Source organism: Dendrobates tinctorius, unplaced genomic scaffold (genome assembly GCF_039654945.1).
Source record: "Dendrobates tinctorius isolate UK_male_01 unplaced genomic scaffold, ASM3965494v1 ptg000129l, whole genome shotgun sequence".
Lineage (NCBI taxonomy): Eukaryota > Metazoa > Chordata > Amphibia > Anura > Dendrobatidae > Dendrobates > Dendrobates tinctorius.
The window spans coordinates 660,407-732,495 of NW_027361797.1; the positions used below are offsets into that span (position 1 = coordinate 660,407).

Here is a 72,089-nt window from a genome sequence, read left to right on the forward strand (position 1 = left end):
CCAAGCATTTGGCGGAGGTGTTTGAAGCCTTGTCCAGCTTTGGCCTGAAAGTGAAGCCTTCTAAGTGCCACCTCCTGAAGCCCAAGGTACAGTACCTCGGAAATGTAGTGAGTGCAGAAGGTGTGGCATCAGATCCTGACAAAGTCACAGTCATCCGGGACTGGCAGAAGCCCAGCAACCTCCATGAGGTACGGCAATTCCTCAGGTTGGTAGGTTACTACCAAAGATTCATAAAAGGCTTCACTGAGATAGCCACCAATATGCAAAATCTCCTGGTGGGCCAGCCCAAGAAAGCCAGAAGCAAGAATTCTACATTTGAGTGGAATGAGGAATTGGAGAGGTCCTTCACTCGACTGAAAATGGCTCTCACTGGAGATGAAGTTCTGGCCTACCCAGATTATGACCAGCCCTTTGTGTTGTATACTGATGCCAGCAACGTGGGACTGGGAGCAGTACTGTCACAGGTACAGAATGGAAAAGAAAGAGTGATCTCCTATGCCAACAGGATGCTTCGTCCCACTGAAAGGAATCCTGACAACTACAGTTCCTTCAAGCTGGAGTTCCTTGCCATAGTCTGGGCTGTGACTGAATGATTCAAGCATTACCTAGCCTCAGCCAAGTTTACCATCTTCACGGACAACAACCCATTGACCCACTTGGACACTGCAAAGCTAGGCACACTGGAGCAGCGATGGATGGCCCGCTGTCTAACTATGAATTCACCATCAAGTACCGGGCAGGGCACAAGAATGCCAATGCTGATGCGCTGTCCAGAATGCCCAATCTGCCCGATGCAGGAGAAGACCCTGAGGCACTTGAAGAAGTAGAGCTACCTGCCTTCCACCGGCCAATTGCGGCCCAACGTGTACAAGGAGTGAGAGATAGACGGTCTATCCTGAAAGAAGCTACCCTCAATCCATTGCCTCGTCATGACTGGACAGAAACCCAGGATAGTGACCCTGCAGTCCGCCTGGTCAAGGAGCTACTGTCACAAGCTGACTCACGCCCAGATTCAGACGCTCCTGAAGAAACCCAGCAGCTGTGGAAGGAAAGAGGCAGGCTGTTCATTTTTGAAGGAAAGCTGTGCCAGAGGAGTATCAATGCCTGCACTCATGAGTTGGTCTGGCAAGTTGCAGTCCCAAAGAGGGAGGCATCGATGGTCTTGGAAGCATACCACAATGGAGCTGGATACTTCAGATGGAAGAAGTTGGAAGTCTTGCTCCGGGAGAGATTCTACTGGGCTGGTATGAGGAAAGCCATTGAAAATTGGTGCCGGGAGTGTGGACAATGTAACATGTGCAGAAAGGACCGTAACAGCCAGCAAGCTCCTTTGCAGCCAATAATAACCAAACAGCCACTCGAGTTGGTAGCCCTGGACCATGTGAAGCTGGTTCCAAGCTGTTCAGGCTACGTTTATGCTCTTACCATCGTTGACCACTACTTGAGATTCCTGGTAGTCGTGCCTGTCAAGGATCTGACAGCCAGGACAGCAGACAGGGCATTCCAACAGCACTTTTGTCGACCACACGGTTACCCTGAGTGAGTGCTTACAGATCAAGGACCAGCCTTTGAGGCAGAAGTGTTCCAGGAATTCTGTAACTTGTACGGGTGCAAGAAGATCAGGACAACACCGTACCATCCACAGACCAATGGCATGTGTGAAAAGATGAACCAGGTAGTGATCGATTTACTGAAGACCTTGCCTTTGGAGGAGAGGAATCTGTGGCCAGGAAAGTTGCCAGTTCTGGTAGACCTCTACAATCACATTCCTGTGAATTCCACCAACTGCACTCCAGCCTACCTGATGAGAGCGAGACCTGGAAAGTTGCCTATTGCTTTGGATATGGGAGTCCTGACACCTGAGGTGACCTCACCAGATGCTGACTGGGATACAGAAAGGCAACAGCAGTACCGCAGAGTACAAGAGTGCGTAGAAAAGAGTCTAGCTCAGGCAAGACAGAAACAAGAAAGGAACGACAATCAACATGCACCTGCAGTTCCCTTGTCACCAGGAGAACAAGTCCTTAAGAGGAAAAGGAGGATGCATAACTTGGATGACCAATGGGAAGCTGAACCCTACACTGTCTTACCATCAAACTTTGACAATACCAAAGTGTGCCTGATAAGTAAGGACAGAGGAGAAACTTCAGCAGCAGTATCGAGGGATCATTTGAAACTGTGCCCTGACCAGTTAAAAGAAAAGATGGAAGAGCAACCCAATCTTCAACCCATAGAAGAGGAAGAGAAGGTCAGCACTGTACTTGGTGAATTCCCTGCAAACTGGACAAGAATGGGCCCAGCCATTGTAGTTCCTGTCCTAACCTTTCCCCAACTGGTAGTACAAGAAGAAGTGACTCAAGACTACTCTGAAAACCAGCATGTACAAGCAGCAGATGCCACACCAGCAGTGGAACAAGAGAATGCTCACCCTGCCAGTGGTGAATCTGTCATACCCACAGTAAGTAGAAGTGGTCCTAGGAAATCCAGTATCCCTGTGCTACGCAGAACAACCAGAATTGTACAACACCAGTAGTTAGCACCAGGCAATCATTGAGGTCCCCTATCACACCAGTACTACGCAGGTCAGCTCGTAGTACCAAAGGTATACTCCCTGTTAGGTTTCGTATCTAGAGAAGTCATTAATATAAATGTGGTACATGTAAATATGTAACTGTTCTTAAGTTTTTGTGCCTACAGAAAATCTGTAAGAAGCCTTTTCGAAGATCTTGTTTTGTTTGGATGGACATTGAACCACAGGACTTTGTGTGGTCAAAAACTTTACCTGTACATAGTTAATCAATTGCCCAGAATGGGACCATGGTCATTGGCGTTTGGACTTATCGTCATAGGACTCTTTTTGAGCATTTGGTTTTTGTAAATTTTTCCTTTTTTGAATCTTGTACACTTATAATTGTTTATTTGTTTATATTGTTCATATGTTTTTGTTTCAGCCCAGGAGTGCTGAATTGCACTAGGGGGGAGTGTGGCACCCCCAGGAGTATGGTCGACCCAATGGCATTGCCTTCCTCGTAGGGAGGTGATGTCATGCCTGGGAGCAATGAAGGGTCTCTCTGGCAGTTAATCAATGCATGCAACACAGTTTCCTCTCCAGGCCAGCAGGGGGAGCTCCGAACCCAAATCTGGGGGGAAGAGCTTCTCTCTGGGGGCCAGGAAGGGGATAGTCAGTTAGAGTGAGGAGGGTGTTGTGTGCAGACGTGGAGGAGATGCGCTGGGGTGACTGAGGGAAAGAGAGAGCTCAGTCCCAGTGAGAGCGCAAGATCTGGAGCCTGGTCTCCATGGGTGTTTGGTTACTAATGGTCCTGCACCAGAAACCAGAGGAGTAGGAAGCTGTAAATGCTATATTCCCACACAAGACTTCAGTGCACAACAGCAACGATAGTGAGCCGGGACTTGGTAGCAAGGAGTCCCCGAAGTAGACTACAGCTCTCTGCCGTGCAAGTAAGGGTCAGAAGAACATCAGAGAGGAGGAACTCCAGTGTAACTCAGTACTGGGAGTACTTCATAGAGAGCGCTAGTAAGGAGACTGCACAACCCATCTGCCAGAGTGATTCCTGATTTGCTTCCAGACCAACCAGCTCCTGTGCCATCTGTACTCAGGACCCTGGACTGCATTTGCCAAGTAAAGGTAAAGAAACTGCAACCTATTGTGTCCTTGCCTTCTTGCTGCAACCTCCCCAGCACTGCTACATCTCAGTGCCTGACACTGCACCTTCCTACCCAACACCCATCTACACTGCCCTGGGACAACAGCCCTGCCTGTGGAGGGTAATAACATCTCAGCTGCACCACACCATCTGTCCCAGCGGATCTATCTGCAGCGTTGGCTTAACATCTTCATTGCTGAACACCACAGGTGGCGTCACGAATCATTCCTTTACAAACTTTATTCTCATCACTCATCTCTTTTACATGGACGCCCAGGGCCACGGACCGGGTCATTGCTACTGTGACACTTCCCTGTGATATACAGTTAGGTCCATATATATTTGGACAGAGACAACATTTTTCTAATTTTGGTTCTAGATAGAGTTGAGCGAAACGGGTCGAAAAATTTCAAAAGTCCCCGACTTTTGGCAAAGTCGGGTTTCATGAAACGAAACCCGACCCTAGGATGAGGTCGGCCACGAGGTCGGCGACTTACGCGCCAAAGTCGCGTTTCAAAAGTTTGTTTTGCGCTCTTTTTCAGCCAATCAGGATCCACGGACACTGTGGGCAACGTGATGACATAGGCAGGGGTCACCACCATCTTTCAGAAGGGCATGCAAGTGATTGGCTTGCTTTGGTGGGCGTCACAGGGGGTATAAAAGGGCGTGCACGCCGACCGCCATCTTACTTCTGCCGATCTCAGTATAGGGAGAGGTTGCTGCTGATTCTGTAGGGAGAGCGTTAGGCAGGGAAGAAGACAAAAAAACTGCTTCTGCTGCTAGCGATTTGGCCTGCACAACACACCAGTCACTGTGTGTGCAGTGCAAGGGGAGGCTATATAGTGGTGTATCAGTGGTGTTGGTTGTTGGGCTGCCTTCTAAGGCTTCCTGACATTCCTGCATTGCTGTTTACCCACTGCTCCGCAAACTGCTTTTTTAAAAGCAATCCCAATTTTTTTTTTTTGTCCTGCTGAGAAGAAAAAAAAACTGCTTCTGCTGCTAGCGATTTGGCCTGCACAACACACCAGTCACTGTGTGCGCAGTGCAAGGGGAGGCTATATTGTGGTGTATCAGTGGTGTTGGTTGTTGGGCTGCCTTTTAAGGTTTCCTGACAGGCTGGCATTGCTGTTTACCCACTGCTCTGCAAACTGCTTTTTTAAAAGCAATCCAATCTCCCTTATCCTCTAGTCACTTTTGTCACAGCTGTGCCCTCGAGCCTGTGACATAGCGCTCAGATATCAGTGGGCCTCACACAATCCAAATGTGTCCAGTGTCCACAAGTGTCTGCAGAAATTCAAAATCTCCCTTATCCTCTCGTCACTTTTGTCACAGCTGTGCCATCGAGCCTGTGACATAGCGCTCAGATATCAGTGGCCCTCACACAATCCAAAAGTGTCCAGTGTCCACAAGTGTCTGCAGAAATTCAAAATCTCCCTTATCCTCTAGTCACTTTGGTCACAGCTGTGCCATCGAGCCTGTCACATAGCGCTCAGATATTCATTGGGCCTCACACAATCCAAAAGTGTCCAGTGTCCACAAGTGTGTGCAGAAATTCAAAATCTCCCTTATCCTCTAGTCACTTTGGTCACAGCTGTGCCATCGAGCCTGTCACATAGCGCTCAGATATTCATTGGGCCTCACACAATCCAAAAGTGTCCAGTGTCCACAAGTGTGTGCAGAAATTCAAAATCTCCCTTATCCTCTAGTCACTTTGGTCACAGCTGTGCCATCGAGCCTGTCACATAGAGCTCAGATATTCATTGGGTCTCACACAATCCAAAAGTGTCCAGTGTCCACAAGTGTGTGCAGAAATTCAAAATCTCCCTTATCCTCTCGTCACTTTTGTCACAGCTGTGCCATCGAGCCTGTGACATAGAGCTCAGATATCAGTGGGCCTCACACAATCCAAAAGTGTCCAGTGTCCACAAGTGTCTGCAGAAATTCAAAATCTCCCTTATCCTCTAGTCACTTTGGTCACAGCTGTGCCATCGAGCCTGTCACATAGCGCTCAGATATTCATTGGGCCTCACACAATCCAAAAGTGTCCAGTGTCCACAAGTGTGTGCAGAAATTCAAAATCTCCCTTATCCTCTAGTCACTTTGGTCACAGCTGTGCCATCGAGCCTGTCACATAGCGCTCAGATATTCATTGGGCCTCACACAATCCAAAAGTGTCCAGTGTCCACAAGTGTGTGCAGAAATTCAAAATCTCCCTTATCCTCTCGTCACTTTTGTCACAGCTGTGCCATCGAGCCTGTGACATAGCGCTCAGATATCAGTGGCCCTCACACAATCCAAAAGTGTCCAGTGTCCACAAGTGTCTGCAGAAATTCAAAATCTCCCTTATCTTCTCGTCACTTTTGTCACAGCTGTGCCATCGAGCCTGTGACATAGCGCTCAGATATCAGTGGGCCTCACACAATCCAAAAGTGTCCAGTGTCCACAAGTGTCTGCAGAAATTCAAAATCTCCCTTATCCTCTAGTCACTTTGGTCACAGCTGTGCCATCGAGCCTGTCACATAGCGCTCAGATATTCATTGGGCCTCACACAATCCAAAAGTGTCCAGTGTCCACAAGTGTGTGCAGAAATTCAAAATCTCCCTTATCCTCTAGTCACTTTGGTCACAGCTGTGCCATCGAGCCTGTCACATAGCGCTCAGATATTCATTGGGCCTCACACAATCCAAAAGTGTCCAGTGTCCACAAGTGTGTGCAGAAATTCAAAATCTCCCTTATCCTCTCGTCACTTTTGTCACAGCTGTGCCATCGAGCCTGTGACATAGCGCTCAGATATCAGTGGCCCTCACACAATCCAAAAGTGTCCAGTGTCCACAAGTGTCTGCAGAAATTCAAAATCTCCCTTATCTTCTCGTCACTTTTGTCACAGCTGTGCCATCGAGCCTGTGACATAGCGCTCAGATATCAGTGGGCCTCACACAATCCAAAAGTGTCCAGTGTCCACAAGTGTCTGCAGAAATTCAAAATCTCCCTTATCCTCTCGTCACTTTTGTCACAGCTGTGCCATCGAGCCTATGACATAGCGCTCAGATATCAGTGGCCCTCACACAATCCAAAAGTGTCCAGTGTCCACAAGTGTCTGCAGAAATTCAAAATCTCCCTTATCCTCTCGTCACTTTTGTCACAGCTGTGCCATCGAGCCTGTGACATAGTGCTCAGATATCAGTGGGCCTCACACAATCCAAAAGTGTCCAGTGTCCACAAGTGTCTGCCGAAATTCAAAATCTCCCCTGTCCTATAGACACCTTGTACCTTGTTTTACATTACTATATAGTTTGTTGGATTTTGTCTACATTTCTACCAAAAATGAGGAAGGCTGGTGGAAGAGGCCGTGGAATTGGGCGGGGGTTGGCAGCTGGTAATGATGGTGTTGGTGGTGGATCTGATGGTAGTGGCAAGAGCAAAATAGGACCGAATGCAGGAGGTGTTGAGCCTGCGTCATCATCTGGCTACATAAGGCCTCGAACGCTTAGTTTACTAGGAGTTGGCAAACCGCTTTTAAAGCCAGAGCATCAGGAAAAAGTTTTGTCTTACATTGCTGACTCAGCCTCCAGCTCTATCGCCTCCTCTTCTTCAGTTGTAAAAAGTAAAAGCACTGAGTCGTCATTGGAGGCTCATGTTCATGAACCACACCTTTCCTTGTGTCCTTCACCCCAACCAAGATTGAAGGATGACGCAGGCCATACTACTGATTACTCCATGGAGCTGTTTTCACATACCATGCCTGGATTATCAAGTCAAATGGTGAATTACCCATGTCAAGATGAATCTGACATGGAGTGCACTGATGCACAGCCGCTGATGGATGATTCTGCTGGTACATTCACTCAGAGCACTACATTGTCCTCGCAGTGTACAGAGCCAGATTCTGACCCTGATGAGACTCAGGTGCCCCTTCCCGCACACTATACCACCATACACGGTGACACAGAGGAAGGTGCACATGACATAGAAGAGGAGGTGATGGATGACCCAGTTGTTGACCCAGATTGGCATCCATTGGGGGAAGAGGGTGCTGCTTCCAATAGCTCAGATGAGGAGCATCCACAGCAGACATCGACATCGCAACAGCTGTTATCTGGCAGGCCCGGAGCACTCCAAAGACAGGTTCCAAACATCAAAAGAGTTGCTGGACAGCTTGTCCAGAGGGTCAAAAGATCACAGCGTGCTAGGCCGCAAAATGTCTGCCAAAGTAGGAAGAGTGCAGTGTGGCACTTTTTTGAACAAAATCCTCATGATCAGGCCAAGGTTATCTGTAAGAAGTGCGCAAAGACCTTTAGCCGAGGGAAAAATCTGAAAAATTTGAATACCAGTTGCATGCTTAGATATTTAACCAGCATGCACTTGCAAGCGTGGACACAACACCAAACCTCAAGTGCCACATGTGCAACTGATCACAACAAAGGTAGTCAGCAACGCTACATTGTTTCCCCCACTGTAAGCCCACCGGTTAGCACAGCAGCAAATGTTGAGGTGTCGTTGCAAGGCCACAGCAGTCAGGGAATCCCACTGTTATATCAACGAAAGACTGATTCTAGGCCATCAGAAAGAACACCAACTCCATCACCATCATCAACCCTCTCTCAGTCCGCCCTGTCCACCGCTACTTCCACCATATGCAGCTCTCAAGTCCAGCTCACCCTCCCAGACACTATGAGTAGGTCAAGAAAGTACTCAGTCTCTCATCCACGTACACTGGGTTTGAACGCCCACATTGCCAAACTAATCTCGTTTGAGATGATGCCCTTTCGGTTGGTGGAAAGCACAGCTTTCCGCAAACTCATGGCCTATGCAGAACCACGCTATGACCTACCCAGTCGCCACTTCTTCTCTCGCAAAGCCATCCCAGCCCTCCACCATCATGTGAAAGACCGCATTGTCCATGCACTCAAGCAGTCAGTGAGCGGAAAGGTGCACCTCACAACTGATGCATGGTCCAGTCGGCATGGCCAGGGCCGTTACGTGTCCATCACTGCGCACTGGGTTAATGTGGTGGATGCAGGGTCCACAGGGGACAGCGGTGGTGGGACAGTGCTGCCTAGCCCACGGTATAGGAAACAGTTGGCTGTAGGCGTTCGACCCTCCTCCTCCTCCTCCAGAAGCGAAAGCTCGTCCACAGAGCGCAGTCGTACGAGCACTCCATCTTCAGCTGCCACTGTTGCACACGATGTGTCCCCCTATCGAGCAGCTAGTGGAAAGCGTCAGCAGGCTGTGTTGCAGATGATGTGTTTGGGCAACAGACACACCGCCGAGGTGCTGGCCGAGTACTTGAAGCGACAAACTGAGTCATGGCTGGGCAGTGTACATCTTGAGGCAGGCAAGGTAGTTAGTGATAACGGCTGTAATTTTGTGGCAGCCATAGCCCTTTCAAAACTCAGCCACATACCTTGCTTGGCTCACACCTTGAACCTGGTGGTGCAGTGCTTCCTCAAAAATTATCCGGAGTTAACAGCCCTGCTCCAGAAGGTGCGAAGACTGTGCGCGCACATCCGCCGGTCGCCTGTACACTCCGTTCGTATGCAGAAGCTGCAGCGATTGCTCCACCTTCCCAACCACCGCCTCATTATCGACATTGCAACAAGGTGGAACTCCACCCTGCACATGGTGGAGCGGCTGTGTGAGCAGAGGCAGGCCATAATGCATTTGTGGGAGGATACACGGCCAGGCACTTTGAGAGCAGACATGGAGTTGACAGGTGTGCAGTGGTCGAAGCTGAAAGACCTCTGTAAAGTCCTTCAGTGTTTTGAGGAATGCACACGGCTGGTAAGCGCAGACGACGCCATCCTAAGCATGAGCATCCCACTTATGCGTCTGCTCATGCAAACTTTGACGCACCTTAAGGAGCAGGCGTCTGCAGCCAATGTTGATGAGGAGGAAGAGGAGGAGGGAATCCTTGATGACATTCAGCCATTGTCTGCTCAGGGACCTCTCCTGGACGAGGTGGAGGAAGAAGAGGAGGAAGATGATGGGGATGATTACTTAGGGGAGGAGGATGCATCTCGTGGGGCAAGTGAAAATGTTGGCGTGGCAAGGTCTGGTACAGGGTTTGTGCGTGACTGGAGGGATGTGGATTTGCCAGAAAGTGCTCCTCCAACCAGCACTCGCAGTGCATCATTGACACCGGGAACATTGGCCCACATGTCAGATTATGCCTTGCAGATCCTAAAAAGGGACCCACGCATTGCCAAAATGATGAACGATGACGACTACTGGTTGGCCAGCATCCTGGATCCACGCTATAAAGGCAAATTACAAAACATCATGCCACAGGAGAACCTTGACCTAATATTGGCTAATAAACAAGCAACTCTGGTAAATCGGTTGCTTGAGGCATTCCCAGCACACAGCAGCGGTGATGGTTCTCACACGAGCCGTACGGGCCGGGGGCAGCTTGGCAGAGGTGTTCGTGGTGCACACAGCAGAAGTGGCATTGGAGACAGGGGTTTCATGACAATGTTGTGGACTGATTTTTCAAGTACCGCTCACACAACTGGTAATACTGCATCGATGGAAAGTGACAGGAGACAGCAGTTGTCAACTATGGTTACAAACTACTTTTCCTCCCATATCGATGTTCTCCCACACAGGTCATTCCCCTTTGACTATTGGGCCGCTAAACTGGACACCTGGCCTGAATTGGCACAATATGCCTTACAGGAGCTCGCTTGCCCAGCTGCAAGTGTGCTATCGGAAAGAGTCTTCAGTGCAGCTGGATCAATCCTGACAGAAAAAAGGACCCGTCTGTCAACCCAAAATGTGGATGATCTAACCTTCATTAAAATGAACCACGCATGGGTTTCCAAGGATTTTGTCCCACCTTCCCCTGATGACACATAGGGTGACAGAAAAATGGCTTGCTTTGGTCCACCTCTTCCTGGGACTTGACCTATTTCACCTTTTGCATCAGCTGAATGTCCAACATCAACATATGCCACTTTCTAAAACTCCCTAACTGTGCTGCCTCCCCCCCCCATGGCCGGGGTCACCACCTAGCGCACGACACTGTGCGAGTGCCGTTGCCCTGGACAGGTGGGTAGGCCGACTCTTGGGCGCGGGCACTGGCACAGGGTCCTTCATAGTGCAATCAAGTGTCTCTGACGGTGGTGGTGCACACCCGCCATCAGACACACCGCCGTACTATGAGGGGCCCAGTGCCAGTACCGACGCCCACGAGTGGGCCCCCCTTGCTTGGGCAGGGCCCCAGCATTTGCAATCTTTACCTCTCCCTGCTCCTCCGCTGTGTAGTCTGGGCCGTCAAATCCATACTGTGCCTGACACCGTCTGAGCCTGCCTCCTGATGTATAGACATATATTTTGAATGTGTACGCTATCATACATGTTATCTGGGGATACGGTACCCTTTCTAACCTTTGTGCAATCACGTGCAATCCATACTGGGCCTAACACCGTCTGAGCCTGCCTCCTGATGTATAGACATATATTTTGAATGTGTACGCTATCCATACATGTTATCCGGGGAAACGGTACCCTTTCTAACCTTTGTGCAATCACGTGCAATCCATACTGGGCCTAACACCGTCTGAGCCTGCCTCCTGATGTATAGACATATATTTTGAATGTGTACGCTATCCATACATGTTATCCGGGGATACGGTACCCTTTCTAACCTTTGTGCAATCACGTGCAATCCATACTGGGCCTAACACCGTCTGAGCCTGCCTCCTGAGACATATATTTTGAATGTGTACGCTATCCATACATGTTATCCGGGGATACGGTACCCTTTCTAACCTTTGTGCAATCACATGTAATCCATACTGGGCGTGAGAACGGCTGGCGAGCTGTTAAGCAAGCTACAGCACCTGTGGTTTGCACACATAAGTTTTTCATTTTTTCAGGAATGACGGTTAGGCCTAATTCCGGAACTGCGGTTGACCTGCACTTACTGGGAAATCATTGTTCGCGGGTAATAATTGTAATCAGTGATCCCCATCACTAACGTTGTTCAGCGGGTTATCTGCACCTGTAAGCGACAAACGCTGGCCTTTTCAGTGTAGCGCACATGCAGCCACGGACATGTAAGGGCATGACACACTAGTTACTGGCCAATCTCATGTGCCAGAGCCTCACGTGTCCCTCTAGTAAGCCGGACTCGGACCGCGGGGCATGACGGAGTCTCGTTCGTTAACGGAATTAAGCTTGCAATGTGTGCATCTGTTCTGTAGCTGGCATGGTTGAGGTTTCCCAGGTGGAGTCGAATTTAACCGTAGGCTCCACTCCTGGTGGTGCCCTTCTGGACATTCCTTTAAGGTTCAGCTTTGCAACCATACTGCCCACGTAAAACAAACACTTTGCCTTCATGAACACTGTTTGGAGGGTCATGACTCGTGGGAATAACGCCGCCCAATCAGTTAACCTGCTAGAGAGATCGTTCGTTGCTCCCAAGCATGACATCACACTCCCTAGGAAGAAGGTAATGCGACTGTGGCGACCGTACTCCTGGGGGCGACACAAGTGCACTGATGCCCAGCCACTGCTCGATGAATCTGCTGGTACATTGACCCAGACCACTACATTCCCCTCGCACGCTACACGACCTGAATCTGACCCTGATGAAACTCAGGTTACCCTTCCCATATACAGTTCCATCTTACACGGTGACAAAGAGGAAGCTGCAGATGAAAGTGCAGGTTCGGCCCACCCGCCATCAGACACACCACCGTACTATCAGGGGCCCTGTGCCAGTGCCGTCGCCAACGAGTGGGCCCCCCCTGCTTGCTCAGGATCACAGCACTTGCAAAGTTGAAATACTGTGCAGTGAGATGGAAGATGGGGACGACGAGGTGTCCAGACAAGTACAGGGATTCCCTAGCGAGGAGACTTATTTGATTGTTTTCAATGTTGGGACAGCAATTTTTGGGGAGCACTATACTCTGGAGAATGATAGATGGGGCCCACCATACACTGGAACATTCCAAAGGTGGACATCAGACACTGGAGCAGCATTTACAGGGCCCATTATACACTAGAGCATTAGAAATGGGGCCCATTATGTTTGGAGCATTATTTGGGCCCATAAGACAGTGGAGCTTCATCCATGGGGACCAACATATACTGTAGCATTATGTGGAGCTCATCATATACTGTTTCAAACATTATATGGGACCAATGATTTTGTATGGAGAAATAGATGGGCCTCGTCATGAGATGTAAAAAGTGAGGTATTTTTCATTGTACTATACCGCTATTTCTCTGCCGTATCGGAGCATGATGAGTTGTGGTATGTGTTAAAGGGGCGCTCTTTCGCCCAGGGCACATGAAAACCTGCAGCAAGCCCTCCCCCCCACAACTTTAGCCAAATAACCCCCATTTTTCAGTGCGTAACTTGTATTATGAAGTTAATTAAGGTTGACAAGCTTAAGTAAGAAGAATTGATGCTTTTGGCATTCAAATGGGCACTGTAGGTGTGTTTCCTGTCCTCCTCTCACTGCCGACTTTTATTCCCCATTGACTTACATTGGGTTTCGTGTTTCGGGACGACCCCGACTTTTCCCTATAATCGGACGATCTTGCTCGACCCGACTTTTGGAAAAGTCGGGTTTCACGAAATGAAACGCGACCCTAAAAAACCAAAAGTCGCTCAACTCTAGTTCTATACATTACTACAATGAATTTTAAACAAAACAATTCAGATGCAGTTGAAGTTCAGACTTTCAGCTTTCATTTAAGGGTATCCACATTAAAATTGGATGAAGGGTTTAGGAGTTTCAGCTCCTTAACATGTGCCGCCCTGTTTTTAAAGGGACCAAAAGTAATTGGACAGATTAAATAATTGTAAATAAAATGTTCATTTCTAGTACTTGGTTGAAAACCCTTTGTTGGCAATGACTGCCTGAAGTCTTGAACTCATGGACATTACCAAACGCTGTGTTTCCTCCTTTTTGATACTCTGCCAGGCCTTAACTGTGGTGGTTTTCAGTTGCTGTTTGTCTGTGGGCCTTTCTGTCAGAAGTTTAGTCTTTAACAAGTGAAATACATACTCAATTTTGTTGAGATCAGATGACTGACTTGGCCGTTCAAGAATATTCCACTTCTTTGCTTTGATAAACTCCAGGCTTGCTTTGGCTTTATGTTTTGGGTCATTGTCCATCTGTAGTATGAAACTACGACCAATCAGTTTCGGTGCATTTGGCTGGATCTGAGCACACAGTATGGCTCTGAATACCTCAGAATTCATACGGCTGCTTCTGTCCCGTGTCACATCATCAATAAACACTAGTGACCCAGTGACACTGGCAGCCATGCATGCCCAAGCCATCACACTGCCTCCGCTGTGTTTTACAGATGATGTGGTATGCTTTGGATGTTTGAACATGAACTGTTGCACTATGGATGTGAGCTGGGGTACTATGGCTGGATCTACAGTATATACTGAGGTACTAGGACTGGCATTGTATGAATTGGGAAACTATGACTGGCTCTGTAAGAACTGAGACACTATTGTGGGACCCTGCAAAGTCAGGTGTCACAAATGTTTGTGAAATCTGATGGCATGAGAAGCCAGTTCTTCAGCCATTTTTACACACACAGACGTAATTGGTGTAAGGGATATTGTGAAGTCTGATGGGTAGCAGCTCCCTCAAGAGAACTACTGTGTCCAGGAGAAGCAAACCTGCACCCCTGGAATTGAGTGGTGCTGGAGATCAAGGAGGGCAGCCAGTGCCTTCGCTGTGGTCGCTGTCGACATGCCAGTGAAATCTATGCAGCCGCATGAGACAGTATTCTGCATGGTTCAAGAAGGTTCTAACTGCCAGATGTCAGCTAGGGATCATATCCTTAGTTGCCAGCGGTGGGAAGAGAGCTGAGGTTATTGTCCTGTAAGCCTGAGGTGCCATGGATGCCACAAAGGTCCAGACTGGGCATTACTGCACGCCTAGTAAGAGAGCAATCCAGCACTGTGATGGTGACCGTGAAGTGAGTAAAATCACAGAGTGGACCTGATTTCTGCTACTATTGTTATGGATTATACATTCAGTTGACATTTCAAGGGATTTTCAGGGGGGAAAAAATTTGGAGAAAGACATATTACCCACATACCGGAATAGTGCAGAATACTGTACTTATTCATTCTCCTTAAAGGGGTTGGTAACTACTTCTTTATTTTAAAAGAATCCTTCCAGCATTGTCTAAAAGTAACAAATAGTGTATACTCTACTCCTCTACTCATCCCGACTTCTCTTCTGGCACAGACGTCTGTGCCGGGGAACTGTGTTATTTGTACATAATATTGGGGTGTTTTTGTAACCAGAAAACATAGTGAACAACCCTTATACATTACCGAAAGGGCAGTCCATAACTTGAGGGGCATAGTTCATTAAATTGGTCTTAATTCTTTGAAAATGTAGAAATAGATTTTGTCATATGCGCACCCATGTGCCGCGGCTTACTTTCCTATACAATGTTGTGGGCCCCGCGTGCCGTGGCCATGTTATGTACAGTGCTAACAGTGCCAACAGAGAAACGCTACAGAACTCAATGTCTTTACACTGTTAATCTGGGTGATGTGTTTGATAGATATCTATGTTTATACACAAGTAGAATCTGTGATTAAAACTGTCGTTATTTCCTTCAAATATGTATGCTGCATATATGGTGCCAAAATTCAATATTTCATATGAAAGGACAGAAAGAGAGTGTCCAAACAAGTAAACATATAGAAAACTGTTATCAGACCTTGTCAGAACATGCTACGTGCTGTATGGTGCATGGTATGGCCACTGTATAGGGAGATAAAGAGATATACATTATATCAGGCAGTATGGATCCATAACTTGTTTTTTTCTTATAAACTCTTTATTTAAGAATGTTGTTACAGAATTATTATCAGAATACAAGTCAGTATAATTAACATTCAAATTTTCTTAATGAAGGGATTCAGGAAGGGAATGGGAAAAGAGGTGGGAAGGGGAAACATGGACTCAGGTAAAGTTGGGAAAGAATGGAAGGGGTGGGATGGTAGTCCCATTGGATGAAAGCCTCTATATTTAGACTCACAGTTGTAGAAAACAAAGTATATATATTCATATAAAGCATAAATAGTACACTGCATTAAAATTCCTTCCGTTAGAGCTTAGTATATATTAACCATTGGTGCCATCTTCCATTTAAATTGTCTTGCTTGCGGTGAGCCAGTCGAATTTTTTCAAGGGAATATATATTGTTAGCCTCGTTTACCCATTCTGATAAGGAAGGTGGATCAGTATTCTTCCAATGTCTAGCGATGAGGATTTTAGCTGCATTAAGTAAGTGGGAGCTCACAATATAGTCACTTACACATTTGAGCCCAGGACAGACATTCAAGAGGACCTGTTACATGTCAGAGGGGATATTGTTCGAAAGACCTTCTTTATGTGACTATATATCATTTTCCAGAAGGGTATAATTTTGGTACATTCATACCATATATGGGCAGGCGTACCTGGCATTAGGTTGCATCTCCAACAATAAGAAGAGTAAGATTTGTCAATCCTAGAGAGGATATCTGGGTTTAATACCAATGAGAAATAATCTTATAGTTCAGCTCTTGTATCTTGTTGAGGGAGAAATGGAGTGAATCTCTTTCCAAAGTCTGGAAATTTTGGAACGCCCCCTCAGGGACCAGGGCTTGCGAGGTACTCGGTACCGGGCCTGTGTTTCACAGGGAGATGTCACGGGAGTTGTGACCCGGTCCGTGGCCCTGGGGCTCCATGGCAAAAAGGGGGATGAGTGAATGGTGGAATAGAGTTTATGAATGGTTCGTCACGCCACCTGTGGTGTTCGGCAAGACAGATGTTTAAGCCGAAGCTGCATACAGATCCTCTGGGACTGATGGTGTGGTGCAGCCGAGATGGTGAAGCTCCCCACAGGTGGAGCTGTTGTCCCAGGGCAGTGAAGATGTGGTAATGGAGGAGAGGCGCAGGCAGTGTAGCAACTGGTACCCAGATGTAGCAGTGCGGAGTGTGCTGGTGCTGGAATAAATGGAGGACACCGGGGCATGTAGTTCCAAAGCTTTACTCACACAGTCTGCAGTTCACACAGGTGCCCGCCTCCGTGCTGTGTCCTCCAGGTCAGGGCCTCAGTCAACCTCCAGGTAAGATGGAATGCTCCCTTCCAACACTCCGCCAACATGTACCTTTCTGAACGCCTCCTCTATAGCGCCTTTGAGTGAAGCACTCCCAGTACTATGTTACACTGGAGTGCCTCCTTTCTGACAGATGTTCTATCAACTCAACTTGTACGGCAGACAGCTGTAGCCTGCTTCGGGGACCCCTTACTCCTGAGTCCCGGCTCACTATCCAAGTTGCTGTTGTGCCCCCAAGTCTTGTGTGGGAATATAGAAAGAACACCGTGAGCACAACTCAAGATGGTGCTAAGGTTAGGTTCCCAAACCGTTAAAGCAACAAATATGAACCTAGCACTCAACTTAAAGGTATTTGTAAGGCGGTTTATTGTAGTACACAAAAAAGACGTTTCGGTCAATGTGACCTTCTTCAGTTACGTGTGGTATATAGATTGTGTAGAGCTTATAGGCATCTATCAGAAAGGACGATGGTGCTTTAGGCATTGAGAAGAATGATCTCTCTAAGGTAATGAGCTTGTCAGTATATAGGAGAGGGGCAAACGTGCCTCCAGATGCGGTGTCCACCAAATACCTTTAAGTTGTTTGGGATATAGCATTTACAGCTTCCCATTCCTCCGGTGTCTGTTGCAGGATCATCAGTATCCGAACAACCTCGGGGACCGGGCCCCAGCTTTGTGCCTAGCACTGGAAGGGGTTCTTTTCTAACCCGTTTCTCACCGTCCTCTTATTCTCCTTACGTTCCGTACAGTTCTTCCCTTCTTATGGAAGGTTAGGATGTCAGTCTAAGTCTCTCTCCTTCTTTCCTCTCTTCCCTGTGCCAGCAGGCCCAGGTCACTGTGACCTGCTGCAGCACTTCCTTCATCCATCCATCCATCCATCTCTGCTCTCTCACTCTCACTGACTGTCTGACTGCAATCCTAAACCTTCCCGCTCTTTTATGCATTCTAACTCCACCCACCTCCCAGCACGTTTAGTGTTCCAAGCAGGGAGCCACCAAAGGTGCTCTGCTACACTCCAAGCAGGGAGCCACAATGTGGCTTTGCTGAACTACTGTGTTGTGTGGGATGCAGGTGTTGAAGCGTGGTTAGGAGCCTCAACCTAACCTGGATGGTGGAGTACCACACCTCAGGAGGAGGTGCAGTACCTCTGTGGCGACTGCAGCCTCAGGGGCGCCATATACCCCCCGTTAAACACAGCACGTCCGCGGGCTGCAAGAAAACAAAGTTGACAGCACAGGAACATACAAAATTTTATGATGCTAATAAACAATACTTATCTAAACTTCCCAATGTGGGAGGCACAGTTTTTGAACGTTGCAAACAGTTTTAACTACCTATCTAAATTTTAAATTTTTAAATTATGCTACCTAATTTAAAGAGCAATAGAAGCAAACTCAGCATTAATTCACATTTTCTAGCAACACATTTCTTCTCTGTTACCTTTCACAATTTCTACTTTCTACTGTCTCTTCTAGACTTAAGATGACAACCGTAGATACCTGGTTTGTCACCTGTTATTCCAATTCTACATTCACATTCTCAACATCTTTTTTCAAATTCTGTAAAACTTTCACTATGTCTCTTTTCTCAACATACTTCTATAAAATACTAATACTTTCTAGCTTATTCAATCATACCGAACATTAGTAATAAGTGCAAAGAATTGACACTGGTCCGGCCAACGTGTCTGGAAATGTCCCTATGACGAGGTAGGTCTTCTTTTAAGAAGGGAGTCCTATGTAAAACCAAGAGAGAGCACCTAAAGAGGTGAAAACTATGTACAAAACAGTTCTGGACCATTCAGCGTTCATGATCTCCACAGTTCAATATGGAGGCTGCCAACAAACTGGGCAACTCTGGAAAACACAAAACTAGAACATGATGTCAAAAATAGAAAAACTGGAAAAAGGCACAAAAATAGAAAACAGAAGGCACAACTGTGCAAATACCCTCCTGGGTAATGAAAGTTTAGAAAATGTCATCACTAGATGTTGTCTCCTCCTGGAGTTCTGGAAACTGATGGTTGGGAACTGCTTCCAGATAAAAGAAATGCATTCGCAGTCCTCAGGTATTCTTCCTCTTGTGAGGTAAACTTTGTAGCTTTCTGCACTCTTGGCTGTGGGACTGGTGCTGAGGTTGCTTGGCATGTGGGTGTAGGTACGAACACGGTTCTTTCAATAACTGTTGGTGGAGGGGCAGCTGGTGACTTATGCCTGTATGTATTTATGAGATCTTCCGGGATCCGTCTAATGTTCATAGCGTACCACCCTCTCAGTCCTTCGTGTCTGGTGAAAGTCACATGGTCTCCCTGGTGGAGGTTCCTGGCTGGGTGTCCCTTCCTCAAGTGGGACTCTACGTCTCTCCTATTGAAAACAGATCAGAGGCTCGACTGGAATCCTGAATAAAGCCGAACCCCCTCTCCTGGTTCACATTCATGACTTGGCCCCAACCTGCAGAGTCTCTGTGTTGTGAGCTCATTTTTGGGTTTGCCTCTGGCTTCTGGTGAGGGTTATGGAGCTGCTGTGCTGACAAAGTAGTGAGTTCTCTATCTGGACTCTCTCTGTTGGTGAAGGGAGGTAATGAAGCTGATCTAAATGGCAGAGACCGGCCACCTGAGGAAGAGGACTGCGATAGGACATCAGGAGTTTCTGATTGGATTTAAGGCAGCCGACTCCCTAGTTTCTTGCTGGTGACTTTTCCTGACTGTGGCTCCTGGTTTCCAGTTTGGTTCCTGCCTTCCTAAAGCCAAGTTTTCTCTGCTATTGTTCATATGAGTTTTTGTCTGGTTTACTTAGTTTTTGTGTTCAGCCAGCCCTGGCTGGGACTGGGTTGAATCCCCATTTTGTCTCTGATCAGTTGATCTCTTTTGCTCTGTCTTCAGAATATACCTGAGTGCTGATATAGTGATTTGAGGACCTTTTTCTATCAGATGTGTTGGACATTTTTTTGGGCAGGGTTTTTTGCGTGATTGCAGACAGCAGCTTTTCTTTCCTGTCCTTTCTAGTTAGTGAGGGCCCCATCATTTGCTCAGCCCTCTTTCTATCTGTGTCTGTGTTTTCATCTTGTTTCACCGACAATACATGTTGGGGGCTGTCTATTGCTTTGGGGTCTGCTCTGGGGCAGTTGAGATTTTCCCTTTCTTTCTTTAGGCTTATTTAGTTCTCCGGCCGTGACGAGGCGTCTAGAACCACCGTAGGCACGCTCCACGGCTACTGCTAGTTGTTGTGGCTAGGATCAGGGGTCTGCAATCCGCTAGTTACCAACCTCTCTGGTTTTCTGGGCTTAGCTTGCATTTTGTTTTTTCCTCCTCGGTGACTCATTCATAACAGAATCACCAGCCATACCGCTGATTCTAGGGTACTCAAAAGCAGGAGAGAATTGTAAAAAAAAAAAAAAAAGTGTCAAAATTTTTTTTTGATATGTATATTTTCTCCTCTTTTTCTCTGGGGCCGCAGGAGGATTCTTTTTTTTTTTCTTTTTCTCCTTGATGGAGATTAAGCAATTGTCTGATCGTGTGGAGCAGCTCGCTGCTGAACTGCGGGTAATTTCCACCTATCTCACTCATTCACATGCTGTTGAACCAAGGATTCCTGCTCCTGATGTGTTTTCTGGGGATCGGTCTAAATTTTTTAACTTTAAGAATAATTGTAAATTATTTCTTGCCTTGAAGCCTAACTCACCGGGGAGCTCTGCGCAGCAGGTTAAAATTGTCATCTCCTTGCTGCGTGGCGATCCCCAGGATAGGGCGTTTTCTTTGACACCTGAAGATCCTGTTTTGACTAATGTGGATGCATTTTTTCAAGCCTTGGGGTTGTTATATGATGAATTGATCAAGCTGAGAGAGCCCTATTGGCATTGAACCAGGGTCAGGATCCTGCAGAGTTATACTGTCAGAAATTACGAAAGTGGGTAGTCCTTACTACATGGAATGATAGTGCATTGGGAGCTCTCTTTCGGAAGGGTTTGCCTGAGACTTTAAAAGATACTATGGTGGCATTTCCTGTTCCCTCTGGTCTTGACGATTCTATGTCATTAGCCATTCAAGTTGATCGGCGTTTACGTGAACGCAAGACTACATGGGAGGCGCTGCCACATTTTGAAGAAATGTCTGAACCTATGCAATGTGATGGAGTTTTGTCTAGGGCGCAACATCAGGAGTTTAGAAGGCGTAATAAGCTATGTTTTTTTCTGTGGAGATGCCTCTCATGTTATTTCTGTCTGCCCTAAACGAGAGAAACGTTTTGCACACACATTTGCTGTGGGTGGTGTACATCCTAAGTTTCTTTTGGCAATTACTCTGATCTGCTCCTTATCCACATTTTCCGCGAAGGCTTTTGTGGATGCAGGAGCGGCCTTGAATCTAATGGACTTGGATTTTGCTAAACGTTGTGGTTTTCCTATGACACCTCTGTGGACGCCTATTCCTTTGAGGGGTATTGATGCTACTCCTTTGGCGAAGAATAAACCTCAGTTTTGGACCCAGGTGATAATGCGGGTCGCCCCAGACTACCAAGAAAATTGCAGATTTTTGGTGTTGCATAATTTACATACCATTGTTCTGGGTTTTCCCTGGTTGCAAATCCATAATCCGGTTTTGGATTGGAAATCTGTGTCTGTGGTGAGTTGGGGTTGTCGGTGTGCTCTTGGTGACACTCCTGTTTTCTCCACCTCTCCCCAGTCACATGATGTTCCTGACTATTTGGCTGATTTTTATTATGTATTTAGTGAGAGAAAGTCTGCGTATTTGCCTCCTCATAGGAGTTATGACTGTGCAATTGAGTTGAGACCTGGGTGTAAATTTCCCAAGGGTCGACTTTTCAATTTATCTGTACCCGAACACGAGGCTATGCGATCTTATATTAAGGAGTCGTTGAGAAGGGTCATATTAGACCATCCTCTTCGACCTTAGGTGCTGGGTTTTTTTTCGTGGCCAAGAAAGATGGTTCATTAAGGCCTTGTATTGACTATCGTTCCCTCAACAAAATTACGGTTAAATTTCAGTATCCGTTACCCCTGATTTCAGATTTATTCTCCAGAGTTAAAGGTGCTTGCTGGTTTACTAAGCTTGACCTCAGGGGGGCGTATAATCTTATTCGCATCAAGCATGGGGATGAATGGAAGACGGCGCTTAATACTCCGGAGGGACATTTTGAGTACCTGGTAATGCCTTTTGGGCTCACTAATGCCCCTTCTGTCTTCCAATCCTTCATGAATGATATTTTCCTGGACTTTGTGGATAAGTTTTTGATCATCTATCTGGATGATATTTTGATCTTTTCCAGGGATTGGGATTCTCATGTGGAACATGTTCGGTCTGTGTTCCGGATTTTGAGGGAGAATTCCTTGTACGTTAAGGGATCGAAGTGCCTTTTTGGTGTACAGAGGATTTCATTTTTGGGATTTATTTTGTCTCCGTCAACTATTGAAATGGACCCGGCCAAGGTACAGGCCATTTATGATTGGGTTCAACCCACTTCTTTGATGGCTCTCCAGAAGTTTTTGGGTTTTGCTAGTTTTTATCGTAAATTTATAGCTAATTTTTCTGGTATTGCTAAACCACTGACTGATTTAACTAAGAAGGGTGCTGATGTGCTGAACTGGTCTTCAGAAGCTGTTTCGGCCTTTCAGGAGCTGAAGCGGAGGTTCACTTCTGCTCCGCTTTTGCGGCAACCTGATGTCTCACTTCCTTTTCAGGTGGAGGTAGACGGTTCAGAGATTGGTGCAGGAGCTGTTTTGTCCCCAAAAGATCCGGTGACGTCTAAAATGAATCCCTGTGCCTTCTTTTCCCGAAAGTTCTCCCCACCTGAACGCAACTATGATGTGGGGAATCGGGAATTGTTAGCCATGAAATGGGCATTTGAGGAGTGGAGACATTGGTTGGAGGGAGCTAGACATCAAGTTGTGGTCCTCACTGACCACAAGATTTTGATTTACCTTGAGTCGGCCAAAGGCTTGAATCCTAGACAGGCTAGGTGGGCCTTGTTTTTTACACGTTTTGATTTTGTGGTCTCCTTTCTTCCAGGCACTAAGAATGTTAAGGCAGACGCCCTTTCTAGGAGTTTCTTTGCTTATTCTCCTATTGTGACCAAGCCTACTACCATCCTAGGTGAGGGGGTAGTTCTTTCTGCCATCATGCCCGATTTAAGACGTGCTCTGGAAGAATGCCAGGAGGACAAACCTGAGCGTTGTCCTATGGGAAAATTGTATGTTCCTGACCAGTGAAGGAAGAGAGTGATGTCTGAAGTTCATTGCTCCGCATTGGCTGGTCATCCAGGTATTTTTGGTACCAGAGATTTGGTGAGTCGGTCTTTTTGGTGGCCTGCCTTATCTCATAATGTCAGGAATTTTGTGCAGTCCTGTGGGACTTGTTCCCGGTCTAAACCCTGTTCTCGCTCTAGTGGGTTGTTGATGCCCTTGCCGGTGCCTAAGAGGCCATGGACCCATATTTCAATAGATTTTATTTCTGATCTTCCTATCTCTCAGAGAATGACTGTTATCTGGGTGATTTGTGATAGATTCTCTAAGATGGTCCATCTTGTACCACTCCCAAAGTTGCCATCTTCCTCAGAGTTGGTACCCTTGTTTTTACAACAGGTGGTTTGCTTGCATGGGATTCCTGAGAACATTGTATTGGACAGAGGAGTTCAGTTTGTTTCCAGATTCTGGAAAGCCTTTTGTTCCAAGCTGGGAACTCAGTTGTCCTCCTCCTCTGCGTTTCACCCTCAGACCAATGGGCAGACGGAGAGAACAAACCAGACTTTGGAGACCTATTTGAGATGTTTTATATCTGCTGATCAGGATGATTGGGTTTCATTTTTGCCCTTGGCCGAATTCGCTTTAAATAATAGAGCTAGTTCTGCCACCTTGATGTCACCCTTTTTCTGTAACTTTGGGTTTCATCCTCGATTTTCTTCAGGGCAAGTGGAATCTTCAGCCTGCCCAGGTGTTGACACTGTGGTAGAGAGAATGCAGCAGATTTGGGACCAAGTAGTGGATAAGTTATCTCTCTCCCAGGAAAAGGCCCAGCGGTTTTCTAACCGGCATAGGACCATTGGTCCCTGGTTTAAAGTGGGTGATATGGTTTGGTTGTCATCAAAGAATATCTCTATGAAGGTGGCTTCTCCAAAGTTCAAGCCAAGATTTACTTGACCTTACAAGATTTTGGAGATTCTTAATCCTTTTTCTTTTCGATTGGCTCTTTCTGTTACATTTAAGATCCATAACGTGTTTCATAAGTCGCTGTTGAAGAGATATGTTGAGCGAGTAGTTCCTATGGCTGCACCTCCTGACCCTGTATTGGTTGAAGATAATGTGGAATATGAGGTAGAGAAAATACTGGATTCTCGACTGGCTAGATGGAGACTCCAGTATTTGGTCAAGTGGAAGGGTTATGGCCAGGAGGACAATTCTTGGGTCTCTGCCTCTGATATTCATGCCGATAGATTGGTTTGTGCTTTTCATCGAGCCCATCCTGATCGGCCCGGTGGCGTGGATGAGGGTTCGGTGACCCCTCCTCAAGGGGGGGTACTGTTGTGAGCTCATTTTCGGGTTTGCCTCTGGCTTCTGGTGAGGGTTATGGAGCTGACTGTGCTGACAGAGGAGTAGTGAGTTCTCTATCTGGACTCCCTCTGTTGGTGAAGGGAGGTAATGAAGCTGATCTAAATGGCAGAGACCGGCCACCTGAGGAAGAGGACTGCGATTGGACATCATGAGTTTCTGATTGGATTTAAGGCAGCCGACTCCCTAGTTTCTTGCTGGTGACTTTTCCTGACTGTGGCTCCTGGTTTCCAGTTTGTTTCCTGCCTTCCTAAAGCTAATCTTTCTCTGCTATTGTTCATATGAGTTTTTGTCTGGTTTACTTAGTTTTAGTTTTCAGCCAGCCCTGGCTGGGACTGGGCTGAATCCCCATTTTTTATCTGATCAGTTGATCTCTTTTGCTCTGTCTTCAGAATATACCTGAGTGCTGATATAGTGATTTGAAGTCTAGCGACTTCAGAGCCTTTTTCTATCAGACGTGTTGGACATTTTTTTGAGCAGGGTTTTTTGCATGATTGCAGACAGCAGCTTTTCTTTCCTGTCCTTTCTAGTTAGTGAGGGCCCCATCGTTTGCTCAGCCCTCTTTCTATCTGTGTCTGTGTTTTCATCTTGTTTCACCGACAATACATGTTGGGGGCTGTCTATTGCTTTGGGGTCTGCTCTGGGGCAGTTTAGATTTTCCCTTTCTTTAGGCTTATTTAGTTCTCCGGCCATGACGAGGCGTCTAGAACCACCGTAGGCACGCTCCACGGCTACTGCTAGTTGTTGTGGATAGGATCAGGGGTCTGCAATCCGCTAGTTACCAACCTCTCCGGTTTTCTGGCCTTAGCTTGCTTTTTGTTTTTTCCTCCTCGGTGACTCATTCATAACACTCTGGGACCGTAATGTCCGGCCTGAACCTGCTCCTTCTGGTCTAAATCAGGGCCTAGTACCGCTAGCCTTCGCTGCTCTCTCTCCCGGTGCTTGGCTGCCAGTTTATGGATGGTCGTTTGGCAGCTAGCCCAGTTCTCCTCTTCCTCCTGCTCTTCCCGCAACTGATCCCGGACTGTTGTGAACCGTGGCACCACCGTCAGGGGTTCAGATGGTTCCCCCAGGGGACTAGTTTCCCGGTCCCAGACCAGATCTAGCACGACCTGGCCGGCCGCTGCGACCGCGGTACACCCCAAGGCCTTCCCAGGTGCAGGGACATCAGATGTACCTGGAGCCTCCTGGCGGTGTGGGTTTGGATCTGGTGCAGGCATGGTGGTGGTGGGTGCTGTCCTGTGGGATGCCAGAGGCGGTGACGGGGCAAATGGTGGCTCCGGGTCCGTGGAGGCCTCCGGTGGGACCTTTGCAGCCGCGTCAGATCCAGGCAGGAGCTCCGCTTCCTCCACTTCAGCTCCCAGGGCCTCATACAGCTCTTCCGATAATGACGGCGGTGAGAGGACTGTGGATGCTGCCCGTGGTAAGGCAGCGGTCGCTGGCTCTACGGAGTCTGCCTGAGGAAGGTCCGGTGCAGCAGCGGCGGGCACCGGTGACAAAGGTACCACTGATGTGGGCCCCTCCTGGGCATGCTGCCAGTTCAGTATCCACAGGGCCTCCTGCCTTGGCTGCAGACGTTGGGTCAGCCGGGCAATCTCCTCCTCCAGCTGCTGGCAATTCAATCTAGAAGCAGGGTCCGAGCCTTCAGCCATGGCGCTGGGGAGATCCTGCTCAGCCTCCCCGTGCTCCGCAGGCCTCCTCCCCTCTTCTCCCATCATGGCATTCTGGCGTTCTTCTTTCTGTCTCGGCTCCTTTCCCGCCGCCGGTTTTCGCTCCTCCTTCTTGAGGCGGCGTCTTCTTCCAATTCCTCCATACCAGGCCAGTATCTGTACCCCTCAGGGGGTGGGCCATGTTGCAGTTGCATAAACATTAAGGCAGGGGAGGCCCAGGACAGTTCGCTGTCTCTTCTTAGGACCACCCATATTGTCACGCCCTTCTTCTTCATGCTGATGGCCATTTTTGTCATTCATTCTACAGTCTATTAAAATGGGTCTTCAGTACATTCTCACAAGTTTTAAGTCCAACAAATCTTAGGCACACAGAACCCGATGGCATCGGGTCTCGTCATTCCATTCATGATGCCAAAATGGAGCGCCCCCTCAGGGACCATGGCTCGCGGGGTACTCGGTACCGGGCCTGTGATTCACAGGGAGATGTCAGGGGAGCTGTGACCCGGCCCATAGCCCTGGGGCTCCATGGCAAAAAGGGGGATGAGTGAATGGTGGAATAGAGTTTATGAATAGTTCGTGACGCCACCTGTGGTGTTCGGCAAGACAGATGTTTAAGCCAACGCTGCATGCAGATCCTCTGGGACTGGTGGTGTAGTGCAGCCGAGATGGTGAAGCTCCCCACAGGTGGAGCTGTTGTCCCAAGGCAGTGAAGATGTGGTAATGGAGGAGAGGCGCAGGCAGTGTAGCAACTGGTACCCAGATGTAGCGGTGCAGAGTGTGCTGGTGCGGGAATAAATGGAGGACACCGGGGCATGTAGTTCCAAAGCTTTACTCACAGTCTGCAGTTCACACAGGTGCCTGCCTCCGTGCCGTGTCCTCCAGGTCAGGGCCTCAGTCAACCTCCAAGCAAGATGGAATGCTCCCTTCCAACACTCCGCCAACATGTACCTTTCTGAACGCCTCCTCTATAGCGCCTTTGAGTGAAGCACTTCCAGTACTGTGTTACACTGGAGTGCCTCCTTTCTGACAGATGTTCTATCAACTCAACTTGTACCGCAGACAGCTGTAGCCTGCTTCGGGGACTCCTTACTCCTGAGTCCCGGCTCACTATCCAAGTTGCTGTTGTGCCCCCAAGTCTTGTGTGGGAATATAGCATTTACAGCTTCCTATTCCTCCGGTGTCTGTTGCAGGATCATCAGTATCCGAACAACCTCGGGGACCGGGCCCCGGCCTTGCGCCTAGGACTTGAAGGGGTTCTCTTCTAACCCGTTTCCCACCGTCCTCTTATTCTCCTTATATTCCGTACGGTTCTTCCCTTCTTATGGAAGGCTAGGATGTCAGTCTAAGTCTCTCTCCTTCTTTCCTCTGTTCCCTGTGCCAGCAGGCCCAGGTCACTGTGACCTGCTGCAGCACTTCCTTCATCCATCCATCTCTGCTCTCTCACTCTCACTGACTGTCTGACTGACTGTAATCCTAAACCTTCCCGCTCTTTTATGTATTCTAACTCCACCCGCCTCCCAGCACGTTTAGTGTTCCAAGCAGGGAGCCACCAAAGGTGCTCTGCTACACTCCAAGCAGGGAGCCGCAATGTGGCTTTGCTGAACTACTGTGTTGTGAGGGATGCAGGTGTTGAAGCGTGGTTAGGAGCCTCCACCTTACCTGGATGATGGAGTACCACACCTCAGGAGGAGGTGCTGTACCTTTGTGGCGACTGCAGCCTCAGGGGCGCCACAATTTCCTCTGGTGATAATATATTTAATTCTTTCTCCCATTTGCTAATGAAGTTAGGAGGTTCTTTCGTCTCACAGAGTAATTTGAAAATTTTAGATATTATTTTTTTATTTGTTCTAAAGTCAAAAAAGATATTGTGAGTATATTTATCAGTGAAGTTATTGGAGATGTTAGGAATCTGAGTTCTAATTGTTTCTTTTATAATTTCAAACTCTGTCTCTGACATTACAACACCTCTAAATATGGTCCTGAGCTCACTTGTAGACACTATACTATTTTTTTGAATAAAGTGGCCAATATGTATATAAGGGAGAGTCCCTAGTTTTTTTATTTTATTTTTAATGGCTCTGTATCTATTCGGGATCAAGTGTAATAATGGCATATATGTGCAAATGCTAGGAACAAAATTGTATTTTTTATTAGTTCTGTTCCAAATAGATATTGAGAGTTTAGTTAAAGGATTCTCGATCTCACAATATTTAAATTTATTATATGGTGTTGACCAAAGATAATGGTCAATATTCATATTTAAAAGATTAAGTTCGATGTCGACCCATAATTTCATAGGGGGAGAAATTCTTGTTTCCCTTATTCTGACCATATGTGAGGCGTGTCTATATTTCTCAAAGTCAGGTAAACCCAGCCCTCCTTTGCATTTCCTTTTTATTAGCGTTGAGTGTTTGATCCTACTACTTTTGTTAGAGGAAGAAAAAAAAAAATTGATCCAGCTGGAGACGGAGGCGGCTGCAATTAGCAAAGCTTTATTGGACAACTTAAAAATATGTTGGTTCTAAAAAATTTCTTATAGCAAACACCAAGCACACCAGTGAGGAGGATCAACGCGTTTCAACTAAAAAATAGTCTTAGTCATAATCTACCTGCTAGTACATTAAGAAACTATATATAGAGTGCACATGACATTGATTGGACAGACAATTAAAAATGCAAAAAAGCATATACAAATTGAGAAAAAAAAAAAAAAACCCAAATATTTCTTGGTCAAGAATCATCATGGATAACAGTGAATTAGGATAAAACATTTATTTATAAGATACTGCATGAACAGTGTTCAGTATAATTTTATTAAATCTTGTCTGGCATTGAGACCACGGGGAATACGGGTGTCAAGCATAAACATCCAGTATGTTTCACGGTTAAATAATTTCTGTTGTAAATTACCTCCTCTAGGTGGTTTGTAAACCTTTTCAATTCCACAAATGAATGGAAATGAATTCTGTCAAACAGGATATAAAGAGCCTGCAATGCTCTTTGGAGGTGCACACCAGTTCTAAAGATTTTAACTTTTACAATGACAGATTGAAAACCAATATTACCAAGTTGGAAAATCATATCATGGACATTAAGAAATCAAAATTTAAACGAGATACAGAGGATTACATTGCTAATAAAGTTTATAATTGGAATACTAGACCACATTCTATTTTAAAAAAACAAGCACAGAGACGGGATTCTGCCAAAGGAAAAGTGAGCTTTAAAGATAAAGATTATTCTTTGGACATTTCTTTTTTTTCTACTACTGATGAACTTTCAGACTCTTCAATGGGTTCAACGAGCAGTATACATTCTGTGGATCAGAGGTCGGCTTCCAACATTCCTAGTACCAGTGGAGCGATTTCAAAAAAACGCAGGAAACGTGCGGGCCGTAAACACAGGGGGAGGAAGATATCCCATTCGGCACAAGAATCGCCGTTATTAGAGGTTCCAGTCTGGAATCTGTCAAGCTATGTGATCTCAGAAGAACAGGTTGCGGTACTCAGCAAGGGTCTAAGCTTTTCTCCCACGACAGACTTTGATTTATCTAAGACTCTACTTGATCTGAATAAATTTGCACATAATCTGACAGTGAAATGTCATTTTCTCACAGATGATGTTGCTAAACATGTTACCTGTACAGATAACCTTGATTCTCCTATTACTGATGATATTCGTATGTTTCAGGAACAGAAAGCACTTCTTAGCTTAAAATCATTAGAAAGAGAATCATGTGTGGGTCCCATTTCTCTTAATGATTCTTTTTCTGTCAGCAATCCACTTTTTTATCCATTAAAATTCAGACCAGCGGTCTTAGACCAATTTCAGGATTTAATTGAACAGGAATTAGTTGACCTTAATAAACTTAATATGGAATCCAAAAATAAATACTATAATTTAACTAAAAGTGAGAAAAAAGCACTTAAAGAATTGCATAATAATCAGGATCTCATAATAAGGCAGTCAGACAAAGGTGCCACCATAGTGCTTTTAGATGCAGGATTCTACAAAAAACTGAATTTTTTAGATTTGGAAAATAAGGAGACCTATCTTGAACTAAGTTCTAATCCTACTGATGAGTATAATTCATTGCTTCATAATTTGTTGCTGGAAGGCGTCCATATGAATGTTTTGGATGACAGATTGGCAGAATTTTTGAAAAATGATCATCCTGTCACTCCAATCTATCATTCATTTCCTAAAATTCACAAAGATGTAGAGACCAATAGTTGCAGGCATTGGTTCCATAGGGGAAATATTGGGATCTTGGGTGGACCATTGCCTGCAACCTTTGGTGCAAAACACACCTAGCTATATACGTGATTCCAAATATGTAACTGCAGTTTTTGATCAATTCCATTGGAAGGAGGAATATGCATGGTTAACATGCGATGTAGTGAGTCTATATCCATCAATCCATCACTCTGTGGCATTATCTAGTTTGACATATTATCTAGACACATATTCTACCTACAGTAATGACATAAAAAAAATTTTGATATCTGCCGTGGATTTTTTGTTAAACCACAATTATTTTAGTTTTGATAACAGATTTTTCATACAGCTGAAAGGCGTCAGTATGGGCGCGAAATTTTCACCTTCCTTAGCCAACATTGTTATGCTCAAATGGGAAGAAAGTCATATTTATGACGATAATAATGATATATGCAAACATATTGTTTGGTACGGTCGTTATATAGACGATCTGATATGGAGAGGCACACAAAAGGAGGCTGAAAAATTCGTAGATTATATCAATGACAATGAATATCATCTGAAATTTACTTATTCTTTTCAGAAAAAAAATACTAATTTTTTGGATCTGAATCTCAGAGGTAATGTATCTAAACATACCGTTGAGATCACTCCCTATAGAAAGCCAACCTCAAGTAATTCTATTCTTAGGGCCAACTCTTGCCATCCAAAACATGTCTTAAAAAATATTCCATATGGTGAGCTTATTAGGATAAGACGTAATTGTTCTGAAAATGATGCATTTTTGGCAGAAACAGAGAAAACTTGTGAGCGACTTTCACAAAGAGGATATCCCAAATGGAATTTAGATAATGCACGTGAAAGAATTCTACAGACAGATCGTAAAAATTTATTAACAACCAAAAAAGGTAGATTTATTCAGAATAATTCACATAAAAATGAAAAGAACTATAATAATAATAATGTAGTATTCAGTACTCCTTACAGTTTGCAATATGGACAAATTGTAGATATCATTAAAAAACATTCACCAATGCTGAAACAAGATGACAGATTGAAACAAATATTAATGCATTGTGACATCAAGTTTGTAGCAAAACGAGCTCCTACCCTGGGTTTGATCCTGTCTCCAAGCTTATTCCTCAGCTCTCCTCGGGATACTAATAGAGCTACTTGGCTGGACGCCACAGGATTCTTTAGATGTGGAGCTAACCGTTGCAAAACATGCAATTATTTTTATAAAACAAATACATTTTTGTCTTCATGTAATCAAAAGCAATTTGACATACATGATTACCTTAATTGCAACACTGAGAATGTGGTGTATCTTATAGAATGTACTGCATGCAAAGTTCAGTATGTCGGCTGCACTACTTGTCCGCTGAAGGTGCGGATCAGGAGACATTTATCAGATGCTGTAAATTCTCAAGCCCTGTCCGCCTCAGCTGTGTCAAGACATTTTTACAATGTGTTCCCCAAGGCAATTTAAGTAGTTTTAGATTTTGTGGAATTGAAAAGGTTTACAAACCTCCGAGAGGAGGTAATTTACAACAGAAATTATTTAACCGTGAAACATACTGGATGTTTATGCTTGACACCCGTATTCCCCGTGGTCTCAATGCCAGACAAGATTTAATAAAATTATACTGAACACTGTTCATGCAGTATCTTATAAGGAAATGTTTTATCCTAATTCACTGTTATCCATGATGATTCTTGACCAAGTAATATTTGGGTTTTTTTTTTTTTTCTTCTCAATTTGTATATGCTTTTTTGCATTTTTAATTGTCTGTCCAATCAATGTCATGTGCACTCTATATATAGTTTCTCAATGTATTAGCAGGCAGATCATGACTAAGACTATTTTTTAGTTGAAACGCGTTGATCCTCCTCACTGGTGTGCTTGGTGTTTGCTATAAGAAATTTTTTAGAACCAACATATTTTTAAGTTGTCCAATAAAGCTTTGTTAATTGCAGCCGCCTCCGTCTCCAGCTGGATCAATTTTTTTTTCTTCCTCTTGCTCCTAATTCATGTGGATGCTCACCACAGTCCGTGCTGGGCGTTGGCAGGCTTGGGGATTGCTTTGCAGACGGGTAAGCTGACTACACTTTTTTTACTTACTACTTTTATTTTGCCAAATAAATTTGGAGACTAGGGTTTTAATTTTTTGAAAAAAGGATTGTGGAATATCAATAGGTAACACTTGAAGGAAATAAAGTATTTTGGGTAGAGTAATCATTTTCACGATATTAATTCTGCTAAACCAGTAAATAGGCAACTCCCTCCATGTGGAAACGCCTCGCTCCAGGTTATGAATTAGAGGTATAAAATTAAGATTATATAAGGAGGAAATGGAGTTGTTTATCTTGGGCCCTAAAAATGTAATATTAGAGCAATTATTTCTGAATGGAGATTTATTAGATAAGAGGGTCCAATCTTCCTGGTTGACATTAATGTTTAACATTTCTGATTTAGCAAAATTTATCTTGAAGTTTGATACTAGCCCAAATTCACGTATTTCTTCAGTTAGTGGTTTGATAGATTGCCAGGGGTCTTTTAAGTAAAAAAGAACATCATCCGCAAATGCGTTTTTTTTTATGTTCTTTGTCACATCTTACACCTTGTATTTTGGGATTTTGTCTAATTTTTTGTAGAAAGGTTTCCATAACCAGTACAAATAGGAGTGGGGAGAGAGGGCACCCCTGTCTTGTCCCGTTCTTTATCCCAAAGCTAGGAGAAACATTATTATTGATTTTCAGTCAAGCTGTTGGATGGGAATATAGAGCAAGGATTTTTTCCTATGAAGGAATCAGGAAAGCCAAACTTCATTAATGTTTTTTCCATATACTCCCAATCAATTCGATCAAAAGCCTTTCCGGCATCAGATGAAAGAAGAGCGGTTTGAATATTTTTTCATTTTGTAAAGTGAATTATGTTCAGGGTTTTAATAATGTTATCTTTGGCCTCTCTACCGCCTACAAAGCTTACCTGGTCGAGGTTGATCAAATACGACAAGAGGCTCTGTACCCTTTTGGCCAAAATCCTTGCATACAACTTGATATCGTTGTTAATCAATGAGATTGGCCTATAGCTGCCACAAAGGGTTGGGTCCTTACCTTCTTTCCAGATAAGAGCAATATGGGCTGAGAGTGCTTCCGTTTTAAATGTATTGGCTCTTGTTATATTATTAAAATATTTCAATAAATATGGGGAGAGTTCCTCTCTGAAAATTTTATAATACTCTGTAGAGTATCCATCTGGGCCTGGACTTTTCCCTTTGGAGCTTGTTTTGATGACAGATTCAAGTTCATCCATTGTGATTGGGTTATCTAGAGAGTGTATTTGCTGGGGTGTTAGTTTAGGTAGGTCTATTGTTTGTAGGTATTTATTCATGAGTTCAGATTTCCTTTTCGGATCTGCGGAATATTTTGTTTTTAGATTGTAAAGGTTTGAATAAAATAAGCTAAAAATATTTGCTATTTCCTCCGTTTTGTGATGTATTTGATCTTGCAAATCTTTAATCTTTTGTCTATAAGCTGAATTAATTTTCTTTTTAACCAGGTTCGCCAGATTCTTACCGCACTTATTAGCCTGGGTGTATATTTTAAATCTTGAATATTGCAAGTATTTTTCAGATTCTTGTCTCAGCAGTTCTCTGAGTTCTGCTCTGAGTCTAAAAAGATCTTTTTCTAAGGAGGCTTCTAGAGAGATTTTATGGTTCTTCTCTAATACTTTTATTTGGGATAGTAGTGAGGTTGTGAGTTTCTCTTTTTCTTTTTTTCCTAGAGTCCAATTCTAAAAGATAACTCCTGAGCACCGCTTTGTGTGCCTCCCAAACATTACAGTCAGAGATGTCGTTACTACTGTTCTCCAAAAAAAATTGTTTAATATTCTTCCTTATGGATTCTTGAGACTCAGTATCGTATATTAAATTATTGTTAAGTTTTCAATTAAAGGCACTTTTTTTGTGTTACTTAGGATGATGTTGGTGAACAATGGGGCATGGTCCGAGTATATTACATTATCGTAAGAGGTCTTTCTAACCGAGCTTATTAGGTCATGTGGTATGAATAGATAGTCGATTCTCGAGTATTTTTTATGTACTGACGAGAAGAACGAATAATCCCTCGTTGAGGGGTGTATTATTCTCCATATATCCAGCAGAAGACCCATCAGTGCTTTTTTTATGTATCTAGTTGTTTTATGTGGTATGGATGATTGCCCATTAGAGGTGTTGAGAGGGGGGTGTAGGGGAATGTTGAAATCGCCTCTCAGAATTGGTACGCCTTCAACAAAATTATTCAAAAGCCAAAATTTTTTTTTGAAAAAGGGGAGGTGATTCACATTCGGGGCATATATATTAATTAAAATGTAAGTCTTGTTGTAGATCATGCATTTCAGAAAAAGATATCTCCCGTCTCCATCAAGGAAAGCATCTTTAAATACAAAAGGGAGATTCTTGCTAATAACAATGGAAACCCCTTTATTTCTTTTATTTGGAGAGGTGGAGTTGTACCATTTAGTGTATGTTTTATTTTTGGTTATGGGAGTATATGTTCTCTTGAAATCGGTTTCTTGAAAAAAGATTACATCCACTTTATTTTTCTCTAAATGTCTCAGTATTTGTGGTCTTTTCCGTGGAACATTTATGCCTTTAACATTGAAGGTTGCTTTGTTTAGATTGGCCATATGTATGGTTTGTAGTTGGAGACATTGTGTAAGAGGCTACCAATAGGACCTAAGGGGAAAAACTTACAACTGGGGGTAACAGTTATTAACGTATTTGAAGAAAACATGTTAATCAAAAAAAAAAATTGGGACGGATTGCGGATCGGTCTTAAGTTCACAGTTTGCTACTGGTTGGATAAGTATCCATTGGTATCCAGCCAGAGAAGATAGCAAATAAAGATCGCCAGATCTGTGTGGGCGTGGACCTGTCGATCAAAGGTCTAAGGGAGAGGCAGCCCTGAAGGGTAGAGGGAAAAGGAGAATGAAAAAGCAGGGCAAAAGACAAGAGAAGAACGTAATAGAGAAAAAGAAAGAAGATGCGAGTGCCAATCCTGACAGAGTCTTGCATTATAAAAGGACTAAAACCAGAATATATCAAGTATTAAACTTTTTCTGTTAACTAGCTTATGTTATTAAACACAATGAATTGTAAATAAACAAAAAGGCGTATAAACATAGAAACACATTATTTAGAACTGGTGAAGAGTTCGTGACTCCAAGAGCTAGGCCAATCCTTCTGGATTCGGAGTGTTGCAACCTTCACCATCCTTGTTGCTTCCATTAGACATTTTGTTAGCGTCCGCATTCAACCTTCTGATTTTCTTAGGCTTATTTGGTGCAGTATTAGACCATTTGTCATGTACTGGTAATGGCGGGAATTTGAGTAATTCTTCTGCAGTTGTCCAATCTGGTAGTTGAAGTTGAGAGAGGTCCAGTTTATTCAGGACATAAGGTAGATCCTCCGGTGTTCTTATAATCAAGGTTTTATTGTCTAGGGAGATAGCAAGTCCGAATGGAAACATCCATCTATAAGCTATGTTTCTGTCTCTGAGGGTCCTACTCAGAGGTTGAAGTTGTCTTCTGAGATCTAAAGTGAGTTTTGAAAGATCTTGAAAAATTTGGATCTCATTGTCCTCATATTCAATTTTAGCTGCTTGCCGTGATCTGTGATAGATTTCTTCTTTAATTTTAAAGCTTTGTATACAACAGAGTACATCGCTAGGTTTGTCTAGGCTTATATTTTTGGGCCTATAGACTCTATGGGCCCTTTCAATGCATATAGTATTGGAGTCATCATTGCCCAACAAATCCTTGAATATGTTGATAAGAGTAGATGAAATGTCCTTATCCAAAGTTTTTTCAGGAAGCCCTCTGATTCTCAAATTGTTCCTTCTTGACCTATTCTCTAGGTCATCTAATGTATATGAATTTTTTGTAGGAAGCTCTCCTTTTGATTATCAATTAAAATTTCGGTAACACGTTCGGAGTGTGTGGATATCTGATCACAAGTTCCTTCCAAGTGCTGCACTCTTGTGTAAACCTGCCTGACATCTTTTTTAAGATCCGCTATTTCTTCTTTATTGCTTAGGGTAAAGTCTTTAAAGAGATTCCTTATGCATTCTGTAGTAGGTAGGGTTTTAATATAATCTTTAAGGCTTGTCTCTTCAAATGTAGAATCCTCTTCCTCGTCGCTATCAGACCAATGCGCAAGAGAAGAAGAGCTTTGTTTATTTGCACAGTTTGATTAACTGGATTGGATATCCAGAGAGCGTTGTTTTCTAGATCTCTCTTTCTCTTGACCCTTTTTGGGGGTTTTAGTGGTTTTGGCTGCCTCTTCAGTTTGCATTTTAGTAGATTTACCCATTTTATAAATCTGGTTTAAATGTAACTCAATCAGGGAGAATGGAAAAATCAAGTCATTTAGAAATTATTCATAGTTTCATAGGCAACTGGTCATAGAGAGGTAATTTACAATGAAAGTGGATTCCTCAAGTTATGCCTAAAGGAACCAGTAAGTGGCAGCAATGTCATTCATTCCAATCCTCTGCAATCCATTCTTCCATACACAGGGCTGTTATTACTGCTAAATACTAGTCAGTGCAAATAATAGATAATCTCTTTTCAGATCAGTTATGACAAGATACCGTGTGTTAGGTAATGTCACTGCTAAGAACTAGCCAGTACAGGTAGTAGAAAATGTCAGTGGCAAATACTCAGTTACACAACAGACAGCTTGCTATACTCACAAATGCTCAAATAGGATGCTATATGTTAGAACAAACCAGCAATGTGGATAATATTGGGCACGACTTTCTCCACAGCAACCTGTAGCTGTAAGGAATGCTTCCTCCAAACACCACCAGTTTCCCAGTCGTCTGTTCTGCTGTGCTCCTCTCCTCCAGCTCTCCTCAGCTCCACACGCTCCCCATTGCTGTCGGATCCTGCAGCACTTTTCTTCTTAGCAATAATTTCTCAACACTAGTCTCCAACAGTGGAGCAGGACCGAGCAACTTCCCCAGATCAGTTGGTTACAGTTCCTGCGCCTCAGCGATGGTGGTTCCCCCACTCTCAAGGCAGGAGATTTTGCTGAGTCACTGCCTGCATTACTCCTCACTGCTGGCTTCCAAAGCTGTATATTCATTAATATCCATCAGAAATCTTCAAAAAGGGTCTCAAAATGATCCTGGTGGTGGCAGCAATCCGGGTCTTCTGATAAAAGGCACTCTTTAAAGCTTTATCTGTCGCTTTTTCCAAACGGCTTCATGGGAGCACAGAGCTCACACGTCCTCCTGCATTGAGCTCCAGGCCACGCCCTCATAACTTGCTTTTTTGCTGTTTTTCTTTTTTTTTCAAAGATGGGTGTAACTCCCAGGAAGCCAATGACAATGTCTTTGCTTATTGTTGACCATGTTCCGTTTCCTTTAAAAAGTGCTTGACAGGAGCCCTGTGTCAGGGACTCTCCAGCTCATCTGCACTTACCTGAAGCAACCATGACTTTCTCCGAGGCTGAAAAAGCTGCCATCTCCTCCCTGGCAGCCAAGATCTCTGCCAATGCTGAAGACTTTGGAGCAGATGCTCTGTACAGGTAATATAGCTTACATAATGAACAGCACTTCTAAATTTGCTTCCAGTGCGTATAGCAATTGCTATCCTTTGTTGTCCATTTTGCATTATGGTGTTTTATATATATATAATTTTTCTGGTTAGCCAGTAAAAGTATCGCTCCGAGAATACTTTTGTGCCCATCACGGTTGCATTGTAATCACCATCCATCTACCTGTGCAGCCTATCAGTTGTACATGTTCCTTTCCCACAGGATGTTCTTGAGCAGCCCTCAGACCAAAACCGACTTCAGCCACTTAGACCTGAGCCAAGGCTCCAAGGATCTCCACAGCCTTGGAGGAAAGATTGTGATGGCCATTGGCAATGCTGCCCAGCACGTGGATGACCTTGATCATGCTCTGCCCTCCCTCAGTGACCTGCATGAACTGAAGCTCAACATTGACCCTGCCAACTTCAGAGTAAGTAATTAATTCAAAATACTATGGGGAAGATTAATAAAATCTAATTTATGGGTAAATATTAATGTATTTTCACATGTGAAGCACCATGGAATAAATGGCGCTATAATAAATAATAACAATGTTTTAATAAATTAACATAACATTTAAATTACTTAAAAATAAACATTTACTTAATTTCATGAATAAAAATAATAGGTATAAGGTGTGGTGCATGCAAAAAAAAAAAAAAAAAAAAAAAAATATATATATATATATATATATATATATAAACGGTATATATACAGTTTATGCCTTTTAAAAAAGTTAGCATTTTTTAGCATTTTTGCGTAAATAACTAATAATGTCGCATTGCAGATTATAAAAAAAGTTAACACTTTATTTTAATGGCTCAAAATTGTAATAACTAGACCTAAATTAAAGCAGTTAAAATATGGAACTAATATAAATGTGGTTCCATTTTGATTCCTAATGCCAATTTCTTTCTCTTGTAGAAGCTGTCCCACTCCATTCAGGTGGGCCTGTCTGCCCACTTCCCCGGAGAATTTACTCCTGTTGCTCAGGGCGCTTGGGACAAGTTCCTGGCTTCTGTGTCAAAGCACAGATAAACTGGGCCTCGGTGGAATAACTGTTTTTTTAACATGTCTTGACCAGATCAATAAAGATGATTGAATTGTTCATGGCTGTCTGTGCAGATTACATTTATAGCAATTTATAGCAATTAGAAATAACCATATTCCGATATCACACATGCCAACTCTAGTGGGGCTGCCAAGGGTCCTGGGTGCTGCCTCCAATCTGCTCACTCCTTCATTCCTCCTCTTCATAGTCTCAGCCATGTATTTATTAAAGGGACCTGATTTAATTGTAGCAAGATAAATGGGAAACCCACCAATAACTGATACACAAGTGACAAAACTAATCTATAGAAGTGATCAGTATGTCAGTGTCTGTGTATATATATATATATATATATATATTTCCTGGTACGCAACACCCCAATGTAGTAACTATCTAGCTTGGTATGACCCATGGTGTTCAAGCATAGAAGATAAGGATGGTGTATACTAATGGAGTAATGGAGAATTAATTCGTTTGAACTCTTGGCTACTGGGAGTTTGTGGGCTTGAAGACTCCCTCCTGTACCTGCATATGAGGGGTTCTTAAGGAACAACCACAAATGTGCCTCCATAATCTGGTGAGATTGTTCCCTATTTGACACGTATTTGTACTTTTAGACCATACCCCATTAGCATACAGTTGTGGCTAAAAGTATTGACACCCCTGCAATTCTGTCAGATAATACTCAGTTTCTTCCTGAAAATGATTACAAACACAAATTCTTTGGTATTATTATCTTCATTTAATTTGTCTTAAATGAAAAAACACAAAAAGAATTGTCCTAAAGCCAAATTGGATATAATTCCACACCAAACATAAAAAAGAGGGTGGACAAAAGTATTGGCACTGTTCGAAAAATCATGTGATGCTTCTCTAATTTGTGTAATTAACAGCACCTGTAACTTACCTGTGGCACCTAACAGGTGTTGGCAATAACTAAATCACACTTGCAGCCAGTTGACCTGGATGAAAGTTGACTCAACCTCTGTCTTGTGTCCTTGTGTGTACCACATTGAGCATGGAGAAAAGAAAGAAGACCAAAGAACTGAGGACTTGAGAAACCAAATTGTGAGGAAGCATGATCAATCTCAAGGCTGCAAGTCCATCTCCAAAGACCTGAATGTTCCTGTGTATACCGTGCGCAGTGTCATCAAGAAGTTTAAAGCCCATGGCACTGTGGCTAACCTCCCTAGATGTGGATGGAAAAGAAAAATTGACAAGAGATTTCAACGCAAGATTGTGCGGATGTTGGATAAAGAACCTCGACTAACATCCAAACAAGTTCAAGCTGCCCTGCAGTCCGAGGATACAACAGAGTCAACCCGTACTATCCGTCGGCATCTGAATGAAAAGGGACTGTATGGTAGGAGACCCAGGAAGACCCCACTTCTTACCCCGAGACATAAAAAAGCCAGGCTGGAGTTTGCCGAAACTTACCTGAAAAAGCCTAAAACGTTTTGGAAGAATGTTCTCTGGTCAGATGAGACAAAAGTAGAGCTTTTTGGGCAAAGGCATCAACATAGAGTTTACAGGAGAAAAAAAGAGGCATTCAAAGAAAAGAACACGGTCCCTACAGTCAAACATGGCGGAGGTTCCCTGATGTTTTGGGTTGCTTTGCTGCCTCTGGCACTGGACTGCTTGACCGTGTGCATGGCTTTATGAAGTCTGAAGACTACCAACAAATTTTTCAGCATAATGTAGGGCCCAGTGTGAGAAAACTGGGTCTCTCTCAGAGGTCATGGGTCTTCCAGCTTTCAGCAGGACAATGACCCAAAACACACTTTAAAAAGCACTAGAAAATGGTTTGAGAGAAAGCACTGGAGACTTCTAAGGTGGCCAGCAATGAGTCCAGACCTGAATCCCATAGAACACCTGTGGAGAGATCTAAAAATGGCAGTTTGGAGAAGGCACCCTCTAAATATCAGGGACCTGGAGCAGTTTGCCAAAGAAGAATGGTCTAAAATTCCAGCAGAGCATTGTAAGAAACTCAGTGATGGTTACCGGAAGCGGTTGGTCGCAGTTATTTTGGCTAAAGGTTATGCAACCAAGTAGTAGGCTGAGGGTGCCAATACTTTTGTCAAATTAAATGAAGATAATAATACCAAAGAATTTGTGATTGCAATCATTTTCAGGAAGAAACTGAGTATTATCTGACAGAATTGCAGGAGTGTCAATACTTTTGGCCACAACTGTATGTAAGAAGATGAACCGGACCGGGGGTACCTCTCTTGCGCCAGTTCCGGGACTGTCACCAGTGTTGCACGGGGGAGAGCTTTCCGACCCGGACCGACCTTTGCACTGGACAGTAGGGTGCGGGTCTGACATAAAAAGGGCTGTGCATGGGAAAAGGACAGGAGACCGGGCGGGAAGACTGAGCGCACAGCAGGGTGAGGTGCAGGCCTTGTCAGCAGAGTATCGCGTGTGCAGGCCCATCTGTCATATCCCCTGTGACTGTGTCCACTGTTCGGGTATGACAGACTGCTAAGCCTCTGCTGTCTCCCGTTCCTGGAGGTGACACACACTTGAGAACAGTGACTACTGCGTGAGTAAGGTCCCGCCGAGGACTGGTGACTAGGCCAGAACTACCCGACTCCACAACCGCATATACCGCAGAGCAGAGCCATGCTCTGGCGGTATCACCCATTGAACTGATCCCTATACGAGGAAACCGTGGGAACAGGAGCCAATCTAGGACAACAGAGACTCCCCGCTTGCATCGAGAACCGGACCTCCGTCTACTCAGTACAACTCTAGGATGTCACGTGCTGCTGGTGGCGGCGCCACAATTGGAGACCGAGACGCTGCAATCAAGAAGCCGACAGACTGATAAGTTTACGCTGTCTTGAATAGAGTTGAGCGAAACGGGTCGAAAAAATTCAAAAGTCGCCGACTTTTGGCAAAGTCGGGTTTCATGAAACGAAACCCGACCCTAGGATGAGGTCGGCCACGAGGTCGGCGACTTACGCCAAAGTCGCGTTTCAAAAGTTTGTTTTGCGCTCTTTTTCAGCCAATCAGGATCCACGGACAATGTGGGCAACGTGATTGGCTTGCTTTGGTGGGCGTCACAGGGGGTATAAAAGGGCGTGCACGCCGACCGCCATCTCACTTCTGCCGATCTTAGTATAGGGAGAGGTTGCTGCTGATTCTGTAGGGAGAGCGTTAGGCAGGGAAGAAGACAAAAAAACTGCTTCTGCTGCTAGCGATTTGGCCTGCACAACACACAAGTCACTGTGTGTGCAGTGCAAGGGGAGGCTATATTGTGGTGTATCAGTGGTGTTGGTTGTTGGGCTGCCTTTTAAGGCTTCCTGACACGCTGGCATTGCTGTTTACCCACTGCTCCGCAAACTGCTTTTTTAAAAGCAATCCAATCTCCCTTATCCTCTCGTCACTTTGGTCACAGGCAGCTGTGCCATCGAGCGTGTCACATAGCGCTCAGATATCAGTGGGCCGCACACAATCCACAAGTGTCCAGTGTCCAAAAGTGTACGCAGAGATTCAAAATCTCCATTATCCTCTCGTCACTTTGGTCACAGGCAGCTGTGCCATCGAGCGTGTCACATAGCGCTCAGATATCAGTGGGCCGCACACAATCCACAAGTGTCCAGTGTCCAAAAGTGTACGCAGAGATTCAAAATCTCCATTATCCTCTCGTCACTTTGGTCACAGGCAGCTGTGCCATCGAGCGTGTCACATAGCGCTCAGATATCAGTGGGCCGCACACAATCCACAAGTGTCCAGTGTCCAAAAGTGTACGCAGAGATTCAAAATCTCCATTATCCTCTCGTCACTTTGGTCACAGGCAGCTGTGCCATCGAGCGTGTCACATAGCGCTCAGATATCAGTGGGCCGCACACAATCCACAAGTGTCCAGTGTCCAAAAGTGTACGCAGAGATTCAAAATCTCCATTATCCTCTCGTCACTTTGGTCACAGGCAGCTGTGCCATCGAGCGTGTCACATAGCGCTCAGATATCAGTGGGCCGCACACAATCCACAAGTGTCCACTGTCCACAAGTGTACGCAGAGATTCAAAATCTCCATTATCCTCTCGTCACTTTGGTCACAGGCAGCTGTGCCATCGAGCGTGTCACATAGCGCTCAGATATCAGTGGGCCGCACACAATCCACAAGTGTCCACTGTCCAAAAGTGTACGCAGAGATTCAAAATCTCCATTATCCTCTCGTCACTTTGGTCACAGGGAGCTGTGCCATCGAGCGTGTCACATAGCGCTCAGCTATCAGTGGGCCGCACACAATCCACAAGTGTCCACTGTCCACAAGTGTACGCAGAGATTCAAAATCTCCATTATCCTCTCGTCACTTTGGTCACAGGCAGCTGTGCCATCGAGCGTGTCACATAGCGCTCAGATATCAGTGGGCCGCACACAATCCACAAGTGTCCACTGTCCACAAGTGTACGCAGAGATTCAAAATCTCCATTATCCTCTCGTCACTTTGGTCACAGGCAGCTGTGCCATCGAGCGTGTCACATAGCGCTCAGATATCAGTGGGCCGCACACAATCCACAAGTGTCCAGTGTCCAAAAGTGTACGCAGAGATTCAAAATCTCCATTATCCTCTCGTCACTTTGGTCACAGGCAGCTGTGCCATCGAGCGTGTCACATAGCGCTCAGATATCAGTGGGCCGCACACAATCCACAAGTGTCCACTGTCCACAAGTGTACGCAGAGATTCAAAATCTCCATTATCCTCTCGTCACTTTGGTCACAGGCAGCTGTGCCATCGAGCGTGTCACATAGCGCTCAGATATCAGTGGGCCGCACACAATCCACAAGTGTCCAGTGTCCAAAAGTGTACGCAGAGATTCAAAATCTCCATTATCCTCTCGTCACTTTGGTCACAGGCAGCTGTGCCATCGAGCGTGTCACATAGCGCTCAGATATCAGTGGGCCGCACACAATCCACAAGTGTCCACTGTCCACAAGTGTACGCAGAGATTCAAAATCTCCATTATCCTCTCGTCACTTTGGTCACAGGCAGCTGTGCCATCGAGCGTGTCACATAGCGCTCAGATATCAGTGGGCCGCACACAATCCACAAGTGTCCACTGTCCAAAAGTGTACGCAGAGATTCAAAATCTCCATTATCCTCTCGTCACTTTGGTCACAGGCAGCTGTGCCATCGAGCGTGTCACATAGCGCTCAGATATCAGTGGGCCGCACACAATCCACAAGTGTCCAGTGTCCAAAAGTGTACGCAGAGATTCAAAATCTCCATTATCCTCTCGTCACTTTGGTCACAGGCAGCTGTGACATCGAGCGTGTCACATAGCGCTCAGATATCAGTGGGCCGCACACAATCCACAAGTGCCCAGTGTCCAAAAGTGTACGCAGAGATTCAAAATCTCCATTATCCTCTCGTCACTTTGGTCACAGGCAGCTGTGCCATCGAGCGTGTCACATAGCGCTCAGATATCAGTGGGCCGCACACAATCCACAAGTGTCCAGTGTCCAAAAGTGTACGCAGAGATTCAAAATCTCCATTATCCTCTCGTCACTTTGGTCACAGGCAGCTGTGCCATCGAGCGTGTCACATAGCGCTCAGATATCAGTGGGCCGCACACAATCCACAAGTGTCCACTGTCCACAAGTGTACGCAGAGATTCAAAATCTCCATTATCCTCTCGTCACTTTGGTCACAGGCAGCTGTGCCATCGAGCGTGTCACATAGCGCTCAGATATCAGTGGGCCGCACACAATCCACAAGTGTCCAGTGTCCAAAAGTGTACGCAGAGATTCAAAATCTCCATTATCCTCTCGTCACTTTGGTCACAGGCAGCTGTGCCATCGAGCGTGTCACATAGCGCTCAGATATCAGTGGGCCGCACACAATCCACAAGTGTCCAGTGTCCAAAAGTGTACGCAGAGATTCAAAATCTCCATTATCCTCTCGTCACTTTGGTCACAGGCAGCTGTGCCATCGAGCGTGTCACATAGCGCTCAGATATCAGTGGGCCGCACACAATCCACAAGTGTCCAGTGTCCAAAAGTGTACGCAGAGATTCAAAATCTCCATTATCCTCTCGTCACTTTGGTCACAGGCAGCTGTGCCATCGAGCGTGTCACATAGCGCTCAGATATCAGTGGGCCGCACACAATCCACAAGTGTCCAGTGTCCAAAAGTGTACGCAGAGATTCAAAATCTCCATTATCCTCTCGTCACTTTGGTCACAGGCAGCTGTGCCATCGAGCGTGTCACATAGCGCTCAGATATCAGTGGGCCGCACACAATCCACAAGTGTCCACTGTCCACAAGTGTACGCAGAGATTCAAAATCTCCATTATCCTCTCGTCACTTTGGTCACAGGCAGCTGTGCCATCGAGCGTGTCACATAGCGCTCAGATATCAGTGGGCCGCACACAATCCACAAGTGTCCACTGTCCAAAAGTGTACGCAGAGATTCAAAATCTCCATTATCCTCTCGTCACTTTGGTCACAGGGAGCTGTGCCATCGAGCGTGTCACATAGCGCTCAGATATCAGTGGGCCGCACACAATCCACAAGTGTCCAGTGTCCAAAAGTGTACGCAGAGATTCAAAATCTCCATTATCCTCTCGTCACTTTGGTCACAGGCAGCTGTGCCATCGAGCGTGTCACATAGCGCTCAGATATCAGTGGGCCGCACACAATCCACAAGTGTCCACTGTCCACAAGTGTACGCAGAGATTCAAAATCTCCATTATCCTCTCGTCACTTTGGTCACAGGCAGCTGTGCCATCGAGCGTGTCACATAGCGCTCAGATATCAGTGGGCCGCACACAATCCACAAGTGTCCAGTGTCCAAAAGTGTACGCAGAGATTCAAAATCTCCATTATCCTCTCGTCACTTTGGTCACAGGCAGCTGTGCCATCGAGCGTGTCACATAGCGCTCAGATATCAGTGGGCCGCACACAATCCACAAGTGTCCACTGTCCACAAGTGTACGCAGAGATTCAAAATCTCCATTATCCTCTCGTCACTTTGGTCACAGGCAGCTGTGCCATCGAGCGTGTCACATAGCGCTCAGATATCAGTGGGCCGCACACAATCCACAAGTGTCCACTGTCCACAAGTGTACGCAGAGATTCAAAATCTCCATTATCCTCTCGTCACTTTGGTCACAGGCAGCTGTGCCATCGAGCGTGTCACATAGCGCTCAGATATCAGTGGGCCGCACACAATCCACAAGTGTCCACAAGTGTACGCAGAGATTCAAAATCTCCATTATCCTCTCGTCACTTTGGTCACAGGCAGCTGTGCCATCGAGCGTGTCACATAGCGCTCAGATATCAGTGGGCCGCACACAATCCACAAGTGTCCACTGTCCACAAGTGTACGCAGAGATTCAAAATCTCCATTATCCTCTCGTCACTTTGGTCACAGGCAGCTGTGCCATCGAGCGTGTCACATAGCGCTCAGATATCAGTGGGCCGCACACAATCCACAAGTGTCCAGTGTCCAAACGTGTACGCAGAGATTCCAAATCTCCATTATCCTCTCGTCACTTTGGTCACAGGCAGCTGTGCCATCGAGCGTGTCACATAGCGCTCAGATATCAGTGGGCCGCACACAATCCACAAGTGTCCAGTGTCCAAAAGTGTACGCAGAGATTCAAAATCTCCATTATCCTCTCGTCACTTTGGTCACAGGCAGCTGTGCCATCGAGCGTGTCACATAGCGCTCAGATATCAGTGGGCCGCACACAATCCACAAGTGTCCAGTGTCCAAAAGTGTACGCAGAGATTCAAAATCTCCATTATCCTCTCGTCACTTTGGTCACAGGCAGCTGTGCCATCGAGCGTGTCACATAGCGCTCAGATATCAGTGGGCCGCACACAATCCACAAGTGTCCACTGTCCACAAGTGTACGCAGAGATTCAAAATCTCCATTATCCTCTCGTCACTTTGGTCACAGGCAGCTGTGCCATCGAGCGTGTCACATAGCGCTTAGATATCAGTGGGCCGCACACAATCCACAAGTGTCCAGTGTCCAAAAGTGTACGCAGAGATTCAAAATCTCCATTATCCTCTCGTCACTTTGGTCACAGGCAGCTGTGCCATCGAGCGTGTCACATAGCGCTCAGATATCAGTGGGCCGCACACAATCCACAAGTGTCCACTGTCCACAAGTGTACGCAGAGATTCAAAATCTCCATTATCCTCTCGTCACTTTGGTCACAGGCAGCTGTGCCATCGAGCGTGTCACATAGCGCTCAGATATCAGTGGGCCGCACACAATCCACAAGTGTCCAGTGTCCAAAAGTGTACGCAGAGATTCAAAATCTCCATTATCCTCTCGTCACTTTGGTCACAAGCAGCTGTGCCATCGAGCGTGTCACATAGCGCTCAGATATCAGTGGGCCGCACACAATCCACAAGTGTCCAGTGTCCAAAAGTGTACGCAGAGATTCAAAATCTCCATTATCCTCTCGTCACTTTGGTCACAGGCAGCTGTGCCATCGAGCGTGTCACATAGCGCTCAGATATCAGTGGGCCGCACACAATCCACAAGTGTCCACTGTCCACAAGTGTACGCAGAGATTCAAAATCTCCATTATCCTCTCGTCACTTTGGTCACAGGCAGCTGTGCCATCGAGCGTGTCACATAGCGCTCAGATATCAGTGGGCCGCACACAATCCACAAGTGTCCAGTGTCCAAAAGTGTACGCAGAGATTCAAAATCTCCATTATCCTCTCGTCACTTTGGTCACAGGCAGCTGTGCCATCGAGCGTGTCACATAGCGCTCAGATATCAGTGGGCCGCACACAATCCACAAGTGTCCAGTGTCCAAAAGTGTACGCAGAGATTCAAAATCTCCATTATCCTCTCGTCACTTTGGTCACAGGCAGCTGTGCCATCGAGCGTGTCACATAGCGCTCAGATATCAGTGGGCCGCACACAATCCACAAGTGTCCACTGTCCACAAGTGTACGCAGAGATTCAAAATCTCCATTATCCTCTCGTCACTTTGGTCACAGGCAGCTGTGCCATCGAGCGTGTCACATAGCGCTCAGATATCAGTGGGCCGCACACAATCCACAAGTGTCCAGTGTCCAAAAGTGTACGCAGAGATTCAAAATCTCCATTATCCTCTCGTCACTTTGGTCACAGGCAGCTGTGCCATCGAGCGTGTCACATAGCTCTCAGATATCAGTGGGCCGCACACAATCCACAAGTGTCCACTGTCCACAAGTGTACGCAGAGATTCAAAATCTCCATTATCCTCTCGTCACTTTGGTCACAGGCAGCTGTGCCATCGAGCGTGTCACATAGCGCTCAGATATCAGTGGGCCGCACACAATCCACAAGTGTCCACTGTCCACAAGTGTACGCAGAGATTCAAAATCTCTATTATCCTCTCGTCACTTTGGTCACAGGCAGCTGTGCCATCGAGCGTGTCACATAGCGCTCAGATATCAGTGGGCCGCACACAATCCACAAGTGTCCACTGTCCACAAGTGTGTGCAGAAATTCTAAAACTCCCCTGTCCTATAGACACCTTGAACCTTGTTTTACATTACTATATAGTTTGTTGAATTTTGTCTACATTTCTACCAAAAATGAGGAAGGCTGGTGGAAGAGGCCGTGGAATTGGGCGGGGGTTGGCAGTTGGTAATGATGGTGTTGGTGGTGGATCTGATGGTAGTGGCAAGAGCAAAATAGGACCGAATGCAGGAGGTGCTGACCCTGCGTCATCGTCTGGCTACATAAGGCCTCGAACGCTTAGTTTTCTAGGAGTTGGCAAACCGCTTTTAAAGGCAGAGCATCAGGAAAAAGTTTTGTCTTACATTGCTGACTCAGCCTCCAGCTCTATCGCCTCCTCTTCTTCAGTTGTAAAAAGTAAAAGCACTGAGTCGTCATTGGAGGCTCATGTTCATGAACCACACCTTTCCTTGTGTCCTTCACTCCAACCAAGATTGAAGGATGACGCAGGCCATACTACTGATTACTCCATGGAGCTGTTTTCACATACCATGCCTGGATTATCAAGTCAAATGGTGAATTACCCAGGCCAAGATGAATCTGACATGGAGTGCACTGATGCACAGCCGCTGATGGATGATTCTGCTGGTACATTCACTCAGAGCACTACATTGTCCTCGCAGTGTACAGAGCCAGATTTTGACCCTGATGAGACTCAGGAGCCCCTTCCCGCACACTATACCACCATACACGGTGACACAGAGAAAGGTGCACATGACATAGAAGAGGAGGTGATGGATGACCCAGTTGTTGACCCAGATTGGCATCCATTGGGGGAAGAGGGTGCTGCTTCCAATAGCTCAGATGAGGAGCATCCACAGCAGACATCGACATCGCAACAGCTGTTATCTGGCAGGCCCGGAGCACTCCAAAGACAGGTTCCAAACATCAAAAGAGTTGCTGGACAGCTTGTCCAGAGGGTCAAAAGATCACTGCGTGCTAGGCCGCAAAATGTCTGCCAAAGTAGGAAGAGTGCAGTGTGGCACTTTTTTGAACAAAATCCTCATGATCAGGCCAAGGTTATCTGTAAGAAGTGCACAAAGACCTTTAGCCGAGGGAAAAATCTGAAAAATTTGAATACCAGTTGCATGCTTAGACATTTAACCAGCATGCACTTGCAAGCGTGGACACAACACCAAACCTCAAGTGCCACATGTGCAACTGATCACAACGAAGGTAGTCAGCAACGCTATATTGTTTCCCCCACTGTAAGCCCACCGGTTAGCACAGCAGCAAATGTTGAGGTGTCGTTGCAAGGCCACAGCAGTCAGGGAATCCCACTGTTATATCAACGAAAGACTGATTCTAGGCCATCAGAAAGAACACCAACTCCATCACCATCATCAACCCTCTCTCAGTCCGCCCTGTCCACCGCTACTTCCACCATATGCAGCTCTCAAGTCCAGCTCACCCTTCCAGACACTATGAGTAGGTCAAGAAAGTACTCAGTCTCTCATCCGCGTACACTGGGTTTGAACGCCCACATTGCCAAACTAATCTCGTTTGAGATGATGCCCTTTCGGTTGGTGGAAAGCACAGCTTTCCGCGAACTCATGGCCTATGCAGTACCACGCTATGACCTACCCAGTCGCCACTTCTTCTCTCGCAAAGCCATCCCAGCCCTCCACCATCATGTGAAAGACCGCATTGTCCATGCACTCAAGCAGTCAGTGAGCGGAAAGGTGCACCTCACAACTGATGCATGGTCCAGTCGGCATGGCCAGGGCCGTTACGTGTCCATCACTGCGCACTGGGTTAATGTGGTGGATGCAGGGTCCACAGGGGACAGCGGTGGTGGGACAGTGCTGCCTAGCCCACGGTATAGGAAACAGTTGGCTGTAGGCGTTCGACCCTCCTCCTCCTCCTCCAGAAGCGACAGCTCGTCCACAGAGCGCAGTCGTACGAGCACTCCATCTGCAGCTGCCACTGTTGCAAACGATGTGTCCCCCTATCGAGCAGCTAGTGGAAAGCGTCAGCAGGCTGTGTTGCAGATGATGTGTTTGGGCGACAGACACACCGCCGAGGTGCTGGCCGAGTACTTGAAGCGACAAACTGAGTCATGGCTGGGCAGTGTACATCTTGAGGCAGGCAAGGTAGTTAGTGATAACGGCCGTAATTTTGTGGCAGCCATAGCCCTTTCAAAACTCAGCCACATACCTTGCTTGGCTCACACCTTGAACCTGGTGGTGCAGTGCTTCCTCAAAAATTATCCGGAGTTAACAGCCCTGCTGCAGAAGGTGCGAAGACTGTGCGCGCACATCCGCCGGTCGCCTGTACACTCCGTTCGTATGCAGAAGCTGCAGCGATTGCTCCACCTTCCCAACCACCGCCTCATTATCGACATTGCAACAAGGTGGAACTCCACCCTGCACATGGTGGAGCGGCTGTGCGAGCAGAGGCAGGCCATAATGCATTTGTGGGAGGATACACGGCCAGGCACTTTGAGAGCAGACATGGAGTTGACAGGCGTGCAGTGGTCGAAGCTGAAAGACCTTTGTAAAGTCCTTCAGTGTTTTGAGGAATGCACACGGCTGGTAAGCGCAGACGACGCCATCCTAAGCATGAGCATCCCACTTATGTGTCTGCTCATGCAAACTTTGACGCACCTTAAGGAGCAGGCGTCTGCAGCCAATGTTGATGAGGAGGAAGAGGAGGAGGGAATCCTTGATGACATTCAGCCATTGTCTGCTCAGGGACCTCTCCTGGACGAGGTGGAGGAAGAAGAGGAGGAGGAGGAGGATGATGGGGATGATTACTTAGGGGAGGAGGATGCATCTCGTGGGGCAAGTGAAAATGTTGGCGTGGCAAGGTCTGGTACAGGGTTTGTGCGTGACTGGAGGGATGTGGATTTGCCAGAAAGTGCTCCTCCATCCAGCACTCGCAGTGCATCATTGACACAGGGAACATTGGCCCACATGTCAGATTATGCCTTGCGGAACCTAAAAAGGGACCCCCGCATTGCCAAAATGATGAACGATGACGACTACTGGTTGGCCAGCATCCTGGATCCACGCTATAAAGGCAAATTACAAAACATCATGCCACAGGAGAACCTTGACCTAATATTGGCTAATAAACAAGCAACTCTGGTAAATCGGTTGCTTGAGGCATTCCCAGCACACAGCAGCGGTGATGGTTCTCACACGAGCCGTACGGGCCGGGGGCAGCTTGGCAGAGGTGTTCGTGGTGCACACAGCAGAAGTGGCGGAGACAGGGGTTTCATGACAATGTTGTGGACTGATTTTTCAAATACCGCTCACACAACTGGTAATACTGCATCGATGGAAAGTGACAGGAGACAGCAGTTGTCAACTATGGTTACAAACTACTTTTCCTCCCATATCGATGTTCTCCCACACAGGTCATTCTCCTTTGACTATTGGGCCGCTAAACTGGACACCTGGCCTGAATTGGCCCAATATGCCTTACAGGAGCTCGCTTGCCCAGCTGCAAGTGTGCTATCGGAAAGAGTCTTCAGTGCAGCTGGATCAATCCTGACAGAAAAAAGGACCCGTCTGTCAACCCAAAATGTGGATGATCTAACCTTCATTAAAATGAACCACGCATGGGTTTCCAAGGATTTTGTCCCACCTTCCCCTGATGACACATAGGGTGACAGAAAAATGGCTTGCTTTGGTCCACCTCTTCCTGGTACTTCACCTATTTCGCCTTTTGCATCAGTTGAATGTCCAACATCAACATATGCCACTTTCTAAAACTCCCTAACTGTGCTGCCTCCCCCCCCATGGCCGGGGTCACCACCTAGCGCACGACACCGTGCGAGTGCCGTTGCCCTGGACAGGTGGGTAGGCCGACTCTTGGGCGCGGGCACTGGCACAGGGTCCCTCATAGTGCAATCAAGTGTCTCTGACGGCGGTGGTGCACACCCGCCGTCAGACACACCGCTGTACTATGAGGGGCCCAGTGCCAGTACCGACGCCCACGAGTGGGCCCCCCTTGCTTGGCCAGGGCCCCAGCATTTGCAATCTTTACCTCTCCCTGCTCCTCCGCTGTGTAATCTGCGCCGTCAAATCCATACTGTGCCTGACACCGTCTGAGCCTGCCTCCTGAGACATATATTTTGAATGTGTACGCTATCCATACATGTTATCCGGGGATACGGTACCCCTTCTAACCTTTGTGCAATGACGTGCAATCCATACTGGGCCTAACACCGTCTGAGCCTGCCTCATGCTGTATAGACATATATTTTGAATGTGTACGCTATCCATACATGTTATCCAGGGATACGGTACCCTTTCTAACCTTTGTGCAATGACGTGCAATCCATACTGGGCCTAACACCGTCTGAGCCTGCCTCATGCTGTATAGACATATATTTTGAATGTGTACGCTATCCATACATGTTATCCGGGGATACGGTACCCCTTCTAACCTTTGTGCAATGACGTGCAATCCATACTGGGCCTAACACCGTCTGAGCCTGCCTCATGCTGTATAGACATATATTTTGAATGTGTACGCTATCCATACATGTTATCCGGGGATACAGTACCCCTTCTAACCTTTGTGCAATGACGTGCAATCCATACTGGGCCTAACACCGTCTAAGCCTGCCTCATGCTGTATAGACATATATTTTGAATGTGTACGCTATCCATACATGTTATCCGGGGATACGGTACCCTTTCTAACCCTTGTGCAATGACGTGCAATCCATACTGGGCCTAACACCGTCTGAGCCTGCCTCATGCTGTATAGACATATATTTTGAATGTGTACGCTATCCATGCATGTTAACCGGGGATACGGTACCCCTTCTAACCTTTGTGCAATGACGTGCAATCCATACTGGGCCTAACACCGTCTGAGCCTGCCTCATGCTGTATAGACATATATTTTGAATGTGTACGCTATCCATACATGTTATCCGGGGATACGGTACCCTTTCTAACCTTTGTGCAATGACGTGCAATCCATACTGGGCCTAACACCGTCTGAGCCTGCCTCATGCTGTATAGACATATATTTTGAATGTGTACGCTATCCATACATGTTATCCAGGGATACGGTACCCTTTCTAACCTTTGTGCAATGACGTGCAATCCATACTGGGCCTAACACCGTCTGAGCCTGCCTCATGCTGTATAGACATATATTTTGAATGTGTACGCTATCCATACATGTTATCCGGGGATACGGTACCCCTTCTAACCTTTGTGCAATGACGTGCAATCCATACTGGGCCTAACACCGTCTGAGCCTGCCTCATGCTGTATAGACATATATTTTGAATGTGTACACTATCCATACATGTTATCCGGGGATACGGTACCCCTTCTAACCTTTGTGCAATGACGTGCAATCCATACTGGGCCTAACACCGTCTGAACCTGCCTCATGCTGTATAAACATATATTTTGAATGTGTGCGCTATCCATATATGTTATCCGGGGATACGGTACCCCTTCTAACCTTTGTGCAATGACGTGCAATCCATACTGGGCCTAACACCGTCTGAGCCTGCCTCATGCTGTATAGACATATATTTTGAATGTGTACGCTATCCATACATGTTATCCAGGGATACGGTACCCTTTCTAACCTTTGTGCAATCACGTGCAATCCATACTGGGCGTGAGAACGGCTGGCGAGCTGTTAAGCAAGCTACAGCACCTGTCCAGACAAGTACAGGGATTCCCTAGCGAGCAGACTTATTTGATTGTTTTCTATGTTGGGACAGCAATTTTTGGGGAGCACTATACTCTGGAGAATGATAGATGGGGCCCACCATACACTGGAACATTCCAAAGGTGGACATCAGACACTGGAGCAGCATTTACAGGGCCCATTATACACTAGAGCAGTAGAAATGGGGCCCATTATGTTTGGAGCATTATTTGGGCCCATAAGACAGTGGAGCTTCATCCATGGGGACCAATATATACTGTAGCATTATGTGGAGCTCATCATATACTGTTTCAAACATTATATGGGACCAATGATTTTGTATGGAGAAATAGATGGGCCTCGTCATGAGATGTAAAAAGTGAGGTATTTTTCATTGTACTATACCGCTATTTCTCTGCCGTATCGGAGCATGATGACTTGTGGTATGTGTTAAAGGGGCGCTCTTTCGCCCAGGGCACATGAAAACCTGCAGCCAGCCCTCCCCCCCCACAAATTTAGCCAAATAACCCCCATTTTTCAGTGCGTAACTTGTATTATGAAGTTAATTAAGGTTGACAAGCTTAAGTAAGAAGAATTGATGCTTTTGGCATTCAAATGGGCACTGTAGGTGTGTTTCCTGTCCTCCTCTCACTGCCGACTTTTATTCCCCATTGACTTACATTGGGTTTCGTGTTTCGGGACGACCCCGACTTTTCCCTATAATCGGACGATCTTGCTCGACCCGACTTTTGGAAAAGTCGGGTTTCACGAAACGAAACGCGACCCTAAAAAAGCAAAAGTCGCTCAACTCTAGTCTTGAACATTCGCCTTATCCTTGTTCTCCTGATCCATTCCTTCTGTTCCCATATTGCTCTATACCTTACCTCCCATACTCCCCCTCTTCCTGCGTGACGCTTAACCCTGTTAATAAATTTGTTAACTCTTGATCTGCCCCCGGTTCCTGCAATTCTACACATATATCATGCTTATTTCTCTATGCTTGGACACCATGGGTCATACCAACTAGCTTGTTACAAATTCGGTTTGGGGTCTGTATTTAATTGAGGGTTCTGCTCCATGGTCTGTGTTTAGGGCATCAGGGGTCCATTATTATTTTAAGGGTCTAGTGTCTGTATCTATTTATGGGGTCTGATTTGAGTCAGTACTTGTTTATGGGGTCTGGTCTTGACATATAGGTATTTGGGTAGTCATGGTCATGTTTTAGTTTGTTTGAGGTCTGTCTGTATTTGGAGCAGGAGCTGGGTTCAGCTCTTGGGTCTGTACTTATGTAAAGGAATTGGTGTGGGATCTGTATTTATTAAGGCCCTCTGTGGTATGTATTTTAAAGGGAATCTATCAGTAGGATCGTCCCTCCTAAGCTATCTATATGGACATGTATGTCATAGGAAGCAAAATAAAATGATACCTGTGGCTCTCGGGAGGAATAAATTCTTTTACAGCAGTCAGGCACCTTCCTAAGAATATTAGCCTGGAGATTTTGCCCATATCGGCAGTTTTGTTTATTATGCATTGCTTATATCGCGTCATCATATACACAGTTCTTTACACACATTATCATCACTGTCCCTGTGGCACCCCAGAGTCTGGTTGCCATACTGACATTGCCTCCCTCTAAGGGGTGGTGTCATTCCTGGAGGCAGGAGGGGGGTCCTGCTGCAGGTCAGAAACGGGAGCTTCCTTATAAATTCTGGACAGCAGGTGGGGTTAGTGAGTCAGTAAGAAGTCAGCTGAGACAGTAAACAAGGGAGTTGTCATGGAAACGGGGCAGCTGGAGCTCATGACAAGACAGTTAGAGACGGATGAAGTTGGTTTGTGAGGAGGAAAGGGACAGGAGGAGAAACAAGAGGCTCTGGGGGAGCTAAAATTGCGCATAGCTGACCCCAGAGCGAAGCGCTGATATAAAAAGGGACGCAAGAGTCCTTGGCTGGGCAAAAGTTGTATGCCCTGACAGCCGAATCTGGGGTACAGGGGACTGCAAGTTCCTTGGACACACTGAATACCTGAAGGCACGGCAGCAGACAAAGAGCCCGGGGCTGACAGTGAACAAGACAGTGCCCGTGATATAGGGTCACGTTGTCAGTCATACAGGTTAGAGATCATCACGCGGGAGAGGACCGCAGCTTAGCTACAAGCAGCAGGGGCCTGAAAACAGAGTGCAGAAGGAAGGTCCCCAACCCCACCTGGCAGGGTGGATGCCCTGAATGCCTCCAGGTGAGCCGGACTCAATCGATCATCTGTATGTAGTACCCCAGAATGCAACTACTTTCAAGTAAAAGGTAAAGAAAACTGCACCTCTCTGTGTCCTTCACTTATTCTCTGCACCCCAACGTTCACCACCATCTGAACAATCAAATATATTTGCCCTGGGGCACTGCTCTACCTGTGGGGAGCTGAACCATCTTTGCTGCATCACCATCAGCCACAGAGGACCAAAACCGCAGCGTCTGCCACCCATTGCCGAACACCACGGGTGGCATCACAATTAAACACCACATAACTATCTTCTATTTAATTACTGGACCCCCAGGGCCATGGACCGGGTCACTGCCACCATGAATCCCCTTTTGAGAGCCTAACAGGCCCGGTACCGAGTAACCCCCGGTCCTGCAGGGGGCTCCAGTCCCCATTGGGGCTCACAATCTAATTCCTTATCAGTATGTTTTTAGAATATGGGAGGAAACCGGTGAACCAGGAGGAAGCCTGTGCAGACACAGGGAGAACATACAAACTCCTTGCAGATGTTGTCCTTGGTGGGATATGAAGCCATGACTAGTGTTGAGCATTCCGATACCGCAAGTATCGGGTATCGGCCGATACTTGCTGTATCGGAATTCCGATACCGACATCCGATATTTTTTCAATATCGGGCATCGGCATCGGAATCGGAAGTTCAAAGTTGATTGACAGCCGAAATGACGTCATCATGATGCGCGGTGTGTGCGCATCATGATGCGCCGTCATTTTGGGCCTTCCGGGGGTCTCTGCCGGCCTGCCGGGGGGCTGTGCCGGCCTGCCGGGGGGCTGTGTGGACTGCCCGGGGTCTGTACCGGCCTGCCGGTGGTCTGTGCACCCTGTGGGGGTCTGTACCGGCCTGCCGGGGGGCTGTGCCGGCCTGCCGGGGGGCTGTGCTGATGTCCGGGGGTCTGTGCAAGCATCGTCCGATGGGACTACAAGTCCCATCTGGCGATGCCTGCTACCATGACAGTGATTGACACATTAGCCAATGATGGGACAGTAGTAGTCCCATCATCCGGCTAATGTGTTAAATGTTTAAAAAAAAAAAAAAAAAAATACTACATACATACTACATACATACTACATGCTACATACATACCACATATATACTACATGCATGCTACATACATACTACATGCATACTACATGCATGCTACATACATACTACATACATACTACATGCATGCTACATACATACTACATGCTACATACATGCTACATACATACTACATACATACTACATACATACTACATGCATGCTACATACATACTACATGCTACATACATACTACATGCTACATACATACTACATACATACTACATGCATGCTACATACATACTACATACATACTACATACATACTACATGCATGCTACATACATACTACATGCTACATACATACTACATGCTACATACATACTACATACATACTACATGCATGCTACATACATACTACATATATACTACATGCATGCTACATACTACATGCTACATACATACCACATACACTCACTGGCCACTTTATTAGGTACACCTGTCCAACTGTGTGTTAAGACTTAATTTCTAATCAGCCAATCACATGGCGGCAACTCAGTGCATTTAGGCATGTAGACATGGTCAAGACAATCTCCTGCAGTTCAAACCGAGCATCAGTATGGGGAAGAAAGGTGATTTGAGTGCCTTTGAACGTGGCATGATTGTTGGTGCCAGAAGGGCTGGTCTGAGAATTTCAGAAACTGCTGATCTACTGGGATTTTCACGCACAACCATCTCTAGGGTTTACAGAGAATGGTCCGAAAAAGAAAAAAAATCCAGTGAGCGGCAGTTCTGTGGCCGGAAATGCCATGTTGATGCCAGAGGTCAGAGGAGAATGGGCAGACTGGTTCGAGCTGATAGAAAGGCAACAGTGACTCAAATTGCCACCCGTTACAACCAAGGTAGGCAGAAGAGCATCTCTGAACGCACAGTGCGTCGAACTTTGAGGCAGATGGGCTACAGCAGCAGAAGACCACACTGGGTACCACTCCTCTCAGCTAAGAACAGGAAACTGAGGCTACAATTTGCACAAGCTCATCGAAATTGGACAGTAGAAGATTGGAAAAACGTTGCCTGGTCTGATGAGTCTCGATTTCTGCTGCGACATTCGGATGGTAGGGTCAGAATTTGGCGTAAACAACATGAAAGCATGGATCCATCCTGCCTTGTATCAACGGTTCAGGCTGGTGGTGGTGGTGTCATGGTGTGGGGAATTTTTTCTGGGCACTCTTTGGGCCCCTTGGTACCAATTGAGCATCGTTGCAACGCCACAGCCTACCTGAGTATTGTTGCTGACCATGTCCATCCCTTTATGACCACAATGTACCCAACATCTGATGGCTACTTTCAGCAGGATAATGCGCCATGTCATAAAGCTCGAATCATCTCAGATTGGTTTCTTGAACATGACAATGAGTTTACTGTACTCAAATGGCCTCCTCAGTCACCAGATCTCAATCCAATAGAGCATCTTTGGGATGTGGTGGAACGGGAGATTCGCATCAGGGATGTGCAGCCGACAAATCTGCGCCAACTGTGTGATGCCATCATGTCAATATGGTCCAAAATCTCTGAGGAATGCTTCCAGCACCTTGTTGAATCTCTGCCACGAAGAATTGAGGCAGTTCTGAAGGCAAAAGGGGTCCAACCCCTTACTAGCATGGTGTACCTAATAAAGTGGCCAGTGAGTGTATATACTACATACATACTACATGCATGCTACATACATACTACATGCTACATATATACTACATACATACTACATATATACTACATGCATGCTACATACATACTACATGCTACATACATACTACATGCATGCTACATACATACTACATACATACTACATGCATACTACATACATACTACATATATACTACATGCATGCTACATACATACTACATGCTACATACATACTACATACATACTACATGCATGCTACATACATACTACATGCATGCTACATACATACTACATGCTACATATATACTACATACATACTACATATATACTACATGCATGCTACATACATACTACATGCTATATGCATGCTACATACATACTACATGCATGCTACATACATACTACATGCTACATGCATGCCTCATACATACTACATGCATGCTACATACATACTACATACTACATACATACATACTACATACTACATACATACTACATGCATGCTACATACAATACATTCATACAATACATACATAGACATACAGTACATATAACATAGAGTAACATACTTACCAATACTTGTCACATTGTTCCCCAAAGCCATTGTCTTTTACGGAATAAATATTAACATAACAAACCACAAAAATACTCACCCATGATCCGAAGCAGTCCACGAGTGTGTCCCACGACGATCTTGGGTAGAGAACTGCAGCATCAGCTGATGCTGCCGCTCTCTACGGGCTGCAGGAATCCAATGACGGAAGGTAGGTATCCTTCCGCACTGTATTCCTCCGCCACTTAAAAAAAAAAAAGTCCCTAGTCTCACTTTATGGTAAAAGCTGTGTGAGACTAGGGACTTTTTTTTTTTTAAGTGGCGGTGGGAATTTCCCACACAGCTTTTACCATAAAGTGAGACTAGGGACTTTTTTTTTTTAAGTGGCGGAGGAATACAGTGCGGAAGGATACCTACCTTCCATCATTGGATTCCTGCAGCCCGTAGAGAGCGGCAGCATCAGCTGATGCTGCAGTTCTCTACCCAAGATCGTCGTGGGACACACTCGTGGACTGCTTCGGATCATGGGTGAGTATTTTTGTGGTTTGTTATGTTAATATTTATTCCGTAAAAGACAATGGCTTCGGGGAACAATGTGACAAGTATTGGTAAGTATGTTACTCTATGTTATATGTACTGTATGTCTATGTATGTATTGTATGAATGTATTGTATGTAGCATGCATGTAGTATGTATGTAGTATGTAGTATGTATGTAGCATGCATGTAGTATGTATGTAGCATGCATGTAGCATGTAGTATGTATGTAGCATGCATGTAGTATGTATGTAGCATGCATGTAGCATGTAGTATGTATGTAGCATGCATGTAGTATATATGTTGTATGTATGTAGTATATATGTAGCATGTAGTATGTATGTAGCATGCATGTAGTATGTATGTAGCATGCATGTAGTATGTATGTAGTATGTATGTAGCATGTAGTATGTATGTAGCATGCATGTAGTATATATGTAGTATGTATGTAGCATGCATGTAGTATGTATGTAGTATGTATGTAGCATGCATGTAGTATGTATGTAGTATGTATGTAACATGTAGTATGTATGTAGCATGCATGTAGTATATATGTAGTATGTATGTAGTATATATGTAGCATGTAGTATGTATGTAGCATGCATGTAGTATGTATGTAGTATATATGTGGTATGTATGTAGCATGTAGTATGTAGCATGCATGTAGTATATATGTGGTATGTATGTAGCATGCATGTAGTATATATGTAGTATGTAGCATGTATGTAGCATGCATGTAGTATATAGGTAGCATGTAGTATGTATGTAGCATGCATGTAGTATATATGTAATATGTATGTAGCATGCATGTAGTATATATGTACTATGTATGTAGCATGCAGTATGTATGTAGCATGCATGTAGTATGTATGTAGTATGTATGTAGTATTTTTTTTTTTTTTTTACATTTAACACATTAGCCGGATGATGGGACTACTACTGTCCCATCATTGGCTAATGAGTCAATCACTGTCATGGTAGCAGGCATCGCCCGATGGGACTTGTAGTCCCATCGGACGATGCCTGCACGGACCCCCGGACATCAGCGCAGCCCCCCGGCAGGCCGGCACAGCCCCCCGGCAGGCCGGTACAGACCCCCACAGGGTGCACAGCCCCCCGGCAGGCCGGCACAGCCCCCCGGCAGGCTGGTACAGACCCCGGGCAGTCTGCACAGCCCACCGGCAGGCCGGCACAGCCCCCCCGGCAGGCCGGCAGAGACCCCCGGAAGGCCCGTACAGACCCCCGAGAGGCTGTACAAGGACAGGAAAGGGTTTTTCCAATTCTGATACCGGAAGTCTCATAGACTTGAATGGGACTTCCGGTATCGGCATCGGCGATACCGATACTTTTTTTAAAGATCGGCCGATCCATTACTATCCGATATTTTGAAGTATCGGACGGTATCACTCAACTCTAGCCATGACCCTAGTTCTGCAAAGCAGCAATCACGATGTTGCCAGATTAATAGCGCTATCCAACATGAAAGGTTCCCTCTAAGGAGCAATAATGTCCCAAATTGTCCCATAATGTCCCAAATTGCCCATAATGTACCAAATTGTCACATTATGTGTGATGACATCAGCAGCGCTCTGACCTCATAACGTCGCTGCTTGTTGTGGCGGGGGCTGTCAAGTTCTTTCTCTGTCCTAGTCCCGGTGTAACAGGTCAAATTAACCCGTGTCCAGATTAAACCCGGTATAGTTTGACCCAGATCATAGTATACAGTACTCTGGGGGGATAAACTGTCCTGGGCCAAACTATACTCGGGTGTTATGATTGAGTCACCGTAGGAGGCAAAAACAGAAATGCTAGCTAAGTCCAGAAAACCAGAGAAGTTGGCAGCTATAGGATTGCAGACCCCTGAACCTATCAACACAACTAGCAGTAGCCGTGGGGGGTTCCTACGATGCCCTAGACCCCTCGATCACAGCCGGAGAAATAGCTAGGCCTAAAGAAAGAAAGGGGAAAACTAAACTGCCCCAGAGCAGACCCCAAAGCAATAGGCAGCCCCCAACATATAATGACGGTGAAGCAAGATGAAAACACTAACACAGGCAGAAAGATAGACTGAGCAAAGACGGGGCCCAATCTAGCTAGATAGAAAAGGACAGGAAGGCTGCTGTCTGCAATCCGTGAAAAACCCTATGAAAATAAGAGCCAACAGACTGACAGTGAAAAAGGCCCTGAAGATGCTAGGCTTCAAAAAAGCTATGTCAGTACTCAGGAATATTCTGAAGACAGAGCTACAGGCAAAAGGAGATTCAGCTCACCCCAGCAGGGAATGGCAGAATCCAGAAAAGCAAGGAAAACAAAAACAAAAGACTAATGCAAACAGGCAAAGCAGAAAAACTTAGTTTAGAGGAGCAGGAATCAGACGGGTGTCCAAGAAGTCCACAGAGAAATCACCCGCAGGGCAGAAGGGCGTCGGCAGCCTTATATCCAGTCCGTGACTCCACTCAGCCAGTCATCCTCATCAGGTTCAGGTGCCTGATAATCAGGCTCATTACCTTCCTTCACCAGAATAGGGAGTTCACCAGACCTCAGTGACGAAGGGGAAAATGAACTCACAACAGTACCTCCCCCTTGAGGAGGGGTCACCGAACCCTCAACCACGCCACCAGGGTGATCAGGGTGAGCCCGATGAAAGGCACGCACCAATCTTTTGGCATGAATATCAGAGGCAGAGACCCAGGAATTATCCTCCTGACCATAACCCTTCCACTTAACCAAATACTGGAATCTCCATCTAGCCAGACGGGAATCCAGTATTTTCTCTACCTCATATTCCATGTTACCTTCAACCAATACAGGGTCCGGAGGTGCCACCCCAGGAACAACTGGTTCAACAAACCTCTTCAACAAGGACTTATGGAACACATTATGGATTTTAAATGTGACAGGAAGAGCCAAACGGAAAGAGACCGGATTAATAATCTCCAAAATCTTGTAAGGTCCAAAAAATTTAGGCTTAAACTTAGGAGAAGCCACCTTCATAGCAATATTCTTCGATGATAACCACACCATACCACCAATCCTAAACTGGGGACCAATGGTCCTATGTCGATTGGAAAACCGCTGGGCCTTTTCCTGGGAGAGAGATAACTTATCCACCACTTGGTCCCAGATCTGGTGCATTCTCTCCACCACAGTGTCAACACCTGGGCAGGCAGAAGGCTCCACCTGCCCTGAAGAAAATCGAGGATGAAACCCAAAGTTACAAAAAAAAGGTGACATCAAAGTGGCAGAACTAGCTCTATTATTTAAAGCAAATTTGGCCAAGGGCAAAAATGAAACCCAATCATCCTGATCAGCGAAAATAAAACATCTCAAATACGACTCCAAGGTCTGGTTTGTTCTCTCCGTCTGCCCATTGGTCTGAGGGTGAAAAGCAGAGGAGAAGGACAACTGAATTCCCAGCTTGGAACAGAAAGTCCTCCAAAATCTAAACACAAACTGAACTCCTCTGTCAGATACAATGTTCTCGGGAATCCCGTGTAAGCGAGCCACCTGTTGCAAAAACAGGGGCACCAACTCAGAGGAAGATGGCAACTTAGGGAGTGGTACAAGATGAACCATCTTAGAGAACCTATCACAAATCACCCAAATAACAGTCATTCTTTGAGAGACCGGCATATCAGAGATGAAATCCATTGAAATATGGGTCCATGGCCTCCTGGGGACCGGCAAAGGCATCAACAACCCACTAGAGCGAGAACAAGATTTAGACCGGGAGCAAGTCCCACAGGACTGCACAAAATTCCTGACATCATGAGACAAGGTGGGCCACCAAAAAGAGCGACTCACCAGATCTCTAGTACCAAAAATACCTGGATGACCAGTCAATGCAGAGCAATGAACTTCAGACATCACTCTCTTCTTCCACTGGTCAGGAACATACAACTTTCCACTGGGACAACGCTCAGGTTTGTCCTCCTGGAACTCTTGCAGAGCAAGTCTCAAATCGGGTGAGATGGCAGAAAGAACTACCTCTTCGCCTAAGATGGTAGCAGGCTTGGTCACCACAGGAGAATCAGCAAAGAAACTCCTAGAGAGGGCGTCTGCCTTGACATTCTTAGTTCCAGGAAGAAAAGAGACCACAAAATCGAAACGTGTAAAAAACAAGGCCCACCTAGCTTGTCTAGGGTTCAAGCGTTTAGCCGACTCTAGATAAATCAAATTCTTGTGGTCAGTGAGGACCACAACTTGATGTTTAGCTCCCTCCAACCAATGTCTCCACTCCTCAAATGCCCATTTCATGGCCAACAGTTCCCGATTCCCCACATCATAGTTACGTTCAGATGGAGAGAACTTTTGGGAAAAGAAAGCACAGGGATTCATTTTAGCTGTTACAGGATCCTTTTGGGACAAAACAGCTCCTGCACCAATCTCAGAAGCATCCACCTCTACCTGGAACGGGAGTGAGACATCAGGTTGCCGCAAAACCGGGGCGGAGGTAAATCTTCGCTTCAGCTCCTGAAAGGAAGAAACAGCCTCCGGAGACCAATTCAACACATCTGCACCCTTCTTAGTCAGATCAGTCAATGGCTTGGCAATACTAGAAAATTTTGCTATAAATTTCCGATAAAAATTAGCAAAACCCAAAAACTTCTGGAGGGCCTTCAAAGAAGTGGGCTGAACCCAATCATAAATGGCCTGTACCTTGGCCGGGTCCATTTCAATAGTTGACGGAGACAAAATAAATCCCAAAAATGAAATCCTCTGTACTCCAAAAAGGCATTTCGATCCTTTGACATATAGGGAATTCTCCCTCAAGATCCGGAACACAGTCCGAATATGTTCCACATGAGAATCCCAATCTTTGGAGAAGATCAAAATATCATCCAGATAGATAATCAAAAATTTATCGACAAAGTCTTGGAAAATATCGTTCATGAAGCACTGGAAGACAGAAGGGGCATTAGTGAGCCCAAAAGGCATCACCAGGTACTCAAAATGTCCCTCCGGAGTATTAAACGCCGTCTTCCATTCATCCCCCTGCTTAATGCGGATAAGATTATACGCCCCCCTGAGGTCAAGCTTGGTAAACCAGCAAGCACCGCTAACTCTAGAGAATAGATCCGAAATCAGGGGTAATGGATACTGATATTTAATAGTAATTTTATTGAGGGCACGATAATCAATACAAGGCCTTAAAGAACCATCCTTTTTGGCCACAAAAAAAAACCCGGCACCTAAGGGTGAAGAGGATGGTCTAATATGACCCTTCTCCAACGCCTCCTTAATATAGGACCGCATAGCCACGTGCTCGGGTACAGATAAATTGAAGAGCCGACCCTTGGGAAATTTACACCCCGGGCTTAGTTCAATTGCACAATCATAACTCCTATGAGGAGGCAAGGACGCAGACTCATTCTCACTAAAATACATCATAAAAGTCCGCCAAATAGTCAGGAACATCATGCGACTGAGGAGAGGTGGAAAAAAACGTAGCCTCACTAAAGGTACACCGACAACCCCAACTCACCACAGACACAGATTTCCAATCCAAAACTGGATTATGAATTTGCAACCAGGGAAACCCCAGAACAACAGCATCATGCAGACCATGCAAACACCAAAAATCTGCAATTTTCTTTATGGTCTGGGGCGACCCGCATGACCACCTGGGTCCAAAACTGAGGTTTATTTTTAGCCAAAGGAGTAGCATCAATCCCCCTCAAAGGGATAGGCGTCTGCAGAGGTGTCATCGGAAATCCACAACGTTTAGCAAAATCCAAGTCCATTAGGTTTAGCGCTGCTCCCGAATCGACAAAAGCCTTGGTGGAAAATGTGGACAGGGAGCAGATCAGAGTAATTGCCAGAAGAAACTTAGGTTGAACACCACCAACAGAAAATGTGTGTGCAAAGCGTTACTCTCGTTTAGGACAAACAGAAATAATATGCGAGGCATCTCCACAGAAAAAACACAGCTTATTATGCCTTCTGAACCCCTGACGTTGCGCCTTAGGCAAAACTCTATCACATTGCATAGGTTCAGACGTCTGTTCAACCGGTGGCAACACCTCTCGTGCAATCCTGCGTTCACGTAAACGCCGATCAACCTGAATGGCTAATGACATAGAATCATCCAGACCAGAGGGAACAGGAAATCCCACCATAGTATCTTTTACGGCTTCTGACAAACCCTTCCGAAAGAGAGCAGCCAAGGCATTATCATTCCAGGTAGTAAGAACCGACCACTTTCTGAGCTTTTGACAGTACAACTCTGCAGAATCTCGACCCTGGTTCAATGCCAACAGGGTCTTTTCAGCCTGATCAATAGCATTAGGTTCGTCATACAACAACCCCAAAGCTTGAAAGAATGCGTTCACATTAGTCAGAATAGGATCATCTGGTTTCAAAGAAAACGCCCAATCCTGGGGATCGCCACGCAGCAAAGAGATGACAATTTTAACCTGCTGCGCGGAGCTCCCTGACGAGTTAGGCTGCAAGGCAAAAAATCATTTACAATTATTTTTGAAACTCAAAAATTTAGATCGATCCCCAAAAAATACATCAGGTGTAGGGATCTTTGGTCAACAGCATGCGAACGAGCAAGGTAGGTGGAAATTCCCCGCACTTCCGCAGCGAGCTGCTCCACACGATCAGACAATTGCTTTATCTCCATTGAGAGAAAAAAAAATTCCCCCTACAGCCGCAGAGATATAGAGGAAAGAATATACGCACACCTTTTTTTTTTTAAACACAATTCTTTCCTGCTATTGAGTACCCTAGGATCTGCGGTAGGGCGGGTGATTCTGTTATGATTGAGTCACCTTAGGAGGCAAAAACAGAAATGCTAGCTAAGTCCAGAAAACCAGAGAAGTTGGCAGCTATCGGATTGCAGACCCCTGAACCTATCAACACAACTAGCAGTAGCCGTGGGGGGTTCCTACGATGCCCTAGACCCCTCGATCACAGCCGGAGAAATAGCTAGGCCTAAAGAAAGAAAGGGGAAAACTAAACTGCCCCAGAGCAGACCCCAAAGCAATAGGCAGCCCCCAACATATAATGACGGTGAAGCAAGATGAAAACACTAACACAGGCAGAAAGATAGACTGAGCAAAGACGGGGCCCAATCTAGCTAGATAGAAAAGGACAGGAAGGCTGCTGTCTGCAATCCGTGAAAAACCCTATGAAAATAAGAGCCAACAGACTGACAGTGAAAAAGGCCCTGAAGACGCTAGGCTTCAAAAAAGCTATGTCAGTACTCAGGAATATTCTGAAGACAGAGCTACAGGCAAAAGGAGATTCAGCTCACCCCAGCAGGGAATGGCAGAATCCAGAAAAGCAAGGAAAACAAAAACAAAACACTAATGCAAACAGGCAAAGCAGAAAAACTTAGCTTAGAGGAGCAGAAATCAGACTGGTGTCCAAGAAGTCCACAGAGAAATCACCCGCAGGGCAGAAGGGCGTCGGCAGCCTTATATCCAGTCCGTGACTCCACTCAGCCAGTCATCCTCATCAGGTTCAGGTGCCTGATAATCAGGCTCATTACCTTCCTTCACCAGAATAGGGAGTTCACCAGACCTCAGTGACGAAGGGGAAAATGAACTCACAACACTCGGGGGTGTAAAATAGCCTAGGCCAAACTATACCCCTCCAGACTACAAAATACCCCTCTATTTTATGAGCCCTTGTAAATTCAAAAAATTTTAGATGACATTTTTTAATAGCTTGTAACTGACTTACTCTTAGTGGAAAGGTATTTGTGTAGTTAATCACATAGTAACATAGCAACTTAGTTAGCCACGCCGAAAAAAAGACATTTGTCCATCCAGTTCAGCTTATATTCCGTCAGAATAAATCCCCAGATCTACGTCCTTCTAGTAACTGTAAGATACAATATTGTTACACTCCAGGAAGACATTCAGGCCTCTCTTGAACTCCTCAACTGAGTTCGCTATCACCACCTCCTCAGGCAAGGAATTCCAGATTCTCACTGCCCTAACAGTAAAGAATCCTCTTCTACAGTATGTTGTTGGAAAAACCTTCTCTCCTCCAGGCGCAGAGAATGACCCTTGTGACCGTCACCTTCCTTGGTATAAGCAGATCCTCGGAGAGATATTTGTATTGTCCCCTTATATACTTATACATGGTTATTAGATCGCCCCTCAGTCTTCTTTTTTCTACACTAAATAATCCTAATTTTGCTAATCTCTCTGGATATTGTAGTTCCCCCATCCCCTTTATTAATTTTGTTGCCTTCCATTGTACTCACTCTAGTTCCATTATATCCTTCCTGCGCACCGGTGCCCAAAACTGTACACAGCACTCCATGTGCGATCTAACTAGGGATTTGTACAGAGGCAGTATAATGCTCTCGTTATGTGTATCCTGACCTCTTTTAATGCACCCCATGATCCTGTTTGCCTTGGCAGCCGCTGCCTGGCACTGGCTGCTCCAGGTAAGTTTATCAATAGCTAGGATCCCCAAGTTCTTCTCTATGTCAGATTTACCCAGTGGTTTCCCATTCAGTGTGTAATGGTGATATTGACTCCTTCTTCCCATGTGTATAACCTTACATTTATCATTGTTAAACCGCATCTGCCACCTTTCAGCCCAGGATTCCAACTAATCCAGATCCATCTGTAGCAGAATACTATCTTCTCTTGTGCAAAGGAGGGGAATCTTGTTTATGTGTCCAAATGAGTTGAGCCAATGAGATGTAGCAGGTGGGTGGACTTCCAGGCTAATAAGCATAGCAAACAAAAAAAAAGAAAGGTGACGGCACACCAAAAAATGAAATTAAAAAAACTTTACTGCTGCAAAATCAAGCCATATTTAAAACAAGTAGCCTGACGTGTTTCAAGTGCGTCTGTTGCACTTTTAGTTATAGGATACAAAACATAATATGGGATAACCTTATACTGTATATAGAGAAAAAATCAATCAAAACATGACAATCATTAATTACACATGCACTAGGTGTGGTTGCAAAGCTCTGGAATGAGACGAACTTTAGTAAATATAGATCAAATCAATTCTGGAATTCATGCCCAGGGGAAATTTTGTGTCCAATTTTAAAATCCAAAATGTTTCACAAGTGAATAGCATTTTCTGTTTATTACCTCCTCGTTTTGGATGAGAAATTTTCTCAAAACCAAAAAACGCAAAATGAGAAGTATTTGCCTGATGCACATTTACGAAGTGCTTTGCTGCACCTGAATAACCGGCATTTTTATTTGAAATGTTAGTAAGGTGCTCCCCGATGCGTTTGTTTATTTTTCTGGTCGTACAACCAATGTACTATTTTTTACATGCTGTACAACAAATGCAATAAACGAAAAACTGAGAATTGCAATTGATATAAGATTTAATCTTTTAAGAAAAACCAGGGGCAGTGAAAGAAAATACTTCTTTGGTTTTATCCAAAGCAAAAGCACATGGCGTACATCAATTTCCAGCACATTTGTGAAAACCCACAAAGCTTTATGGTGATGAAGTGCCTTTTTTGGATATTTGGTTGGTAGGGGATTTTTATACTCAAACAATACACACTTCAGTGTACAGGAAAAGTGTCTCTGGTAATGCCATTCCATATGGTGAGTTTAAAAGAATCAGATGCATTTGTTCAGACCGTGAGTCCTTTTTGAAAAAAAAAGCCGCATTGTAACTCAGCGTCTCCTGGACAGGGGATATAAGCAGCATGCCATAAAGCTTGCACTAAATAGGGTTTCCAATCAACCCAGATTTTTATCAATTAAATCTGTTTCTTCTGATAGCCAAAACATGCAAGTCTCTGCAGGAAATAACAGTTATCTAGAGCTCCACTTGCAGAACACATTACTTAATTTTTTTCCCAACTTCTACACTGCACCAGATGAAGAAAAAAAGGTGACAGTGTCACGATGCACAGTAACAGGACCCCCCCATTTAAAACAGTATCCTCAAAAAAATAAAATAAATACTAGAGTTGAGCGAAACGAGTCGAAAAAATTCAAAAGTCGCCGACTTTTGGCAAAGTCGGGTATCATGAAACGAAACCCGGCCCTAGGATGAGGTCGGCCACGAGGTCGGCGACTTACGTGCCAAAGTCGCGTTTCAAAAGTTTGTTTTGCGCTCTTTTTCAGCCAATCAGATTCCACGGACACTGTGGGCAACGTGATGACATAGGCACGGGTCACCACCATCTTTCAGAAGGGCATGCAAGTGATTGGCTTGCTTTGGTGGGCGTCACAGGGGGTATAAAAGGGCGTGCACGCCGACCGCCATCTTACTTCTGCCGATCTTAGTATAGGGAGAGGTTGCTGCTGATTCTGTAGGGAGAGCGTTAGGCAGGGAAGAAGACAAAAAAACTGCTTCTGCTGCTAGCGATTTGGCCTGCACAACACACCAGTCACTGTGTGTGCAGTGCAAGGGGAGGCTATATAGTGGTGTATCAGTGGTGTTGGTTGTTGGGCTGCCTTCTAAGGCTTCCTGACATTCCTGCATTGCTGTTTACCCACTGCTCCGCAAACGGCTTTTTTAAAAGCAATCCCAATTTTTTTTTTTTGTCCTGCTGAGAAGACAAAAAAACTGCTTCTGCTGCTAGCAATTTGGCCTGCACAACACACCAGTCACTGTGTGTGCAGTGCAAGGGGAGGCTATATAGTGGTGTATCAGTGGTGTTGGTTGTTGGGCTGTCTTCTAAGGCTTCCTGACATTCCTGCATTGCTGTTTACTCACTGCTCCGCAAACTGCTTTTTTAAAAGCAATCCAATCTCCCTTATCCTCTAGTCACTTTTGTCACAGCTGTGCCATCGAGCCTGTCACATAGCGCTCAGATATTCATTGGGCCTCACACAATCCAAAAGTGTCCAGTGTCCAAAAGTGTGTGCAGAGATTCAAAATCTCCCTTATCCTCTAGTCACTTTGGTCACAGCTGTGCCATCGAGCCTGTCACATAGCGCTCAGATATCAGTGGGCCTCACACAATCCAAAAGTGTCCATCCAGTGTCCAAAAGTGTGTGCAGAGATTCAAAATCTCCCTTATCCTCTAGTCACTTTGGTCACAGCTGTGCCATCGAGCCTGTCACATAGCGCTCAGATATCAGTGGGCCTCACACAATCCAAAAGTGTCCATCCAGTGTCCAAAAGTGTGTGCAGAGATTCAAAATCTCCCTTATCCTCTAGTCACTTTGGTCACAGCTGTGCCATCGAGCCTGTCACATAGCGCTCAGATATCAGTGGGCCTCACACAATCCAAAAGTGTCCATCCAGTGTCCAAAAGTGTGTGCAGAGATTCAAAATCTCCCTTATCCTATAGTCACTTTTGTCACAGCTGTGCCATCGAGCCTGTCACATAGCGCTCAGATATCAGTGGGCCTCACACAATCCAAAAGTGTCCATCCAGTGTCCAAAAGTGTGTGCAGAGATTCAAAATCTCCCTTATCCTATAGTCACTTTTGTCACAGCTGTGCCATCGAGCCTGTCACATAGCGCTCAGATATCAGTGGGCCTCACACAATCCAAAAGTGTCCATCCAGTGTCCAAAAGTGTGTGCAGAGATTCAAAATCTCCCTTATCCTATAGTCACTTTTGTCACAGCTGTGCCATCGAGCCTGTCACATAGCGCTCAGATATCAGTGGGCCTCACACAATCCAAAAGTGTCCATCCAGTGTCCAAAAGTGTGTGCAGAGATTCAAAATCTCCCTTATCCTCTAGTCACTTTGGTCACAGCTGTGCCATCGAGCCTGTCACATAGCGCTCAGATATCAGTGGGCCTCACACAATCCAAAAGTGTCCATCCAGTGTCCAAAAGTGTGTGCAGAGATTCAAAATCTCCCTTATCCTCTAGTCACTTTGGTCACAGCTGTGCCTTCGAGCCTGTCACATAGCGCTCAGATATTTATTGGGCCTCACACAATCCAAAAGTGTCCAGTGTCCAAAAGTGTGTGCAGAGATTCAAAATCTCCCTTATCCTCTAGTCACTTTGGTCACAGCTGTGCCATCGAGCCTGTCACATAGCGCTCAGATATCAGTGGGCCTCACACAATCCAAAAGTGTCCAGTGTCCAAAAGTGTGTGCAGAGATTCAAAATCTCCCTTATCCTCTAGTCACTTTGGTCA

At 45.6% G+C, this 72,089-nt stretch overlaps 1 protein-coding gene across 1 annotated transcript; it reads left to right on the plus strand.

Moving 5' to 3' along the window:
* The first annotated feature begins 37,375 nt into the window (after positions 1 to 37,375).
* LOC141047613 (hemoglobin subunit alpha-5-like) lies at positions 37,376 to 39,004 on the plus strand. Its single transcript, XM_073542759.1, has 3 exons — positions 37,376 to 37,803; positions 38,035 to 38,239; positions 38,734 to 39,004. The coding sequence occupies exons 1-3, from the start codon at positions 37,709 to 37,711 to the stop codon at positions 38,845 to 38,847; spliced, it is 414 nt and encodes a 137-aa protein (XP_073398860.1). The 5' UTR covers positions 37,376 to 37,708; the 3' UTR covers positions 38,848 to 39,004.
* Positions 39,005 to 72,089: the final 33,085 nt, after the last annotated feature.

Bases quoted from the DNA above. Each gene is read 5' to 3' on its own strand.
- LOC141047613 (XM_073542759.1), top strand. From the start codon at position 37,709: ATGACTTTCTCCGAGGCTGAAAAAGCTGCCATCTCCTCCCTGGCAGCC. The intron at 37,804-38,034 runs GTAATATAGCTT...CCTTTCCCACAG, and splicing joins GGAGCAGATGCTCTGTACAG to GATGTTCTTGAGCAGCCCTC. The intron at 38,240-38,733 runs GTAAGTAATTAA...TTTCTCTTGTAG, and splicing joins TTGACCCTGCCAACTTCAGA to AAGCTGTCCCACTCCATTCA.